The sequence below is a fragment of the Amblyomma mixtum genome, chromosome 7 (assembly GCF_055824585.1).
Source record: "Amblyomma mixtum isolate Tamu chromosome 7, ASM5582458v1, whole genome shotgun sequence".
NCBI classification, from domain to species: Eukaryota; Metazoa; Arthropoda; class Arachnida; order Ixodida; family Ixodidae; genus Amblyomma; species Amblyomma mixtum.
Genome location: NC_143018.1, coordinates 24,359,620 through 24,420,567, shown reverse-complemented (window position 1 = coordinate 24,420,567; position 60,948 = coordinate 24,359,620). Strand labels below are relative to the sequence as shown.

At 45.4% G+C, this 60,948-nt stretch overlaps 3 protein-coding genes and 1 pseudogene across 3 annotated transcripts; 1 reads left to right on the top strand and 3 right to left on the bottom strand.

Annotated features, from left to right (window-relative positions):
- Positions 1–3,909: 3,909 nt before the first annotated feature.
- On the top strand, positions 3,910–20,359 carry LOC149335329 (uncharacterized). Its single transcript, XM_089553905.1, has 3 exons — positions 3,910–4,281; positions 16,218–18,060; positions 20,062–20,359. Exons 1-3 carry the CDS (start codon positions 4,137–4,139, stop codon positions 20,357–20,359), a joined length of 2,286 nt encoding a protein of 761 aa, XP_089410031.1. The 5' UTR covers positions 3,910–4,136.
- Positions 20,360–24,396: 4,037 nt separating this feature from the next.
- APP-BP1 (Nedd8-activating enzyme E1 regulatory subunit APP-BP1) lies at positions 24,397–26,298 on the bottom strand. Its single transcript, XM_089552014.1, has one exon. The coding sequence runs from the start codon at positions 26,236–26,238 to the stop codon at positions 24,628–24,630; it is 1,611 nt and encodes a 536-aa protein (XP_089408140.1). The 5' UTR covers positions 26,239–26,298; the 3' UTR covers positions 24,397–24,627.
- A 3,370-nt stretch (positions 26,299–29,668) lies between these two features.
- LOC149335327 (uncharacterized) lies at positions 29,669–43,443 on the bottom strand. The gene is made up of 3 exons (XM_089552013.1): positions 39,259–43,443; positions 31,587–31,846; positions 29,669–30,634 (listed from the first exon to the last, which is right to left on the bottom strand). The coding sequence occupies exons 1-3, from the start codon at positions 39,452–39,454 to the stop codon at positions 30,383–30,385; spliced, it is 708 nt and encodes a 235-aa protein (XP_089408139.1). The 5' UTR covers positions 39,455–43,443; the 3' UTR covers positions 29,669–30,382.
- Positions 43,444–48,308: 4,865 nt separating this feature from the next.
- Positions 48,309–49,191, bottom strand: LOC149335326 (nuclear cap-binding protein subunit 2 pseudogene; annotated as a pseudogene).
- Between the last annotated feature and the right edge of the window lie 11,757 nt (positions 49,192–60,948).

The window sequence follows — 60,948 nt, the reverse complement described above, 5'->3', positions numbered from 1 at the left end:
TCCGCATGTAAGAGCATTAGCCCGTTAACTCTATTGCGTCATACCTTTAAGGCGGAGCTTGTGTGCCGTCCAGGTTTTCGTTAGCCGTATACTTTTCTCTTGAGGGATACTGGTAAAATGTCACTCATGATCTCGTAGTCCGGTTCCGCGATCACTTCCCGCCTTAAGGAGATGCACGTATTCCTTTGCCGTTGGCAATATTTCGCTGCCTATAGTCTGCTATTCCCTTCCGAGATTCTGTAACATATTAAGGCGAAAGCCTTTAATGTCTCATCGTTGTAAGCAGCAGTTGTCGACAGAGAATGTCACGCTTTTCAGTTGGTCGAAACGGTCGTGACGTCACAGTGCGCCAATTTCAAACGGGGCCAATTGTACTTTGGCTAGTAACCATGCAACCAATTGAAGGGACCATATAGTGATGCTCCAAGTAAGTGGGACTGAGCTTAGTTAATTCCTTAATTACCCAATTAGCCTAATTAACATCTCTAGTCAGGCCATATAAATAAATAAAACCTAGTAAGAAATTGGTCGAGCTCGGGAATCGAACCCCGGTCTTCGGAGTGCGAGACGAGCATGCTATCCACTCCGCCATGCCAGCACGATGGTTTGGAATGAACAAAGGCACGTCTAGTGAATACGGTGTCTTCGCTCACTGCCATCCTCCTCCCTTCCCTTCCAGCGAGGTTTAGGTGTCCACCGAGATAAGAGAGAAATACATTTCCTTTCCTCAAAAACCAATTTACCGACGAGCGAGGCGTAGAACCGAATGGGCGATGGCGTTCTATGGACTCCCTGGCAGCGTTGCAAGACGCTCTCGCGTTCCACTCTTAGAGGCGAAGCTTAACATCTTAACCACACATCAGTGACCACACTTTAGGTCAAAAAGTGCACCCCCCCCCCCCCCCCCCCCCCCCCTGAATTTTGACGGGTGTCCACCGAGATATGTGAGACAGTTACTGCGTAATTTTCTTTCCTCGAATACAATTTTCATTTTCTTCATTACGGGCCATCTTCGTCTTTCTTCTTTCACTCCCACTTCCTCCGTTCCTCTACGGTGCGGTTCAGGTGTCCACCGAGATGACAGATTTACTGCGCCATTTCCTTTCCTCAAAAACCGTTGCGTTGAAACGGCAAGGCATCGCGCCGAACGGGTGGTGGCGTTCCGTGGACTCCCTGGCAGCGCTACAACACGCTGTCGCGTTCCACTCCTAAAGGCGAAGCTTAAGCTTAAGCAGTTAATTAGTATTCAGGCATTAATCAGTAATTAACCATTAATTAGTGATTTGTCATCACTTAGTAATTAGTACTCAATTACATGTGACGCCACCAGTGCCACAGAAGCACTGAAAGTGGTGCGGAAAACGCTTTCGCCTCTACGCACTTTAGACAAAGTGCCCCCTGAATTTTACCTTGGTTTTCTCCATGATAATTCTTAGGTGCATGAGATATACCGAGTTTTAATGACCGAGAAGCTACGTTCACTGAAAACGGAGTTTCTGTAAGCTATGGAAAAGGCTAGCGAACGAAATAGTTACCGCTCCCACCGGCCGTTACGGCAAACGAACTGCGGCGTCGTCAGGACATTTTTTTATGCGAAGCATATTACTAGAGCTACACTACAGCCCGTCGAGCGCGGCGGTGGAGCTACCATTGACCTTTAGCGTGACCACGTGACACCACGTGACAACATGACGTCACAGCAGAGGAGAGATGGGCTGCCGGCTCGCGCGGTGGAGGCTCCACATCAGAGGCGCGGCGGCTGACCACGTGACGCTACAGCAGCGGTATAAAGCTGAGCTTGCCTCGCTCTCCGGGCATATAGCCTGGTGTATCTGTCCTCGCTTCGGCGAGCGCGGCTTCGGCCGCTTATCTGATTTTTTCAGCAGCGTCCGCTCCGGCGGACGCAGTTGTTGCTGCGACGCGCGTCTTTTCTTTCCTTTTTCTCTTTCCTCTGATCTCTTACCTCTCCTCTATCTGCACGTGGCAGCGGTGGTGGCTTGGCTCGAGCCAGTAGCAGGCCCGTGCAATTTCCTTTTCATCCTTCTCTCAGTCACAACAACAACAACAACTCTCCGGGCACTTACGAGGCGGCCAGGTGTTGGGATGCCGCCTAGAAGCAGGGCTGATTTGAACGAGAAGCGAAAGCTTCAGCGTGCCACAGAGACCGATGAAGAGCGGGATGAACTTCAACCAAGGAAAGCCATGTATTACCAAGCCTAGCCATCAATATGCTTCGCATCTGACTAGGCTTAACATTAGCTGAGCCTCAGCCATTTTTTTGTTTGGATCTTAGAGGCTAGGGTCACCACCCATTCATTTCCGCACGCTGGTCACAGTCCTTTAGTGCCTAAATGAGGTCAAATCCACGCCGCCGCGGTGGCTCAGCGGTTATGGTGCTCGGCTGCTGACCCGAAAGACGCGGGTTCGATCCCGGCCGCGGCGGTTGAATTTCTTTGGAGGAGAAATTCTAGAGGCCCGTGTACTGTGCGATGTCAGTGCACGTTAAAGAACGCCAGGTGGTCGAAATTTCCGGAGCCCTTCACTACGGCGTCTCTCATAGCCTTAGTCGCTTTGGGACGTTAAACCCCATAAACCAAACCAAACCAAACCAACCACGAGTCTTGAAGGAAGCGTCGGAGCGACTCGGGTAAGTTCGGGTTAGTTCGGAGCAGCGTCGCGCTAGCTGCAGCCAATGAGGGCGTCGCGTGAGTTGCCGCCTATTGGAAGGGGGTTGTGAAGAAGAACGAGAAACGCGGTGGCGTGTGCACGCAGATGCAGAAAGAATAGGCAAAGAATGAGCACATTAACACGTTCAAACCCTACCGCCCAGGGCAGGCGCCGCCGATTCAAGAGGCTGAATCGAGTGGCGGGAAAAAAGAGTGAGTGAGTGAGTCCCAACCAACTTTGTCGGTCTGAACTCTTTCCGCAGCCCAGCCTTTGTCCACGCTGCATTCTGAGCTGGTTCCGACGGGAACTTGTACGCGCGCGCTCTGGGTCCATTGGCGTAGTTAGAGCGACAGTGTGGCGCGCAGCAGCGCCCAGGCGTTATGGGTACCTCGCTCGCAAACGTATGCGCAGCACTGCTTAGAAATGCAGCAAAAACAGTTCGAAAGAACGTATGCTGACAATGGGGCCATTTTTAAGGCGAAAGCCTTTAATGCCTCATCGTTGTCGACAAGGTTGTCAGCAGAGTTGTCACGGTTTTGACGGGTGTCCACCGAGATATGTGAGACAGTTACTGCGTAATTTCTTTTGCTCGAATACAATTTTCATTTTCTTCATTACGGCCCGCCTTTCTTCTTTCACTCCCACTTCCTCCCTTCCTCTACAGACGGGTGTCCACAGAGGTATGTGAGACAGTTACTGCGTAATTTCCTTTCCTCAAATACAATTTTCATTTTCTTCATTACGGCCCCTCTTTCTTATTTCGCTCCTACTTCCTCCCTTCCTCTACAGACGGGTGTCCACAGAGGTATGTGAGACAGTTACTGCGTAATTTCCTTTCCTCAAATACAATTTTCATTTTCTTCATCACGACCCCTCTTTCTCTTCCTTCTTTCACTCCCACTTCCTCCCTTCCTGTACGGTGCGGTTCAGGTGTCCACCGAGGTGACAGAGAATTACTGCGCCATTTCCTTTCCTCAAAAAGCGTTGCGTTCAAAGGGCGAGGCATCGCTCCGAACGGGTGGTGGCGTTCTGTGGACTTCCAGGCAGCGGTACAACACGCTGTCGCGTTCCACTTCTAAAGGCGAAGCTTAAGCGCCATTAATTAGCATTTAATTAGTATTTTGTCATTACTTAGTAGTTAGTACTTAATTATGTGTGACGTCACCAGTGCCACAGAGGCAGTCAGAGTGGTGCGGGAAACGCTTTCGCCTCTACGCACTTTAGATAAAGTGCCCCCTGAATTCTTTTACCTACACTGGCTACACTAGTGTAGCCAGTGTAGCATGGCTCCATATTTTTGTCAGTGTAGAGAAAGTGTTGCTCCGCCCACTTACACGAACGCATTTCTTGTACGCGTAGTGTAGCATGAGAAAACTACACTTTTACACTGCTTTCTTTGGAGGTGTAGGCTAGCAGACGAAAAAAGTAGGCGCGCGTTTCAAACGCACAACGCCATTTTATGACGGTAAATGCCGCGAGCGGTTTCAGCGCAGCCTCGCAAATCTGTGAAGTTCGTCCGCCTGGAGTACGGCAGCATTATGGCGGAGCATCCACGCGTCAAGGACAGTGGCAACCTTATCTTCTACGAAGATGAAATCGCTTACACGGCTGAAAGTGCGTATTTTGCCTGCTCAATGCTACTTCGCGTTTTTCGGTTGGTATCGGCGCTTGGCGACGCACGTGAAAAAATGTATCTTCCATACATATGTCATCTACGTATATTTAGGTATGTATTAGTGCGAAGCTCCTTACGCTTACAGCATCGTTTTTCGCGTCTGTGTATTCCTACGGCAGCGTCTCGAAGTGGTCGGTCAGCCCGCTGGCTGAGAGTCGAGACACAGCCATTGAAAGTCGCAGAAACATGGATGCTTTGTATTTCGCACGAGGAACTAACTCATCGACCCTTCGTTGAACTTAGAGTGCAAGAAATTTAGCGAGAGCTGCGTGATATGCTCCATGCGTATCCACTGAGCAGACGATATTAGTTGGCGTGTTGCGCTCCATTTGAGAGGAAACAAAAATGTCCTTTGCATTTCTTTACCGTAATAAACGCCACGCAAAAATGCAGCATATAGTTCCTCATTTCATCTTATAATATTTTACGACGGCTCAGAAGTTCACAGGTTGTCGTCTCCTCCCGAGGACGACGACGCATCACGCTACTGGCTGACGCTCGTGCAGCGATGATTGATTGATAACTTTTATTTCCACCGATGTAGGAGGTCCCCCTACTCCCCGTCCCTGGCACGCAGGCCTAGGGGACGGGGGGCGGGACCTCCGCGACTAAAGACTGGCGAAGATACATTGGCTCTCTTCGCGGCTTCAGCCGCCAGGCGGACAGCTCGTTTCTGGTCGGCGGGGACCTCGCTTCGCAGAAGGGCCTCCCAGGTTGCTCTACTTTTGATATTGTCCTCAGCGCCCGGGGATCCGGGGCATTGCCAAATTATGTGATCGAGGGTCCCCCTCGCTCCGCAGGTCTTACATTTATGATCTTTTTTATCTTCTAACTGGGTCTGAAATAACCAGACGGGGTTCGCAAAATTTCCGGCCTGTAATCGTCGCCAGGCTGTGGCCTCTGTATTGGTTAAGCTTGGATCTGGTGGTGGCATTAGACGCCTGCCTACTGTAGTGCACGGCGATTTCTGCGTACGTTTGCAAACGTTCGTCCATCCCCTGGGGTTCGGGTGGCTCTATAGTTACCCGGAAGTAGAAATCTCGGGCTAGCAAGTGGGCCGCCTCGCTACCGGGGACGGATGTGTGTGCTGGGACCCAAATTAAGGTGATCTTGCGATCAATTTTGGCTGCGGACAGAATTCGAGCCGTTTCTGGCGAGACTCTGCCCTTTCCGATGTTCCAGATTGCTGTTTTGCTATCGCTAAGAATCAAACTAGCCTTGGTTCCGGCGCAAGCAAGCGCTATTGCGACCTCCTCGGCCGTATCTATGTTTCTACTCCTAATGGAGGCGGCGGCGGCGACTGGTGCACCTCGGCCGTCGACTACCGAGGCGACCGCCGCCCCCGACCCAGCTGCCACTCGCTGCGTCCACGTAGGCAACCTGATCTGCCCTGAAATTCCCGGCCCTTTTGACCAGCGCCTCCGCCCTCTTCTCCCGTCTTTCCCTGTGATGTTCTGGGTGCATGTCTCGGGGGAGGGGGGGAACGATGATATTCTCGCGACATTGTGGCGGTAGGGCGACCTTGTCGCATATGCCCCTATCTACTTTTCGGCCGATCCACTCTGTGGTGGTCCGGCCCGTATTCGTTGTACTCAGTCTTTCGAGTTGAATGATTCGCACCGCCTCGGCGAGTTCGATCGAAGTATTATGCACCCCCATTTCCAACAGGCGGTCTGTAGAGGTGGAGATAGGTAGGCCCAGCGCCCTCTTGACGCAACGCCTAATAATTGCGTCGATCTTATCTCTCTCGTTTACCCTAATGTCGAGGAACCACGTGGCATAGCATATTCGGCTTATAATGCACGCCTGCGTCAGTTTCAAGAGGCTACTTTCTTTGAGGCCCCTGCCCTTCAGCGCGATAGTTCCTTCATTATAACCATCCTCTTCGATAAAAAGTCCGAGGATCCTGATGTGATTAACTTTCGGTACAGCTTTGCCCTCTACCTTAATTTCAAAATTCCAGTCGTGCTTGCACCGGAGCGCTTTCGGATTGTAAACAAAAAGTTCCGATTTCTGCGGCGAACGCACAAGGCCCCTTTCGGCCGCAGTGTCTGCAGCCGCCTGCAGCCGCTCTTCTATGCTACCGTCACTACCACTGTTCAACCATATGCTGATGTCATCTGCGTACAAGCTAAATTTTATGCCTTCTATATTCCTGAGTGCTGCGGGAAGGCCCCTCATCGCCACATTAAAAAGGAAGGGGGAGAGCACCGATCCCTGCGGCGTTCCCTTACTTCCCAGGTAAACCGTGGGGGATTCTAAGTCCTGAAATTTCAGTTTTAGCGTCCTGTGAGACAGTTAATGTAATTATACGTTCTTTCGCCGACACCTATGTCCTGAAGCCCCGCAAGGATCGCCGCATGCTTAACATTGTCGAAGGCTTTGGCTAGGTCTACACAAGCCCGGCCGGAATCCGACCATCTCGTGCGGCCACAGGTCGTTCTGCTCCATGAAGTGTGTCAGTCTAGCGTGGATGACGCGTTCCATAAGCTTTCCTACGCATGAGGTTAGGGAAATAGGTCTGAGATTTTCTAATCCGGGCGGTTTACCCGGTTTAGGGATTAGCACCAGGTTTGCAGTTTTCCATTTCGTGCAGCGAGTGCAGCGCCTTTACGTCATAGCTTTAGCCCCGCCCTCCACTCGCCTAGACGAGCTTGCACGAAGTGTAGCTCAGGGCACGGCCGGTCTCTACGGGCGCGCTCTCGCGAGCGAGTGCGTCGAGACCGGCCGTGCTCGGTGTAGGTACAAAAAAAAAAAAAAAAAAAAACAGTCGTAATGTGTATCGCGACACGCCACTGCCTCCCTCTGCGGCTGTGGCTGCGGCGTTCCGTTTCGAGTTGCTCGCGTTCGCTTTGGCGTTGCAGTTCGCGTTCCAGTGGCGTTAGTGTTAGCGTTCCAGTTCGCGTTCACTGCGCTCGCCGCCGCCGCCGATCTCTTTCATCTCGGTATCATGACTACGTAGGGCTGTGGAGAGGGGGACTTATGCATCCCTCTTTTCAGTCTAGTTTGTGTGGACGGTAAGGCGAAGAAGCTCGAGGAAAGTGAGGAAGCAGGGACTCAGCGACTTGGTGAGCCAAAACCACATGCGATGCGACGTGGATCTGGAAATCTTAGTGAGTTCATCGGGGTAGTCTCCATTTCTACTACGCTATTGACTCTGACGCAGTTTTAAGGCGAAATTTAAGCCGTTTATGGCTGACTCGTCAGCGTGTCCGTCTGTTGATCATTATCATAGTAAGAATGGTTAATGGTTACTTGATGGTTGGTTTATGGGGTTTAACGTCCCAAAGCGACTAAGGCTATGAGAGGCGCCGTAGTGGAGGGCTCCGGAAATTTCGACCACCTGGGTTTCTTCAATGTGCACTGACACCGCACAGTACACGGGCCTCTAGAATTTCTCCTCCAAAGAAATTCAACCGCCGCGGCCGGGATCGAACCCGCGTCCTTCGGGTCAGCAGCCGAGCACCATAACCACTGAGCCACCACGGCGGCTAATGGTTACTTGAAAAGTCAGTAATGATAGTTAATGGTATAGTAGTAGATGTATGAACAGTAGTTAATAATAATTAGTTAATGCTATTTAGTTAATGATGCCGAGTTCATTAGTTAATGAGATTAGCCAATGATAATTATTCAATGGTAACCAGTAGACGCGCAAACCCACCCCACGCGCACATGCTGTCGCTTTCCACTCCTGAAAGCGAAGCTTAAGCGTCATTAGTAATCATTAATTGTGTGTGACGTCACCAGTGCCACAGAGGCAGTCAAAGTGGTGCGGAAAACACTTTCGCTTCTACGCACTTCAGACAGTCAAAGTGCCGCCTGTATTTTTCATATGTACGGCCTTACACTCGGCGTTGAGACGTTGTGTGGCTTTGGCAGACGCCGGCATGGAGGCACCCATAAAAGAGCTGCTTCGCCAGGCCTCATTGCCACTCATTCGTCCTTAAGGCACTTTTTTTTTGTTTAGTGATTAGTCCGGTCCTCACTCGAGCGTCTTGGCTAGTTAGGGGCCACTGAATTCAAACACGGAAAGGGCGCAGACAAACTATTTTTCGGAACTCTGTGTGGCACGAGTGCGAGGCGACAAATGTCCTGTGTGTCTGGTTCTGGATATTACCAGTTAATTTGGCAGCCTTGCTGGTCACTTGTGAATGACGCCAGTGCGCTCCCTTGTGCGCCGTTCGAGCACTCTCGACAGACGTGTGGACGACTGTAGAAAGCTATTAGAGATTCCTCTGTAGAAAGCTTTTACAGAGAAAGCTGCGAGCCCGCCGCGGTGGCTTTGAGGGCGCTCGGCTACTGAGCCGGAGTACCCGGGTTGGAACCTGGAACGCGGCCGCGGCGTCTGGGTTTCAGTGTGCTGTGTCATTGCATGAAGATCCCCAGGTATGTTGTTGCTACTGAAAGAAGGGTGAAAAGGAAATTGCACGGGCCTGCCTACTGGCTCGAGCTGAGCCACAACCGCTGCCACGATCGACAGAGGAGAGTTGAAAGATATATCAAAGAATTGGTTTTATTGGTTTTATGGCGTTTAACGTCCCAAAGCGACTAAGGCTATGAGAGACGCCGTAGTGAAGGGCTCCGGAAATTTCGACCACCTGGGGTTCTTTAACGTGCACTGACATCGCACAGTACACGGGCCTCTAGAATTTCTCCTCCAAAGAAATTCTAGCCGCCGCGGCCGGGATCGAACCCGCGTCATTTGGGTCAGCAGCCGAGCACCATAGCCACTGAGCCACCGCGGCGGCTTTATATGAAAGAATTAAAAGTTAAAAAAAATTCGCTGTGGCTTAGCTTGGTTAAGCCCGGTAATTGCGAAAGCAAAAATTACCGACGATTACGTTACTTCCTATTGCGAAATTTGAGCGCAGCAAATAAGCTGTTTCACCTTTTCGATAGATTGAGGCAAAGAAATCGAGCAACACATGTATGCGCTATCACAGAATTTTTTTTTTTCACACGTATTCCTTTAACAAAGACTCCACTAACAGTTCTTGACAGTCATGAAGGAAGCTTTGTGGTCGGAGAAATAGACTGATATATGTTCGACTTGGTACACCAATGCTTGATTCTCAAAGACGAGATCTATACAAGTGCCTCGCGAGGTTGTCACAGCTGTGGGACGCGTTACGAGCGAGAGGAACGGGATGTTCTCCCGCATAAGTGTTAGGAAATTGCTGTTTGTCTTTATGTCAACATTAAAGCCCCCCACTACTAACATCGGTGTGGATCGATGGACGGTTAATGCGAGTTGCAGGAAGTGCACGCAGCGCTAAGAACCAGGTCTAGCCGTGGGAAGGTGGTCACGTATTCGTCGACGTGCCGGGGCCTACGTGAAATAACCGGCGCGTCGGCAACTGAAGAGCACCCTATCCGCCACACAAGAACAGGGGGGGGGACCCTTTCCTCCTCTTTCTGCATGGCGGCGACGGTGTTCTATGCAGTCACGTTATCTTGACTCTCTAGCGGCGTCAGCGGCATCCAGCGGTATCAGTCGGTCGCTGCTAGCGCTGGGGGGATGAAAGGGGGGCGGAGCTGGTTACGAGGCCGACGACAACGCCGACGACGACGCGAAACCCAGGAACGGACGCCAAAGAGCTGCGCTCTAATATCCGTACTTACGCCATGGTACAGCTGGTAGTGTAGCTGGTGGTGGTGCTTGTGGTTAGACTTGTGGTGATGCATCGGTTATACAATCCAATCCAAACCAATCCTATCCACTCCAATACAATGTAATCTACTTTAATCTAATGTAATCTAATCCAATCAAGTCCAATCTAATCTAATCCAATCTAATGCAATCAAGGTCAAATGAAGGTCAATGGTGGTCACCGCCGCGGCACGGCAAAGGCTTGAAAGTGCAAGTAGTATTGCTTTTTGGTGGTCACCGCCGCGGCACGATGGTGGTAACCGCCGCGGCACGGCAAAGGCGTGAAAGTGCAAGGAGTATTGCATTCGCAATAAAAGTCAGACGCGCATCGCAACAAACGCGTTCGCCGAAGCGACGACGTCGGCTATAACAGATACCCCAGTGCCCCCACTTCGAAATGATTCTGGGGCCCTCCACTACGGAACCTTTCTTTCACTGCCACCTTGCTTCCTTCCCGTATACGGCGCAGTTTGGGTGCCCACCGAGATGTGAGGGATTTGCTTCCCTCAAAAACCAATTTTGAAGCTGCGATAGGTTAGTATGTACCACCCATTTACTAGAAGCAAAAATTTGGAGGACGCCTAAGCTATGCCTTTAAGAGGAACGCGACAGCGTCTTACAGAGCTACCGGGTAGCCCTCGGAACGCCATCGCCTGTTCGGCAAATCGAAAATTGTTTTTTTGAGGAAACGAGATGATGCAGTAACAGTCTCACTTGCCTTGGTGGACACCCGGACCGCGCATGATACAATGTAAAACTCCCATAAAACCAAACCTTCCACCAAGACCGAAAGGAATGCAGTCATTCGGGCATTAGCCGCATTTAGGTACTATCGGCGCCTAGATCTTGCGGCGTGCATGATCCGTTAAATGTAAGGACAGCCTCTAGCATCTTGAACCGGATCTGGCCTCCGCGGTGGCTCAGTGGTTATGGCACTCATTTCTGACCCGAAAGACGCGGGTTCGATCCCGGCCGCGGCGGTCAAATTACGATGGAGGAGAAATTTTAGAGGCCCGGTGTACAGTGCGATGTCAGTGCACGTTAAAGGGGCTGTGGAAGGGGGTCTCAACAAAGATGCTAAAGGACGCAGCGTCACAAATATCCTTCAGCAAAAATATTTTTGATGCGTTTTGTGGAAGCCGAGTTCTTTGTAGTCAAAATTTGAATTTCTGCGTCTTTGCGCCTTTCCCTCTCTTCTCGTCACTTTTTGCACGCAGAAATGTCGGATTATAGGCCCCTCCGCCGACGCGCGCGGGAATTCCCCAGGGGGCGGAGCCAATGCCTCCTAAACTGGTTTGACGTCGACGGCGCTGGCGCGGCGAACCAATGATGGCATTCCGCTGCTGACGTAAAGAGCGCCACATGACGCTATGCGCGCGGATTCGGGCGAAAGCTCATTTTATTCCCGCTAGCCGCAGATCAGGTACTTCAGGCTTCGATGGCAGAAGCCGCGGCTAGCAACATCTGTTCCTTCATTTTTTTATTTTCTTATTACCAGTAAATAGCCACTAAACCACCGCTGGTCGCCGCGACGCGCGGAAGCGGGAGTTCTTCAAATTGCATTGTAAATTATCGGTAAGAAGTACTTGAAAGTTGAAGCTGGGCTTAATTGTTGGTGCATATTCGTGAAAGACATGAGAGCGCAAAACGGGGACACGGACGAGGAAGGGAACAGGACGAGCGCTGCACTTTCAACAGGATTTATTCAGGGAAGAACGTTTAAATAGCCTTTGCTCTTATCCATGCTCTTGATCGCAGACAATCGCCTCTCACAGATACGCATCAAGAAACAGCATTTCACTGTGGCGAAGAACAACTGACCTCGCTTCTTGATATAGAAGGCTTCCACAAGCACACGTTCAGTCCTATCTCGGCTTTTCAATAGCACTTTGCAATCATATAGTCGAGGCTTGCAGGCTACACGATTCTCTTTCGAGCAGGCTTGGCAGTGGTCTGGAAGATGTCCTCTCTTGTTTAAAGAATTCTTGTGTTCAAGCAGGCGCTCATTAAGACAATGTCCGGTTTGTCCAACGTACACCTTGCCGCATGTAAGCGGGAACTCATAGACTACTGCTTTCTTGCAGCCAACATGTGGCATTCGGTGTCTGATGGTGATGGTGATGGTAAATTATCGGCTCGCTTTTGAGGTCTTGTATGCGGCATGAACGCCCGGTGGCCCCTATGCAACACAATGCAAGCATTTTATAGCCAACCTCCCAGCACCCTATTCAGGGACCCTTTAATTCCAGAGACCTTCACTATGGCGTTCCTCATAGCCTGAGTTGCTTTGGGATGTTAAACCCCCTTAGACCATGAACCGTAAACCTGAACCGGATCAGTGTGCTGCATAAGCCCGGCACCCAAGAGCAGACTGGACTGTAAAACATCACATTCAGCCCCACAGGGTGCGCTACAATTCGGATTATTCCAGCGTCCTGCTAACTTTATGCCCATTTACCGAGGGATAGGGACCGCCCGTCCAGAATTCGCCATGGCTGCATTCGTGCGATGATTTGAGTGTGCATGTGAGGACGTGGACACCTATAGTTGACTCATTATGGCTGATTGCAAAGTAAAACTGAGCAATTACACGGGTGGAAGACACTTGTAAAGACAGACAATACTGGGAAATTTTCTGTCTTTACATGCCTTTCGTCCCGTGTTCATTGCTCAGTTTTACTCTACAATCAGCCATGTGGATGAGCGCGTCATGGAAAAGGGCAGTGGGCTGGGCCTCAGTGTAGCTATCGTAATATCGCATCATGATCTGAGCGGACCCCTGACTCTTTGGGCTTGGGCCATAAAAATCCCCTATCATCATGGTACGGCTGTCACTTCTCAACCCCCCCCCCCCCCTCGAGAAGGCAAGAAAAATGTCCACACGAGTTCTGAATGCCTTGCAGCTACGGAAAACCCCATTGGTCTGTTCCTTACATTCCTTGTGGTCTGGTGTAAACTTGACAGATTACAGTGTCGATAACAGAGAACACTGTCCACAGATTGCAGTGTTGGTTTTAGTGGTACCAGGGCAAACTGGCCAAAGATCACCGCAACCAACATTTTTGGTCTGCACTAGATGAAGTCAAACACCCTTTTATTGCGAAAGCAATACTGCTTGCACTTTCAGCCCGTCGCGTAGCGAGGCCGGTAGCTACCAAGCGCGGCCTAACTCCTGCTCCTGCCACGCACGGCGTGCTTAGCGGTCTCACGTCACAGCTGCAAGAGCGGGGCTCCAACTTGCGCAGTCGCGTAGCGAGGCCGCCAATACAGTAGCCGCAGCTACCAAACGCGGCCTAACTCCCGCTCCTGCCGAGCGCGGCGCGCTTAGCGGTCGGTTCGGGTGTCCACCGAGATGACAGAGAATTACTGCGCCATTTTCTTTCCTCAAAAAGTGGTGCGTTCAAAGGGCAAGGCATGGCGCAGTAATTCTCTGTCATCTCGGTGGACACCCGAACCACAGGAAGGGAGGAACGCCACAACCCGTTCGGCGCGATGCCTTGCCCTTTGAATGCAACGCTTTTTGAGGAAAGGAAATTCCCTGTCATCTCGGTGGCCCTACAGGAAGGGAGGAAATGGGCAAAACTTTCATAAATAAGCTTTACTAAGAGCACTACCAAGACACACCACCAGGCTAACCAGGCGCAGCCAGGGCTATTGCTTTCGGAACTTACCGGGCTTAACCAAGCTAAGCCTCTGCCAAATTTTTTTTCTATACATTTCATCCCAAAGCCAAGCACCAAGCTATGGAAAATCCAAGCTATATGGGTGCCCATCGGAAAACCAGTGGTACCCGCAGCACTGTTTCAAAGGAAGTTTGCAGGGATAGGGTGGCTGCAGCTGGCACAGGACGGGGTTAATTGGAGAGATATGGGAGAGGTATCTGTCTTGCAGTGTACGTAGTCAGGCTGCTGCTGCTGCTACTGCTAATGGTAGTTGCACCCAAGGCAGTTCGCAAAGCATTAGTGCAGTAGAATGCAATCAGATCCAGCCTGCCCGAAACAAGACATCCCGACTATATGGAATTCTACAGAGGCCTTCTGCACTGTGCCCTTGGCGGGTGATCGTAGTTAAAATTCCTTACAGGTGTGGACAGTGGACTCATATGAAAAATTTAAAACTATTTTGCGAGATGTGATGCATTCAGCTTGTTCTCTCAGCATGCCACCATGCCTTTCTCCTCTCTTCTGACCAGTACTGTGGTTATTGCCTCGTATACCTCACAGTCGTCATGTCTGATACTCTTCATGTCGTTAGCTTTTGTTGTTATTGTGAGCAGTTTATGAGAAGGTGCCCCGGCGCGGTGTCCTCTCTCTTTGCCTGTACCCTGGCGTGTATTTGAATGAAACAAGCTTCAATCTCAAGGCAAAGTGCATAGTGCATAGTGTTTGGTTCACTTTTCTAATATTCAAGAACCACACACATTTGCAAAGAATCACAATAGCGTCAGTGAGTTTGTGCTAAAAAGAAAAACTGTCAGACACTATAGCATGCAGATTGTCGACAGTTTAGACTGCATTCTAAGCTACTTCAGTTAAGTGGTACGGTAACAATACAATTTAGAAACTTCGGTTAATGGATGGGGAAACAGAGCGAAGGCGGAAAAGACTAAAGAAACAACGGACGTGGTAGTAAGGAGAAGATGGAAAAAACTTAAACAATAGGCTGTTCTACCTGTCATGGTGTGATTGGAGGAGTGTGCCGAGCACAAGGAGTTGAGGTCATCGCGCATACTAAGCAGGGCCGTTAACTTCAGAGCTTTTTCCACCAGTTTTGATCGCACTTAGAAGTGTTGCAATCAAATCTCAACGATACGTGAGTGGTCCTGACGGACGTTTTCAAAAAAGTGGAAGTTTGAATCAAGAGAGGCGAACTTACGACATTCCGCTGAAATGGTAATAACCTGACATCCGCTTCTTCTTTGGATTATTAATGATTGAGCGCCCTTCAGCAGACCAGTGTCGAAAACCTTTGGAAACACTTTAATTCAGGGTACAATTAAGGTTCGATAATGGTATATATTAGTTGTGTGCTACAATTCACGCGTGCTGTTATGCCTTGTGAAAGCTGCCCGGACTTCGTCAAGCTGTCTCAACAGCATTTTGACCGCGTAGCCGATCACAGTATAGCGCGTAGTAAGAAAAGCCTCACGATACACCAGGTGACAAGAAAACAAACTTGCGGTCACTTGAGCTTCTATAATTTCAGCCAGGACACAAAATTTCAAGAAAGACATGAAGTGAACGGCACATCGCTTTTTCTGATGCAATAGCATTAGAAGCTCCGTGGGGCCAAAATGCGTCGTAGGTCATAAAATCAGCCCATTGGCCAGAGGGAAGCAACGTCACCAGACTGGATCATTCCCATTGGCTGCAGAGAAGTGAGGTCACCAGACCGGAAGTTCGGTCACTTTCGGTAAAGGGATCTACAGATATATGCTATCGCACTGCCAGCACAATGAAATTAGATGTCCCTGCAAATTTTAGTTATAGATGAACCAGTGCAAAAAACACAACACAGTAAACAAAACGAAGACGTGGACGGAACGGTCCGCTTCGTTTGTCACGTCTTTTGTATGCTGGTTGAAGTTATGAAGCTCTGCCAACTTGTCTGCCCTATGCTGCGTCGGGGCCACGCTCTGGGCCAGATTTGGGCTAGCATCGCGCACTAGTCGAACAGTCCAAGGGTCATGTGTGTTTTGCGAATGCGCACTGGTGCGTCATATTTCATCATCCGAAAGCGATAAGTTCAGCCTATTCTAAAACTCTCTCTTTGCTTCACCTGAGCTTCACTCATCCCAAATACGCCGGTATTGCTAATTCAGTTCATGTCAGGTGACGGACGTGCTTATTCTCTGTGCTCATTAGCACTCGGTCCTACATTTTATAACATGAATATCAACGCGTAAGGCATTTTTTGATGCGCGAAAGCATCCACCGAATATATTGCACGATAGAGTAGATTGTTATCAACAAGCATGCAGATTGAGGACAAGCTTGCACACTGCTTAATAATTTTAGCCAAATAAAAGGTTTCCTGATGGAAAAAGAATTTGTAAACAAGAAATTATGTGTACTGCACCTTGAGCCTACTGACTGCCTTATAAATCAGTCATGAGAACTAATTCGTGCTGCGTGGCTGTTTGGTAGTTGCTTCAAAATTTTAAAGCAAAGCCTTGGTTGAACCTGCCAAAATACGTCAGCTTGGATCTGCATTCTCACGCAGGTGCAATGAACAACACCGGGACATACGCGTCAGCTGAAGCCCCGACGTCGAGTATCCAGCTGCCACCTCTAGATGGCGCTAATGCCTCCTTGTCGGAGGCATACATCGACCACTTAGTGCCCTGCACAGCGACGGACCAGAACATTTGCCAAATTGTTTCCAAGCTTCCGATCTTAAACGAGTTCCTATTCACGTCGAATTTAGAACTGCAAGAACTGACCAACGCATCTGGCCAGCTTTGCTTGGGCACCTCCTCCCATTATGGCCTTCTGGCACTAGATTCGCCACAAGCCGAGGTGTCACTCGCCGCCGAGCTCATCTACTGGCTCCTCACCACCCATCGATGCATCGCCACTGTATGTGCCAGGATGTCACCTTCCGACTGTCACATGGCATCCCTGTGCAGTGCACTTAAGCACAACTTGTGGCTCAAGACCCTAAAGCTACGGTTGCTCAGATTTTCTTTATGCCACGAAATCTGTGCTGCCCTCGTGTGCTTGCCAAGTCTCGAAGAACTTGAGCTGACCATGTACCAAGAGTGTCCCGCGGAGCTGGCTTCCGCACTGTCTGCACTTCTTCTAAGAGAGTCGGCACCTCTGGTCTCCTTGACACTCGATGGCATGTTCATGATGGGGGAGCCGGTTAAGGCAGTCCTGATGGCTCTCACGCGCAACTCCACGCTGAAAGAGCTAGACCTCACTGAATCACTCGTGTGGGGATCATTCCAAAAGCTGTTCGCCGCGTACCTTACATCCACCACAAGTCTGACGACACTAAGCATTGGTTTTGGGAGTGCACAGGAGCAAAAGGCATTTCTCCGAAGCATTTTGCACAACCGGACGGTTTCAAAGCTGAACCTGAAGTGCTTTGTCGCCTATGAGGAAAGTGTTCAGCTCGTTGCTAGAATCTTCAGAGAGAACACAGTGTTGCGCAGCTTTAACATCCTCTGTGCATATGACAGTCGGGCACCACAGCATGAAAGTGTCTATGATTGCTGGCTTGAGGCGCTTTCGAAGAACTGTACACTGGAAGAACTGACTCTACCATTCCTCATCTGGCACCCAGTGAAGTGGGCATCATTTTCCCAGATCCTCACAACGAAGCTAAGCCTAAAGAAGTTGCATGTTGTGGAAGACAGAACTAATCACAGTTTCCTGCCTTCGGTCTGTGTAGCCCTTACAGAAAGTGGAGCTGATGAGAAAGTTTCTCTTGGAAGGTACCACGTCGACAACAACCTCAATTTGATCAAGTGCAAGGCATTTTCAGAAATCGATTTGCTCAGCAATGGCTCCAACCACGTCAGGATCGCCGCTCTGCGTGAGCTTCCACACTGCAGTCATCTCACAGTCCTGATCATGAGTGTTACGAGAGGGGACACGACGCTGTCTTCAGCTTTGGCGCACTGCCTCACATCGACGTCCTGCCGGCTCCGAAAGCTGGTGCTCAGTGTCGGACAAACTGCTGTCGTCCAAGATACCGAGTCAAACACTTGGTGGACCATCATATTGCATTCTGTCGCTCGAAACACAAGCATCAAGGAAATCTCAGTTTCCATGTACAGCATGAGCGAACAGGACTTACAGGACTTCGCCGATGCAGTGATACGTAGCCGTAGCATTAGAATAGTAAGCGTCAGGGATGTGACGTGCAGCAATCTCACTGCATTGGTAAGGCGCCTGTCGACTGGTATAGCCGACAATTACGCTCTCCTCACGGTTCTCCTTAGTGGTACCCTGGATGCAGACGCAAAGAGGGAATTGTTCACCATCTATGAGACAACTCAGAGAAACTGGAGCATTCTGGCACGCACTATACGATTCGCCAGGGATGGTCATTTTAACAGGTACGCAATATTTTGCACAGAGCCCGTGCAAAAGAAAAAATACAGATTAATAAGATTCATGTGGCGGAGTATGTGTTAGCATTAGTACCCTATTTCCGTACCTCCTCCACCCCTCGACTCTGATTGGCGACTGCGGTTTCTCTCTTGCCGCCCGTCACCTCCCACTCTCATCCTTCCCTCTTCTCCCCTGAAAATAGAGGGGGGGTTTTGCCACTTTGCCTCCTCCCCACCGAGGCATTACATGCCACCCTCTCTCCCTTTCCATCCTCCTCTATCCTGAAAGTGGCAAGAGATTTCTCTTTCTCCACTTTGCCTCCTCTCCGCCCAGGCTTCACAAGCCGACGCCGTGCACCTTTTGCGATAAATGCGGACGCATTAAAATGGAATAAAAGTCCGCTACTCGAGTTATCAGGCTCATTCCAGTTCCCTATACTGTAAACAATGTAAAGAGGGAAGATGGGACTACTTGCTACGAAGACAGTCATGCCAGCATTTGTTAATTTCATGAGAGTTGTTGATCTGGCTTGTTGGTGCTCAATGGTCATAGCGGGAGTGCTATATAATTCGGATACTAAAAGAGGGACGACAGACATGCTCATCCGTGTCTGTCCTGTCCCCTTGTGTGCATCCGAATTTTTGTGCTCCCGTGATGCCATTCATTAAAGTTGAGTGCCTGAACTTCATCCCTGCCTTTGCCAGCTTGAAAAAGTTGTGGTATTTTGTAAGTTCTAGTGTTCTTATGTTATCCTGTATACGTACCAAAAGCATCTTTTAAATTTAGCCACACAACGAACAATCCTTACAAATCCTCGCACTAGTTCACATGCAAGCGAATGAGCGATTGAGTGGCATGTCGCAGCAAAAATTTCCAACTTGTTCGAACCTCATCGTTCACTACCGCATTGACTCAAAAACAGGCTTTTGTGCTGTGGTGGCAGGATTCGCTAGCGTTTTCGCTTGCATGTGAAAAAGGCTTTATACTGCTATTACACAGGAGTTTTAAATGGCATTTCACTCAACCGTCAGTTGAACTGAGCGGCAGTTAGCAGTGTTACAAGGCAGCACCAACTGGCGTGAAGATCTCAATGGCAGTTAAGTTCGACTGAGGTCGGATCGCAGTTGAACTGGTCAAGTGACAAAATGGTGGTCAGTGGACCCGCTGCATCGGCAGTCATCGTCACTTCCCATTGTCAAATATTCTCAAGAGAACTTCTTGCTGGCCTAGTTGGTAATTCATTGTAATATAAAGGTGCCAAAAACCACACACACACAAAGACAAGAGAACGGGACAGAGCACCCTGTCTCAGCGGGCGCTCTGTCCCGTTCTCGTCTTGTGCATGTGTGTGGTTTTTGGCGCCTTTATATTACAATCAAATATTCACAAATCACGCAAAAGCTTGTTGTCTTGTTTACTATAAGGTCGAATCTACAACTGTCACTAAATTAATGTGTGTAAACAAGCTAAGCCGCGCCAGAAAAACAGCGGCTAAGCTACCCAGTGAAGTCGTGCCTTATCGTGCAAAACGCAAGATATGCACAGAAATTTCAGTTCAATACAACGAAGTGTAAAAACGATGTTTAGAGTAAAAAGTAAAGTTAAAAAAAAAGCATTTATAAATCGGCACTTGGCACAGTAACGTGATTCAGACGGTGAACCGAGTTTCAAAAATCGTGCCATGGAACTGCAGCATCCGAATGTTGCTCAGTTCAATTTCAGTTTCAAAGATGACCTCGTCCAGCTTACAGGGCCATCGAAACGGTCTCTGTTCCTTCTTAATTTGTAGCTATTATGATATAGTTATTTCTGGTGACATGAGCGTCAACTTCTTACGTGGAATTGAATGCGCATAAAAGCAGCCCCATGTCCTTACCAGTTGCGCAGTTCAGCCTGCAGGATATGTGCGGTCAGATACGTTGGCTGCCAAGCACGTGCATGGCTACAGTAGTTGCGTGACAGCTTAACTGCGCGTTTCAAGAAGGTTCCGTCTCTCCTCCGAACAGGTCCGTTGCCGCCGCAGTGGAGCGTGTCTCCCAGTATCCGGCTGTGCTGGAAGATGTCGCTGATCTAGCCTGCATCAGCAAGGACGAAGTGGCCGCTTCTATCAGGAGGTGCATTCGCATCATCCAACCCATGGACGAGTTCATGCGACTCACCGGCGTCGTCAAAGAGCGAGTCAGTTGTCATCCACGGGATGTCATGCAGCTGGACCAGCTGAACGAACACTGCTGGAATCTTGTGAGACGGTACCTGATGCTTGAAGACGTCAAGCGCGACACAGCACAGCCTGTTTCCATGTAACAATGTGCGAAAAGTTGTGACCATTCACTTAACATTATGGTATGCAAGATGCAAAACCTGGCAACCGTTTTATTGCCATGGATTTACTTCCAGCTATTTTCATGAAGCCATATCATTGTCAGTTAGCATTATTCGTATGTGCACTGTCTTTTCTGACACTCTTTAATTCACTCTGGACTGCAAAGATGAAAGATGTCACGCACTTCGTGTGTAGATGAACTCAGTTTATACGTGTGATCGTACCAGTATGTGCCTTCACTAAAAACTTACACAACCGTTCGACAGTAAACTGGTGATTAACCTTGTAGTCATTTAACTAGTGCCACACCTGTGAAATTTCTGGGGAATTTTCATGACTCTGAAAAGGGAAGTTAAAAAGCGTGCAAGTCAGCGTCTCCATTCTCACACTTCCAAAAGTATGCCGCTACGGTTCGTGTTCAAGCTTGCTTCGGAGGTGTAGTGGATGTGTACAGATTGTGCGATGTCGCTCGCTCATTCTAGTGTTCACTTTTGCCCCGCTAGACCAAGACAGGCATTTGGGAGCACCTGATTTCTTGTGTTCAAGAGCTAATAAACTAAAGACTGTTGTTGCAGTTGTGTAATTTCTGAGGAATCTTCATACTTCCTAAAAATGGAAACATGAAGCTTGCATGCCAGGCTTTCCCGTGCTGGCACCTTCAACAGAAAAATGGAGTCCTGGTTTGTGGTGATGCTTGTTTGGGAAGTGCGGTAATGTATGTGCATGGATTATGTGATATCGCTCACCTGTTCTATTGTTCTTGCTGAAATGAAGCATTCAAGGCCCCTATTTGATAACGTTGGTGTATGGTGTGTTCACGTTGAAACCACAACTGGTATATCGACCCCTGCAAGCGAATATCGATAGGGTGCAGACATGTTTAACACCACTTGCTGGGTGTGTTGGTAAATCATATTTACAATTACACAGTGCAAAGACAAACACGGACAAGTAAGGAAACACCACAATGCGCTGAAAGATAACGTTTGTTGGCTTCCTCCACAACGCGCTTGCCGTTTTGTGTGCTCTCCTGGAGGAGAGCAGCACCTTGAAGGGGATCGAGACTGTTGTGTATTTTTCTCAGTAAAATGGATGTGCAAGATGTTTGTACACACGAAACACCCCGTAAAATTCCCCTAATTATATGCTTCAACAGCCAGTTAATAAATAATCAATGCACAAATACATCATACTAATATTCCACGTCATAGTGATGGAAGAAAAGTCAGTTGCTCATATTTTGTTTGGACCAGCTAGCTGCTTAGACAGATACTAAGAACAACTTCAGCCTGCTATTGTTCTCGGCAAACAAGAGTTCCCTGGCTCTTTCTGGGTACTTTTTTGTCCGAGAGCGAAAAAAAACCCTTCATGGCTGAGAAAACTGCATTTGAAAAATTCAGGGGGGCACTTTGTTGACCTAAATTGCGGTGAGGCTATAGCCTTAAGCATGGTGTTGCTGCTTGTGTCACTGATGTGTGGTTAAGATCTTAAGCTTCGCCTCTAAGAGTGGAACGCGACAGCGTCTTGCATCGCTACCAGGGAGTCCACAGAACACCATCGCCGTTCGGCTCTACGCCTTGCTCGTCGGTAAATTGGTTTTTGAGGAAAGGAAATGTATCTGTCTCGCACATCTCTGTAGACATCTGAACCTGAACGGGAAGGGAGGAAGATAGGAGTGAACGAAGACACCATATTCACTAGACGCGCCTTTGTTCATTCCAAACCAGCGAGCTGGCATGGCGGAGTGGTTAGCGTGCTCGTCTCGCACTCCGGGGACCCTGATTCGATTCCCCAACTCGACCAATTTCCTACTCGGTTTTATTTATTTATCTGGTCTGACTACAAAAGGTTAATTAGGCTAATTGGTCAATTAAGCAATTAACTAAACTCAGTCCCACTTGGAGCATCACTACACGACCCCTTTAATTGGTTGCATGGTTACTAGCCAAAGTACAATTGGCCCCATTTGAAATTCGCGCACTGTGACGTCACGACCATTTCGACCAATTGAAACAAGGTAAGCGTAACTACGGCGGCCACCCGAGGTCTCGTTTGGGCTGTCGGAGTGTCGCTTTCCCGCCACTCAATCCAACCTTGTGTCATCCACACTGAGGACTGGTTGCCACGTTTTTAAGTGAATGGCAATGTAGCATAGCCTTTGGGATCCACGCCCAAAATTTGGTGTTAACCCACGCATTTTACTTCCGAAATCGGACAGTGGTGGCGTCACGTGCATTTAGTTTTTTGGTCCTTTCTAGCTTTAAAGGAATATAGACATCAAAATTTTGGTTGCATGTTTTCTCCTTTGTGATCAAGACATTGGCACAGACGGGCCACATCTTGGTGTCCGCTTAGAACAGCGAAATTATCGAATTTCTTTTCATACCTGTGCCGGTTTCAACAGCTGAGTAATGGCTATGGCATCAGTCAGGTGTAAATGAATACCACGTTGTGATCCATTTTCAGTAATGTCTTAAGCATCATTAAACAGAACAAAACATGCAAACAGAAAGAAAGACCATATGGACATCGACATACAGGTGCAAACTTGAAAAAAGTTCAGACAAAACTGTTGGAGAATTGATCAGCATTATAAGCCTGCATTAGCAAGTTAAAAAAACCCAAAATGTAAATGAGGAATCTTTCTAAAGAGAAGCTCATTGATTTTCGAACTACGGCTTGTTTCTTGGTGGTTAAACGTTACAGGCAAAAGTTCCAAGACAATGATAGCACTACACTTGCTGTTCCTCCCAAGAGAAAAAAATACAGAGAACACATTTTAAATAGGGCCACATTTTTGGGGAAAACCTGATTTCACCCAATTCTTGCACCCCAAGCTGAATTGTTAAAAATCTGGTTAAACCCAATTTCTACCCAAAACTGTATCCAAAAGCGTAGCCTGTCAGTGTATAAAGCTAAACACACTGCACAGAAACTAGTGGGAGTCGTATTTTTTCTGTAGAGGTGCTGTAAGTTGAAAATCTTACACCTCATTTAACGTTTGTAATCCACGGCATGGTTTATTCTATGGGTAAGTTCGAAAAGTAGATCTTGGAAGCCAAAACACACACATTGATAAGATGCTTCATTGGCACCACCACATCAAGCGCTACCTGCGCTCATGATGTTAAATAAATCAATCTAATCTAATTAAATTATCAAATTAAATCAAATTATTTAATCATGATGTTAAATAAACATGATTCTGATTCTAACATCCAGTTCCAAGGCTGTTGCGCATTTGAAATGGCCAGCCTAACTTTGAATGGTTTCACAATGTATGTGAACCTAAAGTTCTGCACACTCGGAAGGTAATGTGTGCGACGTAATAATTGCAATAAAAAAACTGACCTGGAGAGCACTTTTTTAATCCAACCGTTTCTGGACTGTTTATGAAAATAATGAACTCAAACAGACAATTTCATGTACGAACCACAGTGTGAGCTATTAGTCACCTACATGAGGTGGAAAAAAATCTCAAATTCTACCCCCCTCCCAGGATCCCTAAAAAATAAAAGTCGAAAACAAAGGGCCCTATTTTTAATCCATTGTGACACCTTCCAGCATAATGCACACAAAGGATCCTTGCAGATTATGCATGTTGTTAATTTGTAAGGAGAAAGTAATTTGGAGAAAAAAAACAAATCAAAATGAGATTACAGAGAAGCTGGGGAGAGATAAGATTAAATGCAAAGAATGCCCAAGTACTAAGAAAAGGGAGAATACTAAAACGCATTCTCACAGCCCAAGTGGCAACCGTCACCAAGCCACGAAAAGGAGAACCCCAATCATTCGATAGCTGCCCAACAGATGCACTGACAGCACAACAAATAACATATCATGTACCTCGTCAATAGCAGGACAGTAAAGTCTTCATAGGATTGAATGACATGTTGTGAGAAGACTGTTGTGCACTGTAACGAATGCTTTACAAGAATGTCAGAGCCTAAGGTTTCTACAGAAAGCTCTGGATATCAAGCCCTCTCTCCCTCCAAGAATTACTAAGCATTTATAGCACTTGACAGAACTGAAAGGAAGGTAAGCTTTATTACCTTCAAAAACAAACTCTGCTATGCATCATGTCAACACAAACATGGAGCACAATTTATGGAGCGCAATTTGTGACTGCACCAACCCAGATGAACCTTAGAAAGGCATTGACTGCCCTCACAAACAAACACAGAAAACTTTATAGACCATGACTTATGACTGCACTGAGTGACAAGTACCTTGGAAAGGCCTCGAGGCATTACAAAATAAATGTCTCTGAAGCGGCCGTTATGGCATTGTAAATGAATGTGTTGTTCAGTGGCACATATTGCCCTGTCGCCAATTTGATCACTTCGTGAGCTGCACAGGCACCTACAAATGCTGCCACAGCATGAAGCTCAGCGGCACCGTACCGGCACATTTCATGGACGTAATCGTCTCTGGCAACCGGCCCTGAGCCCCATTCTTGAAGCACTTGGCCCAGTGATGCCTTTAGTTTGCTAATGTCGGTTTCAAGCTGGTCATTAAAGTAGCCCGGGTAACAGTTGTACTGGCTATAGAAGCGGTCAACAGCCCTGAACAAGACGTAGAAGATTATCTCACTGTCTGGAGAGTCCAGGCTCGACAGAATGGTGTGGATTTGGGCCTCCTTGGCATCATACTCTGCTGCCAAGGAGCGACCACGAACCAGGCGCACAGCATGGGCATTCTTACACAGCAGCTTCACGTCAGCTTCCGTAATGAAGTCCTCAGGCTTGCCAATTGTGTTGAGAAGCTGCTGCACTCTACGGTACACCACTTGCACGTCCTTCTCAGCTTCAGCGCGGTATATGTTCAGCAGCTTCACATACCGATCAGTGTCCGAGGTCATGTCGGGAAGTGTTCCTCGTACAGGTAAAGAACCATTCCCTTCGTTCTCAACAAATTCCTTCAAAGCACGCATCATTACCCAGAATGGCTTGCTCTCGGCAGTAATCGTAAGGCAAGCTGCATCTTCAAAGAGCTCCTTCACCTCACGAGGCACCACTGTAGCGTTGAGAGACCTGTTTACTGCTTTCACTGCCTCCTCAAAGTTTTCCTCTGGCTCACTTGCACGGTTTTCTTTCGCCCTCATCTTTTTTTTAATCAACTCTTTCAATGCATCTTTTTCTTGGCTATTCTTGGGAAGAGTCTGCGAACCATTCTGTTGTTGCCACTCATCAAGTGCTTTCAGAAGAATGACCACGTATGGGGTGTGACTGTGCTCTTTGTCTGTGAGTGTTTCCATATTAATGGAGTCGACAAAAGCCCGCAGCGCGGGAAACGGCCTGTCCAGGCGGAGGTCGTCGAGGACGTTGTCCGGGTGCGTCTCCATCACTGGATGCTCGCCGACCTGAAGCCGTATGTAGCCGATAAACCCGTACGAACGACATACAACGAGGGGGACGCCTGCGTCCCACAACGTTGCAGCTAGTGTCAGCAGCGTCTTCTCTTGGAGTGCCGTTGCGATGACAACCGTGAAGTTCGAGAAGTATCCCGGGTTATGCTCGAGCAGGTTCTCCGGCGTCTCATCCACGAAGTCGCCTTGGACGTCAGGATTCAGTTCCATCAAAAGTAGAGTAGCGGCCTGCGCTCGCGACTTTCCGACGCTCGCTAAATTCAAGAAGAAATTGCTGCCCACGTCCTGAGCGTCAACAGTGTTCCCGTCAACAATCGTGAAGGCGCCAACGCCTGGCAATATGACGCTTTTCAGGAGCTCGGTTCCAGTGGCCGTGGCATTGATGAGGCACACGTGAGCGGACTCCAGGGCGGCTTGTCCATGTTCGCCCCACAGCCGTATCTGCCTGTCGTACTTTTTGCTCTTTTCGGACTCCGCCGCTTGAGGTTTCATGACGCCGGTGTAATAAAACTCTAATGAAAACACAACTCGGCAAGCAGTCCGAAGAGTAATCTACGCCCAACTGGATACGGATATGACTGGATACGGATTAGATTTCGATGCGAGCAGTGTTCCCGACTACTGCAGCTTTTTCACTTCAGTAATTTTTACTGTTGTATATTTTCACATAGAACTAAGTTTGAAAACGGCACACAATTACTGAGTCTTTAATTTCCTCATAACCAATTATCCAAATTTTCACACGCATATACTGGCGCACAAACTTAAACTGCTTAAACCACGAAAACAAGTTTCCACTGTATGACTGATAGATTTTAATTTATGTAATATAATTGATACAACTGATTGATAGAATCAGAAACATAAAGACGCCACACACGTCGTTTGAGCTGTAAAAGGTGGAAGTCACAGCAGCAGGACCTCATCCAGTAAGTTCGCCGGGCGGCCAAGGCCAACGTTACTAGAACCTACTCAGTTTCGCAGCTCCCCATACCGCCCAGCGGAGGAGAGTGTCCCAAGCGGCGGTCACGAGAACTAACGGCGCTGCAGTCGAGTCTTGCTCCCTGCCGGGCGCGTCGTCTGCTACACACAGCGCGGAAGCGTGGAGCGGCCGGCTCATATGAGGTTTTGGCGAGCTGCATTCGCGCTCTACATGGCTGCAGTAAAATAATACTTCCATTACGGCAGTTTTTGCTTCGAAGCTGCGTGTTATCTTGGAGAAAACGTTTGTGTGATGCGAAATTAGGCTGTTAATATTGTGAAAAAATTGCAAAAACGATGAAATGACTGTCCGTGGAGTCATCGTTGGGATACCCGCTATTGCATCCCGGTGCAAAGCAGGTCGGCATGAAGAGGCCCGATGTCACAAAATACTAAAACAAAATTCAGGGGCCACTTTGACGATCTAAAGTGCGCGACGCGAAAGCCTTTCCACGCAACTTTGGCCGCATGGCCGTTGGCACACACGAGGCAGCTATGGGGCGACTTGGTTTGGCTAGCCATGACAAATTGGGTCGAGACTAATTAGTCATGACCCATGAATAACTAGTCATGATTGATTAATTACGAACTAGTTATGTCCGGTTAATGACTGGCTAGTCATGACAAACCAGTCATGACTAACCAGTCAACTACTAACGGCTGGTTAATGACTAACTTGTCATGACTGCTTAATAACTAACCAGTCATGACAATTAGTAATTGGTCATGGTTAGTCATGATTAATCCGTCATGACTAACCATGACTAATGGCTAACCATTACTGGTTAATTACCAACTAGTCATGACTAACCATTAATGACTAATTGGGTCATGACTTGACCTATGACTTACTAGTCATGATTGGTTATTGACTAATTAGTCATGATTGCTAATTGACTAAATAGTCATGTCTGGTTAATGACTAGCTAATCATGACTAACCAGCGATGACAAACCAGTCATGACTAACTAGTCATAACTAGTCATGACTGGTTAATGACTAACTAGTCATGATTGCTTAATGACTAACCAGTCATGACTGGTTTGTCATCGCTGGTTAGTCATGACTAGCTAGTCATTAACCAGACATGACTAGTTAGTCAATAAGCAATCATGACTAGTTAGTCAATAACCAATCGTGACTAGTAAGTCATGGGTCAAGTCATGACCCAAATAGTCATTAATTGTTAGTCATGACTAGTTAGTAATTAACCAGTCATGGCTAGACATGACTGGTTAGTCATGGTTAGTCATGACAGAATAATCATGACTAACCATGACCAATTACTAATTCTCATGACTGGTTAGTTATTAAGCAGTCATGACAAGTTAGTCATTAACCAACCATTAGTAGTTGACTGGTTAGTCATGACTAGTCATGACTCGCCAGTCATTAACCGGACATGACTAGTTCGTAATTAATCAATCATGACTAGTTATAACCAGTCATAACTGGTCGACTGCTTAATGACTAACCAGTCATGACCAATGCGTCATTAGTCATGGTTAGTCATGGCTAACCAGTCATGACTAATGACTAACCAGTCAAGATCAGTAATGACTGGTTAATGAATAACTAGTCAATCATGACTAACAGGTCATGAGTGATTAATGACTGACCAGCCATGACTGGATAGTTAGTCATTAACCAATCATGACTAACTAGTCATGAGTTAATGGCTAGTTTAAATGCCAAATGAGTAAGTGACTTCAAATGCCAAAGGCCCTGGTTCGATTCTCAGCCTCGAGTTTTTTTTAAGTAGTGACGCCGAAACGAGGACACATCTGCCGACACGGCTGCTAACGACAGTATGAGGCATTAAAGGCTTTCGCCTTAAAATTAACCGAGAAGCAGACGACACGTACAAAACGGCTGTCGCGAGCGCTCTCTTTAAAAAGGGCGCAACAGGGCCAGCGAGCCGCACCGAGCGGCGACGAGGGAGCAAGACTCGATCGCAGCGCCACTAGTTCGCGCGACCGCCACTTGGGACAGCTCTCCGGGCAGAGCTGTGAAACTGAGTTTGTTCTAGTAACGTTGGCCAAGGCCAATGGAGTCCTGGAATGAGGAGGCCACCTACCAAGTTCAAGTGATGCCCTACCATAGATCTGGTCCTAATAAAGCATCTTCTCTACCTCTCTAGAATCCACCCTCGCAGTGCTTATAGTATGATAGTGCTCGCAAAATCAGGATTTCTCGCAAGAAAGTGCCAACAAAAGCAAGACGTGTGATGTACAGTGCGAGCAGCGAGCAGCTGGGGGTCTACAACTTGACAGCGGTGCGGAGCGTCCGTTCTACAGCAAGCAAGTTGCGAATGCAGGCGTCAAGTTGAAGACTCCAGTGTCAGTTGCAGCTGCTCACACTGTACATCAGACGTGCTGCTTTTATTGACACTTTTACTAGCAAGCAGTGCAAAATTAGGAGCACCTGTGCTTACCTCTTGGCTTTTTTGAAAACGTCCAGCTGAAAACAGACCAGCTGAAACTGGAAAACATGCAGGAACACAGCATTTTTACTGCAACAAAGTCATACGTAGTGCAAGCCACATTTTATGATGTGGCACCGAACATTACCTGCTGCTGGTGCACAGTACTTTTGATTAGCCAGGAATGTTACATGTTGCATAGCGCAAGTTATCGACAAGGAGTTTCAGATAATGTCAGATCACCGAGAATGACATTAGGTGATCTTGTGTTGAGCAGCTATGTCAACTTGCCTCTGTAAAATGTGCATTAGTCAAACAAAAAAATTCAGAATAAAGATAGAGGCATGCACATCCATTTACCCATGTGCAGCATAATGCTAGCACCCTCCTCCACTGCAGGAAGCTATTTAAATAAATTACACAAAACATGCCCACAAAGCATCAGTAAAAACTGTTGTGTCAAGAACCCTCGGTAGCAAGCATACTGCGCTAGCAGAAAGGCAAAGCACGAAATACATCTGACAGTAACAACACATGGTTTATTTAATACACACAAAAGCGAAAGCAGGTATGCCAAAGCTACTAACGAGCTCAGCGGCAACAACTGGCAGCAGTGGTCACCTATATGAATCATGTCCTTTAAAATCTTAAAAAGAGAACTGACACAATTTCATCTAAATAGGCAAAATAAAGATACTGTATGACTGACAAAAATTAGCACTCGTCTGACACTTGACGGGCAGTTCCATTTTTTTTTTTTTCCAGAAAGTTAAAGAAAACACGTTAGCCGGTCATTCTATACGAATAAACACAATATAATAAAGCCTAGCAGCTTTGCCAAAACTGTTGCACTGCCAAAAAAGCACAAAAAAAAACAGACAGTTAAAAACAAAAAAGCTAGCAATTCCAGCTTATGGCACTCATTCTCATTCAAAGTTCTACAAGTAGAAATATATACAAGTAGAAAAGTTCACAGTGACACCATCACTGTGTAGTAAGTCCCAATCATAGTGGCAATGAAACTAAACAAAGCATGCTTCTGTGATTGGACTGTGTTGGCTATTGGTCGGAATAGTACGTCAGTACACAAATAGAGCATTGAAACACAGCAGTGACCCAGCTGTTTCCGCTTTCACACGACTGAGCCGCAACTGCAGGCCATGTGCTTGAACAACCGATTGCTCAGAGTCCGAGGCTGCTCCTTCATGCAAAGCAGACCCACAGTGGTGCCACCTATTGGCTGGCACTGGTGTGTTTCTTCACGTGCCTCTCCAGCAGGTGTGCCCTGGTGAACCTCGCGGGGCACAGATGGCATTCATACCACACTCGGGACTCTGAGTGAAGCTCGCTGCGCAACCAGAGGTGTCGTGCCCCAAAGGGTTCACCGCACAAAGAACACGTAGTCAGCGGGTCATCGTGCTCATCTATCCTGGCACTGTCCTCAGCTTGGTCTGCCATGCTGTAAGCCCACTCATCTTGAGTTGCCTGCAAAGAGGAGTAAGTGTAAAATGTAAGGTGTGAAGAAATCTCATCTGGTCAAGTACTTGTAAGCTCATTGCAACAAATAAGTAAGTTAAACAAGTAAGTTTATTCCACCAAACTGTTGACAGCAGTAACGACCACGTGCCACCTCGCTGTTTTTGTCTACAAGCACCGAGACCAGTTATCTCGCAAGATTATGGAAATGTTCCAAATCGCAAAATCGGGACATCAGTGCATTAGTAATCCTTCTTTCATACTACATGAGAAAGAGTTCGCGTATCTTTACCGGCATGTCACCGAAAAGTTGTGTTACGCCTGGTTGATGCCTGAGAATGCGCAGCAAGTGCTTTTTTCTTTCTTTGATGCCTTTTCTCTCAATAAATGTTCAGTTGTGAATCAGCACTTGTGGTGTATTGTACTTCTATGTACTACGTGTTCTTCTGCACTGTTCACTACATGAAGCTTTATCAGCTAGCTCCACAGATATATAAAATATAGTATATAGCCAATATTCGTTATTTAATGTGTATTGCTAACACAACTGCCAACTTTCAACATTGAAAGTAAAAAAAAAAAGTTTTCTCAACTACAACAAATTTGCTAGGCATGTCTAGTTACAAGAAGCTCCCATAGATGGCACCAGCTTGCCCAGCGACAGGGTGAAGGTACTGCGGAGAGAGCAACGTGCTAGGTGGATAGGTACACTGTCCTGCAGCCTAACTATTTGATGGAATGACACAGTTATGGTCGCTCCACACCTGTAGCCTTCCTTTCCCAGCAAACCAAAAACCTCTCAGAGAGACGTCTCTGAGAGGTTTTTGGTTTGCTGGGAAAGGAAGGCTACAGGTGTGTCTAGCTAGACGTCTCTGAGAGGTTTTTGGTTTGCTGGGTTTGTTGCCGAGAAAAGCTGACGCCAAGTACAGGACAAACAGAGGTCAGGAAGGCAGTGACCTACCTCTGGCGCTACCTCTGGATCTTCGGGACACACTGCATCAAGTGATGAGTGCTCAAGCTTTATGGGCGGGTGTTTAGAAACCCCAGTGTCCCTTGCTCTAAAAGCATAAGCATGGTCTTCAGTTGCCGACACAGGTCCTTCACTACCAAAGCTGTCATCACTGCTGTTTCCAGTATCACCACACCCAGGGGAAGGGAGGGAGGAAGGGACGGAATTTGCCATCACTGGAGACTTTGTAGCAACAGCGGCAGCAGGCACCTCTGCAAGACCGACCAGCAAAACAAACGTTGAGAAGCCTTTTTTTTTTTGGCACTGAAGCAAGACAGTACACAGTCCAAATTAATGCTCAGGAGCAAAATCTCAACAGATTCATGTAAACATGAAGCTCATGATTTGACAGAAGTCTGTCAACCACTGCCTACCAGCCACCCACTGTTGTTTCGAATATTGCTATCATCCCGGATATATGTGATTTACATATATAGATCTGCATAAATACATTTTTCATTGCTCAGGCACCTCCTCAGCGCTCTTTTAAGACCGACGTTCTCAGAAAGCTAAAGAGGCTATAAGCCCAACACAAAATAAAATCTGGGTCTATTGCCAACCTGTTAAAGCTATCAATTCAGCAGATTTTTAAAAACCAAAGCTTGGTCAAGAGATAAAATAGTACAAGCATGAAGTATGTTCCTATGACGACTCACCGGATACTTTTCTGCACTATGAGTGGCGACGATTTTGAAGTCAGTTAGTACATGGGCTCAGCCTTGTAAATTTTAAGAAAGACAACACTGAGAGCATGCAAAATGAAATACTTTGTTGCTTGCAACAACTTTTCTGGAAGAGTTACATTTGAATAATAGAATGCAAATAGATAAAGCATGAACACAATGGAAATAAAGCAATCATAGAACAAGCTTACAAACTCGAAGAAAAGAGGACAGTATCATGATGACTTGCACCACAAATGCGTAGCTAAAAGAAACATGACTTTAGAAGGCAAAGCAAAAAAACAAAAAAAAACACAGTACATGTTCTGACACCTCTGGCACGACCGTGCTCAACATATTAGCACATAGTTTTTCTCTGAAATGGTTTGGTTTGGTTTATTGGGGTTTAACGTCCCAAAGCGACTCAGGCTATGAGGAACGCCGTAGTGAAGGGCTCTGGAAATGCCGACCACCTGGGGTTCTTTAACGTGCACTGACATTGCACAATACACGGGCCTCTAGAATTTAGTCTTCACCGAAATTCAGCCGCCGCGGCCGGGATCGAACCCGCGTCTTTCGGGCCAGCAGCCGAGCGCCGTAACCACTGAGCAACCGCGGCAGGCTTTTTCTCTGAAATGTTCAGCAATTTAGTCAGGATGACTTTGCCATGATTTTGCCTTGGGAAGGTGGGAATGTGATGCAGCATGTGATTTACTGCACTGTATAATGTGTAAACAACAGAGCTTTATACAGGAATTAATAGATAGATAGTACAGTGCAACACAGTTGCTGCAACTAGCACATCAATACCACCCATTTTCACTTCACTGAATGAAACGGGAGGCCGCACACTAATGCTTAATGAACAGACCATGCTTGGGTAAATCCATATTTATCGCTATCATCAGCCTTGTCCTGTGCCAGCCGTGCCCCCTCAATTCCAGCAAGAGTCTCTAATCTTATCTCCACACTTGACTCTCTACCATACCAGGCTCTTTATCTTGGAAATCCACTCGTTACCCTAAGAGATCATTGGGTATCTGCAATACACATTACATGCCCCACCCAAATCCACTTCCTTCCATTTCCACTAAGGCATTGTTAACATGATGATGTTCTCTAATCCATGCTCCTCTCTTCCCATCTCTTAATGCCGCCCCAATCATTTTACTCTTCGTACCTCGCTGCATAGTCCAAAATTTATTTTCAAGCCTTTCCATTATCTTCCATGTTCATAGCTCCACAGGTCAGTACTGATAAGACTCAGCTTTTACGCATGTTAATTTTGCAAGATATTGGTAGGTTACAATTTATGGCCCGAGAGTGCTGGCCAAATGTGCATTAACCTATATCTCATTCACCTCACAACTTCTCACAGTCCAGACCTGTGGTCACTGCCTGGCTTGGGCAGACTTGCCCCCTTTCTACTTCCAAAATGTCATTACCTATCGCAAACTGTTGTTTCCTTCCCACACTGCTGACTATTATTTTTTTTCTTCACTTCTTAAGCTTGCCATTCTACTAACTGATGTTTAGGACCCTGGTCACTCAGTGCGATTCTTCCCACGAATTACATGGCAGTATGATATCATCAAGACATCCGAGGTTATGAAGGTCTTGTCCATTAACTCGAACACCTAGCTCTTCCCAGACTGACCCTCTGACTATCCCTTATAAGAATACAGTGAATAGCAGAGGAGAGATTGTTTCCATGCTAGACACTCTTCCTGAGCAGCAATTTATCACTTCTCCTGTGAAGGAATGTGGTGGTTGATCCTTCAGTTGGGCACATGTCACAATGGACGTCAAAGACACTCAGTACATACAGCAGGTGACTCGGTACACAAAAATATGTACAACTGACAGGTGAAAAGGAGCGAGAGTGATTCATACATGAAGCAATATACATGAACAAACGTCCAATACTTAAGAAAATGTGTTTGCTCTACAACTAAATGCGAAAAGTAGCAATGACAAAAGCAATGAGGTTCCAGTCAAACACCTCTCGTCAGCAGTATTTTTTGAAACATGTGCAAGTCTATGATATGATCATGGAGAATCTTTATATCCTGATGTAAAACAGCACAACAGACTAAATGGTCTTCACTATGCACAAAGATCCCGACATAAAAACAAGCCAACAACATTATAATAATAAAACAAAACAAAGATGACCACACGGCACACTTCAGAAACAGACTTGCCAGTTGTGACTACTAAATAAAGCAGATGCTCAGGTAGTCTACACACCTTCGAAACATTTTCCACAAAGCAAACAAGACACACAGTAGCATTATCTGCCGCAGACTAGTTTTTATTATTTCAGAGATTAATGACACAAATCAAAATTTGCCTCACCACACTGTTGAGACCAGATGCATATATATGAAACTTGGGCATAGTGATTCTAATAAAACACCTGCATTCAAGATCATGCCAGCAGAAGGGGTGTTTACAGTCAGCATCGGTCATATTTGACCAGACACACAGTCCTGCAACAGTCTCTTCACAATTAGTTCTCTGTTTGCAACGGGCCCACACCCAATTAGCCAAATGGTATGTAACCAATGGGTCCCTCCCAGTCTGCAAACAGCATGACACCAGAGGGGCAACAGCTCTCCAAGGAATGAATGATCACAGAGTTGAATGACTACACGAGGTATCACTGAAATGTATAGTTATAGTCCCTCAAACCAAAACACCACATTTGCTTCTGCACAAATGTAGTCAGGGTAGTGAAGAATTTTCAGCACTTGGCACAATACAACAATACAACAGCAATGCTCACATGATGGAACACCACAGCTGCTGATACTGTAGCCACACACTACAACAGCATCACACCAAAATAACAAAGAGTGAAAGAAAGGCGGCACAGATTGGTGCAGACATGGTAGAAGTGAGATAAAATAGCACAGTTATTTCTACTGCAACTAGTCATATACAGACAAACAAGCATATCAGACAGCATGATTATGAGCGTTTTTGTTTTCTAAGCATACAGAACCCACACTTCTTCAACTCTCTAAGCTGTGGCCTGGAACAAAGATTTTCAAAAACTTCACTTTTAGCCCCTCTGTCAGCCTGAAAGATTTCAGCTGAACACAAAAAATATATCAACCACAAATGGATGCACTTTTATTGACGTTAAAAGGGACACTGACGAAAACCCCCATCCAGATTTTGCTCTTATTGGTTTGCTCTTCATGGCTATAATGATATTTGTTCAACGCCAAAAAGATGCATTTGTTGCCCAGAAAAATAGATTTAAAAACAAAACTTTCTTTTCCCACTATTAAAACTAAACTCATGGCACTGATAACAAAAAGGACTACATAATCACTATTTGGAAGTGAATAGCCGAATAGCCTAGCCTCAGAGATCCACAACTGAAAACAGTATAGACTTCAAAGTTTGCTTGTGAAAACGGCGGGTGACAACGATATTTCAAATCAAATCAAATAAAAGATTTATTTTGCACTCCATACAAAGAAACGCAGCGCACAGGAACAAAAAGCTTGTCAGAAGAGAGCCTGACAGGGCCCCTGCGCCCTTACAAATTGCTGGCGTACAGTGCAACAAAAAGCATCGTAAAAGCAAAAAGCTTTTGGCCTTTCCTAGCTCATAGAAGCACCGCTTTCAGTGACAGTAACTTCTTAGTCATTAGAACGTGCTAAACTATCAATACAGGCCAACTTCAGATTGTCCTCAATGTGTCTTTAATTTGTTCACACACTTAGGAATGAAGTCAGGGGGACTAAAGAATTGAACAATGCACTAAAAACTTTTCCCTTAGCAGTCGAATTACTGGCTCTCTGAAAACTACAGCCTCTGTCACACAGCCCTGTTGTGAACAGTGCTCACTGCTGACTGACCCTGCATGGCACGCCTGAAAGCAGCATTCCAACATCACTTTCGAGGTGGAGTTCCGAGGCCCAACACATTCATAACACTGATTGAATGGCACTCTGTATTTAATAGAATGAGCAAGCAGAAATGTGCCTGATGTTGCCAAACATAACATTTAATGCTGCAAGATATCAGTCCTCAGTGTTATGTATCATACAGAGGTAAAAACATAGCCAAAGGTTATTTCTTCAGAATATAAATTTCTGATTTACGACCAATTATGCCGTACAGTGGAGCCCACTTATAATGGCCGCAGATATAACAAATGCTCAGTTATTATGAACGAGTGTGGTACTACCGTCAAAAAATGCATTCGGGCAATGCCAATTGGTCTCGTGAACAATGAACTACCTTGACCGTGCCACTTGGTCAAGGTCAGCCCTCGTGACGCCGCTGAGGACAGAACATGACGACCCCCCCCCCAAAAAAAGCAATAGAAAGGCAACATTGAAGCAGTAAGGAACTGCCTGCCAGGCGCATCCCGATGGCCTACAAGGTCTATCATTGCATGCGTGTTCTTGCACGGAGTACAGTACTTGCATGGAATACAGCACATTCAGCACTTGACAGTAAGTGGCATGATCTACCATGACCCAACTCAAATGGTACACTGAAAGAGAACTGCCATCATCACAGAGATGTACTACTATCAGTGGTTTCACGTCAGCTAGCCACCAGTGGCAGTGGTGTTCCGCATCCATTCCTGCGGTCAGCAGTCCGAAGAAACAGACAACACCAGGCCACATTATCACTATCTGTTGTTCACATGGAAGCTCTGGTGGGTAGTCATGTGGTGCTTGTGCACAAACGTCTTGCCACACGTGCTACACCTGTACTGCCTGACGCCTGCACAAAGAACCACCGACAGATGTTAGCATATTTGAAAAGAAAAACCACAGAGAGGAAATCTACCAAGGGCATACAGGTGAATCAGCACTAAAGACAGGTCTAACTAAATAACTCTTTGCGCACTGATCATATAGGTATTAATTTTTACTCTCGAAGAAGTTCTTCTGCAATCAGCAGATAATTACCCTTTCGCTCTGTTTCCATTTGTCTGCAACTACACTTTAACAAATGCCTTTACGAGCTCTTAAAATTTTACCTCCTGGTACTTTAGGCATGTTGCATGCATGCTACATATGAAACTTTAGAATTCCCAGTTTACATTTCCTGTACAAGAGCAGTGAAAAGCTTATTGAGCATAGTATTGGCTTAAAATTTTAATTTTATCATAGTTTTTGCGCACAGGCTGGAATACACACATGCAGCTCAACTCTGCATGTACAAAGTACAGACTGCGCCAATAAGACTAAAAAAATGTGCCCAACGCAACAAAATTAAGTTTCTTCACAAATGTTGTGTTGCAAGAACTTCTGATGGCAGGTGCAAATGTGTGTGCATTTATTTTTAAACATCTTTTTTTTTCCTCTTCTGTTTGTCTGGCCTGTCACACTGTTTCAGAAGGCAAAGCCTACACAAGTATTGTGTCCTTATATTGTTCAAGTTTTGTAATCTGACCTCCACGCCTTTAAAATTTTTGAAGATATTAAATGATACAGCTGCCCATTAGTGTGGTCCATCAGGCCCACTGTAGTGAGGACTCTGGATTGACTTGGACAGCCTGAGGTTTTTCAACGAGCACCAAAAGCTCGGTACAAAGGTGTTTCCTCGTCTTACCTCCACTGATATGCAGCCACCACAGCTGCAATAAAACCTATGACTTCACACGAAGCATTACAGGGCTACAGCTATAGAGCCATAATGGCAGCTGGTCCACATGTGTGAGTTCCCATAGTAAATTTATATAATAATTTCAGTTTCAAAATGTTCTTTAATTAAACATCTATGCTTACCATAACCTCTGCAGTGGTGAAAGATAATCAGATCGGAATATAATTTGTGAACTGCAATGAACTGCAATGAAAGGCCATGAGCACCTTCAAGATCTTTGCAATAACTAATATTTAATGCTTTAAACATGTTTACCAAGCAGTACAATTTGTGAGAGAAGCCAACAGCCACAGAAACCAAGGGACATGAGGGATTTTTAAATAATTAATTTATTTTGTGCTGTTGTTCGATTAAGAATATTACTGAATATGTTACCGCTTAAAGCTAATTGATTAGAAAAGCAGAAGAAAAAACAACCACATGCCGCCGGTGGGATCCGAACCCACGACCTTCAGTACAATTTGTAGTTCTACTTAAATGTCAGTTATTCCACTCACTCGGTTGTCCAATATCAAAGGTGATGGCATTTGACGTAAGAGGATTTCAGCTCACAACAACAAAAATGCTACTAAGTTTATCCCTAGGCAACATATGTTTGGTTTTAAGCAAAATTTTTGTGCTTAGAGTAGGCTGAATTGCTCAGAATAAGTTGCGATAAAAAAAACTCCGCAGCCTATTATATTATTATTTATGGTCTGGGATGTTCCTATTGACACATTACATTTTCTCCACACGTCACTGTGAAAACATAAAGGTGTTATTCCCTGTCCCCCCCAAAAAACAATCCAGCAATCCACAACAATTATAGCAGAGCATGCAGATCAACGAAGGAAACACAACACATGTGCGCACAAGTTTAGCATTAGCCAAGGGAGCACTTCACTAGGATGCAAATTGAGAGTTCCCTATTTCACTGAACTGAACAGTGCATGCTGAAGAAAAGTGAGCAATGAAGAAGAGAAGGAGACAGGGTGCAAACCATGAAGGAAAGAAAATATTTAGGACAGGCTTAACATCACACTTTTTGAAGCCAGACATGAGGGCTTCCCTTCGCTAGTTGGCCACCATCTCAGCCTGCTTGCACATGCGCGGCAAACAATCTCTCATCACGCCAGGCCGCCAATAACTGACAGGCATGTTGATGATGCAGACAACGCCGCTGTTCCCAATGCTGCTATTGGCTGAGCCATCGGCCAAAGACTCCTAGCAGTCCTTGTGAAAACACGTGACTTCGGGCACACTTTTTGTGATGCAGCTCGGATAGTGAGAGCTTCTAAGCTTTCCTTCCTCCATGGCGCAAATGGAGCAGCACGACTCACCAGTGTGCATCTGCTCATGCCTCTGCCGGTAGCTGCGGTAGGCGAACACCCGGGAGCAAAACCGGCATGTAAGGTCTGTGACGCAGCTACGCCGCTGTCTCAGCTGCTCCTCATGCTGTTGATGCTGCTGCTGATACTGCTCCTGTTGAAGCTGCTGATGAGCAGTAGCACCTGCAGGGGACAATGAATCCGTCATTGAGCAAAAAAGCAAATTTAGTTTTGAGCCGTTTATCTCATTGGGTAAGTGTTAATCGTTTCAGAATTATATCAAATAAATTGAAGGCGGTTGTATATGTCCCGAGAGGAAAGCAGCTATCGGGAAGTATCGTCATACATGTGGGAACCGAACCTATTGAAGGTACATGGTATTGATGGAGGCTAGTCGGTTATCCGTAACATTTCTAACATCACACAAGACACAAAGTATGACACAAAATACAAAGCACTGATTTCCAGATGAAATTATTCAAAAAATGACAACTTATGATAGCGAGACATGTCTGATTACGCAGAAAAATCCTGTACAAGAATAGCATGCGCTGCAATAAATTTGCCAGAACAGCCATTCTGCTTTTCTCAAAGCAACAGAAACACAGCTAATGCATTTATCACGAAGGCCAGGTATCTGCACTGCCCCTCAATCTTCCTCGCAATCTCGTTAAGATTCTGGCTGTTTGTTGTGTCACACTGTCTGTGTTGACACTGCAGAAACACCATTCTAATCTTGCTAATGGAGACAGACAATATAATAAAGAAGCAGCAACTTCAGAGAAAAATATTTCTAAGCCCCTTCAATGGTAGTGTACTGGGACTGGTCATACAAGTATCATCAACAAAGCTCGCAGAAACATCAGTAGCACAGCATAAAAAGTACCCGGTTTGAGTTTGAAGCAAACACAAACACTCATGCTTTCAACAGACATTCTCTTACAACACAGCATGCAGCATGATGCCATGCCATTATTTCATTTGTAAACCTGAGAAACAGCGTTACAGTATACCAGTATATCCTAAGAGTAATACAGTAGCATTATCATGGGCTTAAAGTATTTAGCTTCATATACCTGTTATCAAGCAACTGCAAAATTAATTGGTGCCAAATAAAACAAGCAACGAACAGTCTGCAAAAACTACAAATACTTTGAATTTTCCCAGGGCAGTAAACAAAGGGCAGTATGAGCTATACTGAACATTGAATGATACCTGCTCTTGCCCTCTCCCATTTCTTTCATTGCCAAAGACATATCAGAGTTGTCATTATGTATATATATCTTCTTGTAAGTAACCTGCCAACTGCAAAAAGAAAAAGGGGACTCAAATAAAGAAACCTAACAAATACAACACCAACTACTGCAGTGGAACACAAGCTAGCTTTTCAAGTGTAAACTGGTAACGATGACCCAGTAAACTATGGCAAAGGTTAGGCAATCAGGGCCTCCCTGTGTGAACACAACAAAACAGGATGCCAGTAGCTGTTAAGAGTTACAAGAAGTGTAGTTTAACCACAGTTTTTTAACTGAAACAGGGAAATTTCATTCCTTTTTCCTTTATGCTGCAGAAGAAAAAAACAGGATTAGAAGAAACGATGAAGATATGTTGCTCGGGAATGAACCGACACCCTCCACATGTGATGTCCTGCGAGATTAACTTCAGCAATGGCTACACACTTCTATTATGCAAAGATATCCACACTTATAAATCCCTCCACACAAACAGCTACACACATGAATGTCTGTTTCGAGGATATATGTATGTGTATGAGTACACAACATAGGCTCAACAGTGCTAACAAATACCACTCCTGGCTATGGTGGCAAATGTGAAGCATCCTGAAGAAAACCACCAAATAAAATATAATAATATATAAATCTACAGACAAAAAAATAAAGTTGCAGTGTATCTTCTGGATGAAATGCGCAGCAGGTATGCCATTGATGACATGATGTGTGCAACTGCTGTGACATATACCAGCCCTTTGAATGCCTCTACTCCGGACAAAAATATAAACAGGTGTAAGCGCAACCATTAAAGGCGCATCTGCCTTAAAACAAAAACACAAACATCTCTGACAAAACTTAAAGAGCCCTGTTTTGATAATATCAAACCAACTTGTTCAAGTGTGCACTTTGATCACAAACATCTCCGTTGATTAAAAAACAATGCACTGCTCTTGCGCTTCTCTTGGGTCTGATGACAGATGACCACTTGTTGATTCAGAGAGACGGTTGTCACAAATGTCGCTGCAAAACAGGCATCAATGACTGCACCATATGTCCTGAACTTGAAGAGTGCAGCTGTTGATAAAATGTCTGAGCAGAAATAGCACTAGGCAAGCCGTTGGGTTTCCCCCAGCAACTTGGAGCAAAGGATTAAAAGCTCCGTGATCCAAACAGTCAGGCCCGGAGGGAAAAAAAAAAAGAGGCAACGGTCATAAAGAAGATGGAAGCATGACACCAGGCACAGCAGTTGCAAGGAAAACATTTTCCCTTCTAAAGAAAATCAGCACAATGCCCTCACAATATCAAAATAAATAAATACAGCTTCCTGGGAGAGCCTGCCATCAGTATATCACAAACTACCAGTGAAGTAAAGCTTGCACTACATTGCTCTAAGTAGTGACACACATATGCTCTTGGTAATGGCTGCTTCAAGCCAGCACTAGCACACTTGAGCAGGTGTTAACTTGACCCACAAGAGCAATGATGAAGAACTTGAAGCACTGAACTGAAAACTAACACCTGTAAATGCAGTTCGCCAACACTGGCCCACTAGAGTTTTGAATCCGCACCCATATTCTACGGGTGCTTTCATACACGCTGTCTTTGTATTGCTGTGCCATTTTCAAGAAAAGCAATTCCATCACACAAGCACTAAATGGTTCAAATATTCTCAGGTTAATCATCCCAGTCCTTGCTTTTTTTAGAGCTCATTAATAAGGAACAGTGGCAGAATGCTTCCCAGTTATTAGGATGCATAGGCTCAAATGAAACAACAGTTGCGAGCAAGTGACTTCAAGGTAGAAGCATTACAACATTCCCCCCAATTCTAATTACCATGCTCAGTATCAAATTCCTATTGCTAACTCGTCCTCCATTCTGATGCCCCATTCTTCATTACTGATGACCTGAAACACTTTTTAACAAACACCTTTAAGATATACGAATCCTCTCAGGAATGACAAAAGCACAAAATACCAAAAGGTCGCTGAAGAAGTGTGCACACATACACAAAGCATCAGTGTGCACCCGTGTTTCTTTTCTGATCTTATGATTTTTGAAATTGCACAAAGGTTTTCGTCATGAACTGCTTTTCAGCTAGCCTAGATTTTTAATGCCAAGATAAATGACAAAACAACCTCTAACAAATAAACCTTTCTTATCAAGTAATGTTCATGCTTGTAATGTTCATGTTTGCAAGCATTTGAAAAAGCATGATCAAGTACCTTTACAAGGAATTGCAAAATTACTACAATGTCTGCCATGCATTTTCTTTCTATTTCACGAGCATGCCATGAGGCATAGGTTTAGAAATGAAGATGGCAACAAAGGACAAAGTTGGAAGGAATGTAAATGAGTTTCACCAAGAACCAGCAAAGTGAACCTTAACAATGACTGTCTACTGTCCACTTATGATAGTCACTTGTGGAGGATTCACTGCAGGCATTTCTGTAGACAAGCACATCTTGCCATCCAATAACTACATCGAATACAAATGGCCACTAGAAACAAAACACAACATGAAAGCTGCTTCAAACTGCTTGCTAAGTGCCCCGAAATCCCCCCCACATACGTGTGTAAAATGTGCAAATTTGCAAGCGCATAACGCATCTTAGATCTCTCTGAATGCACTTCTTGGCACACGGTGTCTTTGCTTACTATGGATTTCATGCCCAGAAGCCATTTTCAGAGTGGGAATAAAACAGAAGTATGTTGCTGTGGTGAAAATTGGTTGAGAAATTCTCTAGGCATTCTCCAAAGGCATCCAACAACAAACTGCACTAATTGGTTCTAGCAGAGGTCATAGAGTTACAATGCCATACAGCATTATACCTATAAAACTTAAAAAAGAAAAATGCGGCAAGAGTGCAACAAAGGGTATGAGTACTCATCCAGCATCTGTCAAACCATCACGGACAGATGCTAGAGTGCAAGGCACTCGCAAAGAAAGAAAACCAGTTATCGTTGTTGAAAGCATCATCAGCAAGGAAGGCCAAAGCTAATAAAAATAACTTTTCTTGTGCAAGGGGTGCCACAGCAGTATGCACGCTCCGTATTCTCCATGTGCAAGTGTTATATGTGAAGCTATGTTATCTTCTCACTCTGTCACAGTAGCTCTCTGATTAAACACGACATTCTTGTCACTTTGAGGGTAGCCACCAAATGGCCGCGTTATGTTTGTGCACGGTAATTTCATTTGCAGAGACAACCTCATATGGATGCAAACTACTCAGAGCTGTCGCTCAAAGTTGATAGGACATCTTCCCATTGAGCTTGACCACTGACCCGATCAAAACACTGCCCAGCATTGCTATTATTATGTATATTTGATTCGGCTGCACTTGCTTCACCAGTTGTAGGAATGCAGCACTTTTGCATTCGTTTAGCCAAAGCAGCATGCACCTGCTGCGCATCCCATATTTATTTGCAAAAGTACCTGCACAGCTGCGCAAGTTCTTGACTGGCTTCCACCCTAAGAAGTAGAACAGCTGTAGCGCAGCAAGATGGCGTCCATGCATAAGAACGTGAAGATATGGCAGCAGTCTTAATGAAATGGTAGCAGTTCTTTCTTGTAACGAGGAGGTGACTAGCCGTTAGTAGAGTCAGAAGCGTAAGCCTGAACGGTTAAGTCGAGCCCCGCGGGTAGCATTTCAACGCATATTCGGAATTCATGTGTGTGTAACACGTGCAAGGACTTTTTTTCTCACGAAAACGACAATTTCCTGGGGCTGATTGACTGCAACACTTCATCGCGATTTGTTTAAAAAAAATTTCACGCGGTCCGGGATGTTGGCGGCCGTTGACGCAGGCGCCAAGCAGCTGATTGCAGTTTGGTGGCGACGCCAAAACGAGCTGAAGATCAGGCCTGCACTCGCACACTTCCGTCACAGCTGCGGCACTGTACGGAACTAGAGAAGCGAGTGCAACCAAATCAAATTGACTTAATGCACCTATTGTTCGATTGTTCCTCTCGAAAGTGCCGGCGACGCCACTTGGGAAATTACACTGCAAAAGAAAAGACGTACAAATGAGTCATTGCGTTCCATATCACAGTACGCATCCAGCGTCCCCCATTTCCCACTGACACAGGCGCGTTGCGCGGTACATCGGAAAAGTGCAAACACTTGCCGTACATACTGTATATCAACATTAAACTCGTTTATTTCTCCTCACGTTTCAAAATATGTTATAGCAGGAAAAGTTGCAAAACCGCTTGGCTTCTTCAAAAAAATATAGCTGCCTTCGCTCGCTCGGCAGCGTTACAATTTTGTCGATTGCACCACGCGAACCTTCAGCGCACGTTCCCTGTTAGCTAACAAAATATATACATATATATATTCCTGCGCTTCCGTGGATGCAAACAACCACCAACCACTTCGGCCGCATGTTTTGACAAGAAGGATACGACAGGACGCGTCAGGCGAAATCACAGGACGAAACAGGCGTTTTCCATGAGGACTCCAGCCGCGCACGTCTTTCTGAAGCAGCAACCTAACGTTCAGTAGCTCCTTTCATTAAATCGCCGAAGAAAGCTTCTACAAAATTCCATAAAAACCAAAGCCCGCTTTTGTCGCGCAGACTGAACTCCGCGGCAAAAAGACAGCCTCCGCGACTTATTTCGACGGGAGCTGCGACACGTACGTTATTTTGAGATGGTGTCACCTAAAAGAACGAAAACAAAAAGTTAAAAATAAATTGTGGAAGGGAGTGGAGGGAGAGACGCGCGAAATATCGCTTTTTTAATTTCGAAAAAGCAAAACGCAGCGACCCGTGTATTTGCATTAGTAATACCGGGCGCAGCTAAAATTCTTATCTTCATTCTTAAAATGCTTATCTGCAGTAGGCGGGCGCGCAGGCGCTGCTTTCGCGAAGTAGTTTTCATGGTTTTCTTTCTGACTTTGATGAGAAATAAATGTCAGTCACGTGTGAACGGAATACTTGTTCACCCGAAGTGTCTGTGAAATGCTCTGCATACACGATATTCTGATGAAAGCGAGGACGCGCAATACATCAGTAAATGGGAGATTGCTGAAGTGCTCAGTACCGAGTGTTGTACCAAGTTTTTATAATACAAGCATCGACCAATAATGAATGAAATGTCTCGCAGCTGCTTGACCCTTCTTTTATGACATCTGTCAAGGGCCTGTCGAAGATCGGGCTCCTTTCTGGGTCATTTAAAGTCTTACATTTGCTTAATTTTATTAGCTGCTGCTTTGTAAATGTTGTAGACACCATACATATGTTGCCTAATTTTGCAGGTCGTTGATGAACTAGGTATGTACGTGCTGTAGGTACATGTTTGAACATTCTGTGAAGGATCAGGTAAGCACTGAGGCACTGAAAACATTTTGTTCTGATCTTTGGCAGATCTGATGTAACAATATCTGCCCGACACTTTTCCGCCTTTTAATTGCTCGCAAGGCTTTCCTTACCTATAAGGTAAAATTCCTTTTGATACCAAATTTTTAAAGATAGCTCCCTGGCTGGCTTCGCTATTGTACAATCCAGTGGTGAATTCTTCATTACTTGACTTAACTGCTAATGACATTGCTGTCTTTATTTTACTGCATGCTATACCGTTTTTCTTCCAATCCTAGTTTGTCCTTTATCTACCTTCAGTGTTGTTCTGTGCTCTAGTGGCTCTCTAATCTTCTCCATATGTTCTATGCCTTGCTTACCCGTTGCTCTGTTACAATTTGGCAGTTCCGAGAGCTCGACCTTTCCTCTCGGGTTGGATACTTTCACATTTGCCTCTCGTGGCTTTTCATTTTCACATAACACATTAAACTGCTTTGTTGCATGCTGTTTAGAATTTCAAAAATTGCTCAATCTGCATCAAAGGACCTATTAACCCAATTATATGATGCACAAACTTGCGCATAACATACGGGTTGTACACAGAGGTCTCTGTCATTTACTGGTGTAAAAGGGCATGGTTTTAAATGATGAAATATGCCTATTCATCTTCTTAAACCACAAATGCACACCGATACAATCAGTCTAGGTAACTGATAGTAAATGAATATTTTTCAGTGCAAATATCTAGGCGCTTTTCATTGGGGATCTTACTGGGAATCAACAGGTTGGACACATTTTCTCTAGTGTGAGCAGCGTGTTCCAGTTAAAAAAAAACTTAACTTTCATAAAGCACTGCAGGAAATATGAGCTCAGTGCTAGAGAATGCCTGCATATGGTATGAATCCTAAAGTCACTAACTTTTTTACCCTGCCTTTTAACACTAAATTTGACACACAGAATAAAAGGTGCTGTCAGTAACGTTAAGAATTATCCATTGCAAAAAAGTATGCAGCCTGGTTATGTGTAAAAGGTGACAAACTTTGAGCATAAATGCTTTTCATTAACCATAAGTGCAAATGCGAGTCATTAGTGGAAGACAAGCCTGCCTTTCGAAGAACACGAGCGCTTCTGGAAAGAGTTCAAAACAATGCCACAGGATCTATCAGCAGATTATAACGTTACCAAAAACATACATTCATAACAACACAATATAGGGTGGCCATCGGTGTGAAAAACCAGTGATGCTGTACTTGAGAAAGACAGCATAAATAAAGATTCCTACACCTCATCTACTCATTTTGTTTCATGTAAACAGTACCACGCATCTAAATGTGTACCAATGCTTCTAAAACTGGCATTTGGTACGTGAAGTTCAGTATCTCGAAGATGCATTTGGGCCTAGAGGGACAATAGCGAAGGGCTCCTTATTACTTTCGAACATAATAGAAGAGTTTCGCAGCACGAACAAGACGGGGACTAAGATAGTAGGCATTATTGTGTTCCGTGTCCATTGAAATGCATTCACCACGGCTGTGATTCAATCCGGAGGCGCTGAGCTCAGCAACTGATTGCTGCTTAAGTTACTGAGCTATTGTGGTGTCTTTTTTCTGCACTCCATCAGTGAATGGGATGATTTGCAGGAGAACATATTAGAACCTAAAATTAACATTGTGATATTAACAACAGTTTGAACATTGTTTTACGCTGAAAGGGTTTGTCTTGTGTACTATTGCACTCAATATGACTTGCAACACGTCTGAAGAGATCTAGTTGAGGTTTCTGCCTCACAGTAAATCAGCACGCACTCACACCCAACTTGCACAAACAATGTTTACTATGCTCTATGCACCAACAGTTAACTATATCCAATTCTAGCACCACTCGGCCCGCACTGCTTCAAGAATTAATATTCTACCATACCTTGTGCATTGCGGCTCACAATGAGTGTGACAGTATGTCATTCTTTTAAGCATAAGACGCACGTCCTTGAAGTAAAAACATTCCGTTGTGTGTGTGCGGTCAACGTTCTGTATACTCATGAATTCCTCTCTGTGACCGGGCCTCACATGTAGGCATTCCAGGTATTCCCAAACAAATCAACAAAATACTACCTATGGATCTTTGCAAAGTAATGTGAGCTGAGCATGAGTTCTCAACCACTGATGGCATATCATAGTTAAGTGATACTCCAAGAACAGTACGCTGTTGAGCCAAAGGGCCCTTGAGGTATCGGAACAGATGGTGTCTATAGACACTTCTGCAGTACTATTATAATACACTGAGCTACCATCTATCTACAAGTGAAAACCAGCATCATTCTACGCGCAACCCGTATGTTATCCGCTGGTTTTCTTTACACGTGAACAAAAGTCACCAAGGCATGCGAAAAGCAACCTAGGCACATAGCTGTCATGTCTAACAACTAGCTCCCCAGTTGTCTATCACAATTTATAATACGTAAGCACTACTTTCACCGCCACGAGCGTGGCCTCCAGCCATCTGCTAACAACCGAGCTAACGAATGACGCGTCCGTCCTGGAGAAAACTGTGTCTTTATTTAATAAATGAAAAATGACATCAGTCAAAGCAAGCAGTGAAGGCACTTCCTTTGAGTGCGTAGAGCACGGCGAGCCAGTGACCAGTTTCTCATGATACGGATGAAAGTCCTCAGCGGAGAGTTCGCACAACTCCAAAAGCGCCACTGGCAGTTCCACAACCCCACCTAGCAAACACATCAACTGAGCTGATAGCTGTTCGCATGAAAACGCAGTCACTTCATCGTCCAGTGGTGGAGGACGCCGCAGGCGGGGCCATGCGTTGGGCCATCAACTTGCCGTAACCTCCGCGCCCGCTGTCATAGTCGGTCCTGTACTCGTCACGCACCTGCCCGCCGGTCTTTCCTCGGCCGTACTGGCGCCCCTCAACGAAGCCGGCATCCCAGTCAGTACGAATGATGCGGTCGTCCAACTTGGTACCGTTGATGTAGCGTATGGCGTTCTCGCCGTCCTCACGCGTGTAGTACTCGACGAAGCAAAAGCCGCACGGAGTCTTGTGGAAACGGTCGAGGCCCATGATAACCTTCTTGACGTCACCGCACTTTGAGAAGAGTTCGTAGATCTGTTCTTCAGTTGTGTAGAACGACATGTTGCCGATGTAGAGCGTGGAACTAGTACGAAGCAAGCGTTCTTGCTCCGCTCGGCTTCCCCTGAAATGCTGGTCCCGATAGGCGCTCAGGTCCGCCGACATTGTTGCAGCTTTTAGAGCAATGTGTCCTGATCAGAGGAGACAAGCTGAAAATTCACTCGTCATAAACACTGCAGTCACAGAACACAACGCAGGTGAGCTTATTACACGCCGCAAAGCACGGTACGGCTACACGGTCGGCACGACGTCGACGACCACAAGCGCAGAGCTTCTTTTCATTGGCTAGTGCATTGCAGATGCTAGCGCCACTTAAGCCTTCAGTATAGTCCTTGCGGTACGAAGCAGGCATTTTGTCGTCATGGCAACCGAGGCGTTGAAAATGGCGCTGCAGAGAGGCGCTTTTGGGCGGCTTTGGGTACTTTGGGTTGATGATGAAAACTTTATTTGTAACAAGGGAGCTTTGGACACGTCGGTCCTTGGGCCCCCACACGGCCCCACTGCACTCAAATGTTCATGTCCCGGAGGCTCATGACGGTGGCAGCCCGGCATGTGGCGATGGTTTGCTTGGCCAGGTCCTCGGAGCGCAGTAGGGTTGCTTCTCTTCGCGTACGAGCGTTTGTGGCGTGTTTATGACTTGTAGACTCGATTAATTTGTTTGTGGCGTTGCTCGCAGCGGAAACTTTCGAGCGATTGTAATCGCGGAGAGCGTTTCCTTTAGCATGCCTTTTTGCACAGAGTTCAGTTAGATCCGGTGGTGCAGCCCCCAGATGCAATCTTCCACATCTGACGGTCGACCTGTGGGTAGTCCGCATCGGAGCAAGTGCTTTTGCTGGAGGCCGTGCAGTGACGGGTAGATGTTCACCTCGCAGACAGCAGTCGAGCGGGGCAGAATGGGGCCGAGTCGCCGAAAGGGCGTGGAGCAGCTTCATGTTGTTCGGACGCAGTGGTAGCTGAGCGCTGCAGCACAAGTAGGGTGTGCATTTCGGGCACATTTCGTCAACAAAAACACCCCTTTAAGCAGGCTGCATTCTGCTCTGACATGTTGTACGGAACGACATTACTGTTGCGTCTGTCGAGCACTGACAGCGTGTAAAACTAGGCGCATATGGGCAGAACGTGCGTCGCAATTGTGTTGTCCACTTGGGCTTTCCACTTGGTTCCATTTGTGTCTTAGGAACCAATTGGTTCCAATTAGAACGTCCCTACTGGAGCTTCCAGTTGACTCCAGTACATGCCAACTGGATCCAATCGGAAACCCCAAATGGATCCTACGTTTTTTTTTTTTTTTTCGCCTGTACTGTGTGCGTGTATCCTAAACATAAAAGGTGTTAGGGTAGAAAGTTCCTGCAGCGTTCCTAATAACTTGACTTTCTTCAAAAGGTCAGGATGGGAGGCTGATGTTTTGTGATATTTAGCCATGTTAACAGGATTTCGTGGATCCTGACAGTTTGTCGACAGCAGTTACTCAGGCGTGTGTGCTATTTGTGCCCAAATTGTTGAATCCTCAGTGTGTGCTGTATTTACAAATACTGCAGCTTGAGTTATCTGATTGATAAATGCACATGTCTTCATGAATGGTCATCATCGTTCAGGCCGTGGTGTTTGTTTCACTTACGAAATTCAGTGGGCACAGCACATCAGAGGCAAAGTAAATCTTTATGATCATGTAGTCAAAATTCAGCTGGTTTGGGGCATGAAATCAGTTCAAGTTATACAATGTTTAAACTGAAGGCTGCGCGCTGCACTCAAATCTGAAGCGAATTAATATTTTTCAATTTAAAAGGAAACAAGACTGCATTCAGGCTAGCCTCGCATGCCACATCTTGCATCACCTCAAATGGCAACAAAGATTGCTATTGCTGTGAACAGTCAAACTCTGGAGCTGGCACTATACAAGTGACACTGCAGTACAGTTATGCATGCACTGTAAAAAATGATGAGCATTATTCTGCCAAAACAGCCGTGCATCCAGTTAAAGTTAAATTCTTCCACTTTCACTACAGTTGGTTTAAATTCTCATGTACTGTTGCCGTCTGTTAGCTGCCGTGGTGGCTCAGTGGTTATGGTGCTCAGCTGCTGACTCAAAGACGTGGGTGCGATCCTGGCTGCAGCGGTTGATTTCGATGAAGGCAAAATGCTAGAGACCCATGTACTGTGCAATGTCAGGGCATGTTAAAGAACCCCAGGTGGGCAAAATTATGTGGAGCCCTTCACTACGGCGTCCCTCACAGCTTATAGCTTTTTTGCTTTGGGGCATTAAACCCCATAAAACCGAAATCAAACCAGCACTGTTGCTGTCATCACTGCAGGCATCGTTTTGAAAGTTGCACTTATGGCACGGCACAGGGGGAGCTTACTGAAAGGCTAATGCCGTCTTTTTATGTCGTTAATTGGCATCATGGTTTGGTATTTTGTTGATGTGAAGTATTTGCAGCACACCCATTTCAAGGGAACGTATTTTTCAATGCATTTCCCCAAATTTAGTGACTGAATAGCAGTGCTAATGCTTTGTGTTGGTTGGAAAAACTGTGGCACAGTTTTATGAGTGGTTATTGGCCAAACCTAACTGGTAGGGGTGTGCGAATAACACTTTTTCCAAACCGAATCAAATATGAATAGTGTAGCTTTGCTGCTGAATCGAATACGAATAGTTTAGCTGAAAATCAAATTGAATACAAATCTAATAGAGCCGTATCTAATGGGAATCGAATACTTTTACGAATATTCGCTACTTGTGTGAATATACAAAGAGCAGTTGTGAGAAACAGTGAAGCACTGATTTCGCGGTTATAACTTATCTGTTAAAATACGCAACACAGATCTCCATTTGGGAAGTGTTAACACGAAGTCAGTGTATTAAATTTATCACTGTTATGTTATGCTTTTACTCTTGATAATGGAAGATATTAAACTAGTGCCGCCTTTTAGTGCATGACACGAGTAAGAGCTACGTATGAGGCATGGCCTCCAAGGTCAGGTATAAAAGCCAGGTTTGCTGAACCTGCCTGGGCCCTGCTGTGTCATCCAATCTTTGAGACTATGCATGAGGATTATAAACGCTGCCACGCAAATGGATCTCACCGCGGCACTGAACCCTCTATCCTGCGCATACCGATTGTTACAGCATGGCGCCTGGCCTGTATGGCCCCTGTTTTTGTAATAGTCGTGGAAGAAAAATACGGCAGGCCTTATTCGAACTTCACGCCAATTATTTGAAAAGTATTCAAAAACTTGACATATTCCATTCATTTCAAATAATTTTGCAGCGTACACTATTTGGTTTGTTTGAATAATCGAATAGGAGGATATTTGATTTTGTATTCAAAATTTTCTTTGCACACCTCCACTAACTCTTACTCTTGTACTACCTGTGGCTGTTGTAAGAAACGTCAAAGCAGAGTGGTTGTTCGAACCTGGCTGTGAACTTTGTTATGTGCTTAGATTTATATAAAATCATGCTGGACAGTTGCGTTGAAGTTTCACGGTGTATAGGTGGCTAAGTGTGTCATACACCATGTTTCATCATAGGTTAAAACTCTAGACCAGGTCAGGCACACATAGGCAAGAATTGTTTGCAGGAGGGGCCCACCATACTTTCTTGTGTCTGGAAGGGTGGACGTTCATACCCAACTAGAGTACAGCCATAAGAAGGTTGGGGGAGGGAGGTGAGCTTGATATCAGGAGGGGCCCAGACCGCCTCTTAGGAAGCTTGTGCCTCTGTTAGGTGTTCCTGGAATGCAATGTTATCAAGAGGATGAAGGAAATGAACACATTCAGCAGTTGTGCTCAAGGTGCTACAGTGGACATCAGAGTTATTGTTTGTTGAATTGGTGGTAAAAGCTCTGGTCCTTTCAAGCTTCTCGCAAAAGGCAACATGTATATTCTCATGTTTCTTTATTCATTTCAGTTCCACTGCTGGTTTTTGTCATCTGATATGACATGTACGGTACTGCGTCCTTTATTTTGTGGCTGTTCTGTACGTCTCATTTTTTTCTTGTGGAGTCGGCCACCATGAATCTTGATGCTTAGTTTTAACAATCTTAATTTGCATTTCAGGCCAGCCCGAAGGTTAGATGTCTCATCTTATTGTCATCTGGGAGTAGACCACACAACTTAGATTGATGAATTGTCTCTTTTTCTTTTTTTGGCTTTTGTGACAGACTATGGTATGTATGTAAAGGACACACAACGTGGGAGTGGAGTTGTTTTCACATGTGCTAGAAATGGTTTTCTTGGCATGCACACTACATTGTTCAATAAGAGAGGATGTTTTTATGTCTGAAAGATGTGGATCGCTGCAATATGAGCAAGTGGGGCAATCAGAAAAGTGTAGCAGATTTGCAGGTTAGGTACTAATTCCTCTCCTGGTCAACAGTTGCATAAAGATCTCCAGGAACCACCTGTCTCTGATAACGCTGCCAATAAACACAGATCAGGGTTAGAAGGCGGTGTTCTTCAGCTAGAAAACTAAAGCCAAGCATAAAAATTGCATGAATTGGTGGCTTGCATTGCAGTGGCATGCTGAAACATGATCTCGTGTACAGTATGCCATGTTGCATTGACAGTAGGGCCAGTGCCTCTAACCCGTTTCAACCCACAGTGCTTTCTATAGTGCTTGCAATGTGTGCCGAGGAGCTCTACTGCTGATGCCCTAACATGGGGTTCCTCGAACTGTGTGCTGCAGAACCTCTTGGTTTCCTTGGAGTGTTTTTCGGGTTTCCTTAGTACCCAAGTCCGTGGATGCCTCCACTACCAATTTTTCTTTACCCGCATCATCATCATCAGCAGCAGCCTGACTATGCCCACTGCAGGGCAAAGGCCTCTCCCATGTCTCTCCAGTTAACCCTGTCCTTCGCCAGTTGCAGCCACCATATATCCCCGCAAACTTCTTAATCTCATCCGCCCACCTAACTTTCTGCCGCCCCCTGCTATGCTTGCCTTCTCTTGGAATCCACTCCGTTACCCTTAAGGACCAGCGGTTATCTTGCCTTCGCATTACATGCCCTGTCCAAGCCCACTTCTTCCTCTTGATTTCAACTAGGACGTCATTAACCCGCGTTTGTTCCCTCACCCACTCCGCTTGCTTCCGATCTCTTAACGTTACACCTAACATTTTTCTTTATATAGCTCGCTGCGTTGTCCTTAACTTAAGCTGAACCCTCTTTGTTAGCCTCCACGTTTCTGCCCCATAGGTGAGTATCGGTAAGATGCAGCTGTTGCATACTTCGCTCTTGAGGGGTATTGGTAAACTGCCATTCATAATCTGAGGGAACCTGCCATATGCGCTCCAGCCCATTGTTATTCTTCTAGTTATTTCCCTCTCATGCTGTTATTGGTTGTAGCAGACTCTTGCACTGCACAGACAGTCATTAATAATTTAATTTGGACATTTTTTGCGCACCTGTGCTCTGCATGATCTTTGCATCCATATTAGACATGAAGGGAAAGAAATCAAGACACACAGGGTTTCTCGGCACCTTTTAAAGCTTTTGTGGGTTTCCTGAGGCTGAAGATATTGAGAACCCCTGCCCTAACCCATACCTATTGCATGTATTTACGAAAGGTGCCTTTGCATGTCAACCATGGTTTATGTGCCGTCCAAAATAAGCTGTGCCTGTTATACATTGCCTCTAGTATGTGTTGCATTATTTTTTAGTAGCCTTGCACCATATTGTTTTAGAAAGCTAGTGGCTGCTCTAATGTGTGAATGCAAAACATTCACATAAACAGGCAATTCTAGCAGTAATGGGGATGGTAACCTGCTGCACTGATGTAAAGGGTATTTTTAGAAATAACTGTGTTTTGCACTCGTAGTTAGCAGTAAGGAAGTGTCGTATAGTTTGTCTGTTTAAGAAAAGGTAGTCGGGAAGAGCAAATAAAGAATGCTAAACAAATCGCTGTGAAAGATTAATAAAAAAAATTGCCTCAATAAGCAGCAGTGCACTAAGTGCCTTTTCTTTGTGATGAGTTTGCCTTTCAAACAATGAGGTTTGTGGTAGTGTGACACCCATCTTTTTTATTTTATATTTTAAAATGAGACAAGTTGCATGACAGTTATTTTTATTACTACTAAAACTGAACAGATGTGAAGCAACAGTATGGTGCTAGAATTCTGACAGTCATTTTAAAAGAAATGCTTTTTAATTAACCATATTTTTCATGTATCTAAGTATAGATTTTACTTCTCGCGTCTGCCTAAGCAAGCACCATGTGTAAAACATTCCTTGTATTTTCCAGTTGTATAAATTTGACGAGGCAACAATATTAAGTGCTTCTGTGCTGCAGAAAGAAACTTGATTGCAGGGGTCAGCACTTAAAAAAAGGCAGTCAGAGTGTTATTTTCAGCATTTGCCAAAGTTTAAAATTTTGATCATATGTATCATTGATAGGATAGGATAACTTTATTTGGCTCTAGCACAAGTGTTTTTTTTTTATGTGGTCATATGAGTCCATCCGCAACGGTCGGTTGCCCCTATTCCAGGGCTCCGCTGGATGCTGCCGTCAGCTGAGCTCGCCTTATCAAACCGATCTGGTCATCGCGGCAGTCGCTGGAGAGCAGACCCTCCCATTGCTCCACACTTGGGTTTTGTATAAATGGGACGATGTCGACTTTTTGACATGCCCATGTGATGTGATACAGTGTAGGTTTTTCATGGCACCACGGACAATTGTGTGCGTAAAGTGTGGGGTGAACTTTACTTAGTGTGTTTAGATTTGGATATGACCCCGTTTGAAGTTGTCTCCATGTGACAGCCTCTTCTTTGTTTAAAGATTTGTGCCGTGGTGGGTACTGCATCCTGCTGCCTTTGTAGTTGTTGAGTATGGCCTAGTATTCCTGACTTTGAAAAGTGTTTTGGTTTTGGTTGTTTCACAGTTCTGTGCACTCCTTGCTGTCATGCGATGTGTTTTAATGGAGTGCGCAGCATCATGTAAGGTGGTCTTGGGGCTGTTGTGTGCCAGCAGCACAAGATGCAATCTTGGACTACTGCAAGTGCTTGTTGGGCCGCAGCTCAAGCAGAGGTTTCAGACGTAGGGTATAAAGATGTCAGTTCATCGAAATAAATAAATCCAGATCACATCACATGTGTTAAGTTGTTGTATGCTAATCATTGGCAGGCCTTTACACTGCCTTTAAGTTCAGCAGGCCTTGCCTTTCTTTACCCACTTCTTACTCCTGAAATCCCAAACGAAGAGATAGTGCATATTTATTAGCAGTTGTGAGAGTATCTACTGAAGTAGGCCTGCTCTTCTAAAGTAGGACTGCTTTGATGTGACTTCGGAGAAAGGGCAATCATTCCTTCTCAGTGAGTTCTGCTTGGGCATCTGGGGTGCTGGACACTAGATTATTTCTGTTAGTTGTTGGCTTGAGTGCTTCAGTTCGGTGTATGATCAAGCCTTCTGGTGGGAGGGCTTGCTGCATCCAGTATAGCAAAGCTGAGAAAAGTTGTACACGATGGGTTGTCTCGTGGGTGTGCAGAATTTCTCTAAGTAGACATTGTTTATTTGTTCATCTCGTTAACAAACGGGCATCATCGCTTAACAGAGCTGTGGTGACATGTCGCCTTCATTATATCTACGATTAGTGTGCACTTAGCTATAGACAAGCATCATCAGTGCATTTGTATTTTTCAGCTTGTGCATTGTGCAACAATATCGTGCAGGAATGAGTATAATGCAGTCCGTAATAAAGGGGTCTTAAACATGGAGGCCCACAGACCGCATGGCTGCAGGACCTTGCCGTGCATATTGCTGGTTCTGAGGATCTGAACCATTGTTCTGAATGAAACTCACTCTCCTCCCTTTTCACCCTCCGGTAATCTGCAGCCTAAAATGATGCCTCGACGTCTTTCATCTCTGCCTACGTCAATACTTTGCCTTTCGTCATAAGGACCTAGAAACAATGAATACAACAAAAAAAACTAAAAAAGAAAGGAAAGTTTATCTTGAGAGTCATCTTATTTGCTGGGCTTTATAGTTGTTTGCATCGGCTTTATATTTTGCTGAATTTATTATTGTGCATTTTCTGTTTACTTTTTTTTTCTTTTCCTTAAACCCTTCCTTCTCCCCTGGGCTTCTGGCCTGTGGAAGGCAAAAGGGCAAAAGTTTATCATGTTGGCATGGGTTTGAGACCCCTGCTGTAATACAGCACAACAGAGGGCATGAAAAACTGTACCATTTAAGATAGCAGTGACTTTGCTCATCTGGCAATGGCTTTCAAGAGTCATTTTATGTCTTTCATCATCAGCCTAACTACACCCACTGCAGGGCAAAGGCCTCTCCCATGTCTCTCCAATTAACCCTGTCCTTTGTCAGTTGCCGCCACTGTATCCCCGCAAACTTCTTAATCTCATCCGCCCACCTAACTTTCTGCCGTCCCCTGCTACGTTTGCTTTCTCTTGGAATCCACTCCGTTACACTTAAGGACCAGCGGTTATCCTGCCTTCGCATTACATGCCCTGCCCAAGCCCATTTCTTCCTCTTGATTTCAACTAAGATGTCATTAACCCGCGTTTGTTCCCTCACCCACTCCGCCCTCTTCCGATCTCTTAACGTTACACCTATCATTTTCCTTTCCATAGCTCGCTGCGTTGTTCTTAACTTAAGCTGAACCCTCTTTGTTAGCCTCCACGTTTCTGCCCCATAGGTGAGTACTGGTAGGATACAGCTGTTGTATACTTTTCTCTTCAGGGATATTGGTAAGCTACCATTCATGATCTGAGAGAACCTGCCATATGCGCTCCACCCCATTCTTATTCTTCTAGTTATTTCCCTCTCATGATCCGGATCTGTGGTCACTACCTGCCCTAAGTAGACATATTCTCTTACTACTTCCAGCACCTCACTACCAATTGCAAACTGCTGTTCTCTTGCTAGGCTGTTGAACATTACTTTGGTTTTCTGCATGTTAATTCTTAGCCCCACCGTTCTGCTCTGCCTGTCTAACTGATTGATCATGCTTTGCAGTTCTTGTCCTGAGTGGCTTAGCAAGGCAATGTCATCAGCGAATCGCAAATTACTCAGGTATTCTCCATTAACTCTTATCCCCAACTGTTCCCATTCCAGCCCCCGGAATACCTCCTGTAAGCAGGCAGTGAAGAGCATTGGCGAGATCGTGTCTCCCTGCCTGACACCTTTCCGTATTGGAATTTTATTGCTGACTTTATGGAGAACTATAGTAGCTGAGCAATCGTTATAAATATCTTCCAATATTTTCACTTAACACTCTTCCACACCCTGATTCCGCAATGCCTGCATAACAGCTGAGGTTTCCACTGAGTCAAATGCTTTCTCGTAATCAATGAAGGCTATATATATAGGGGTTGGTTATATTCTGCGCATTTCTCTATCACCTGATTGATAGTGTGAATGTGGTCTGTTGTCGAGTATCCTTTGCGAAAGCCTGCCTGATCATTTGGTTGACTGAAGTCCAAGGTTGTCCTGACTCTATTAGCGATTACCTTAGTAAATACCTTGTAGGCAACGTACAATAAGCTAATTGGTCTGTAATTCTTCAAGTCCTTGACGTCTCCTTTCTTTAGGGCAGACCAATAAGACTGGTAAAATTATTCGACAGCAAGAGCAAACGACTTCTATGGTTGCAAGAGCTAACAACATGCATACATAATATATACTGAATTTATCTAGAGCAATCATGTCATAGTTCAATGGCCACAGTGTGTTTGACGAACAATGAGTGTCTGTCTATAGCATGGGTTATACAGGGTCTCTTCTGAAAGTAGTAGGACTGGTTTTTTCCTGGGCGAACGGGCGGACGAGAAGCGGTCTGCACATGCAGGATCGTTGAAGGGGGATATTGGGAATGCTGAGGAAAATCTGCAGTCGGCTCTCGGCCGTTGAAGAGAGGAGGTTGCTTGTACTGTGAACCCCTGTCGAAACGTCTCGTCACGCAGAATCCTTTAGCGTTTACTGGATCAGCTATACGCGATCAAATTTTGTGTAAATCTTGGTAAAACGTGCAAAGAGGCTCACAACATGATTAAGGAGGCCTACGGTGACGCTGCCATGGGTAGATCAGGTGTTTTTTGAGTGGCACAAGCTGTTTTGAGAAGGTAGGAAGACGATGACCGCTCCAGACGCCCTTCGACCAGCATGAACAACGAAAATGTGCAGCGAGTTAAACATTTACTGAACAGTGATCGTAGGATGAGTATCAGAATGATTGCTGATGACTTGAGCATTCCTCAAACCCAAGTTTTTGAGATCGTGACAGAAAATTTAGCCATGAGAAAAGTGTGCGTGAAGTTGGTGCCGGGACTGTTGTCAGAGGAGCAAAAGGCCAACAGACAAGCGATCTGTTGGGATCTTCCTCATCATGTGAATGAGGACCCCGATTTATGCCCAGCACAAGGAGGCAACGCTGCCTCAGTCCCCCTACAGCCCCGACTTAGCTCCGCCAGACTTTTTTCTATTCCCGAGAATAAAATTGACGCTCAAGGGGAAACATCACGGATCGGTAGAGGTGGTTCAACAGGCCGTGACGAGGAAGCTAAACAGCATTCCGGTCCAGGCGTTCCTGGAGGCCTACGAAAACTGAAAAACTCATTGGCAGCAGCGTGTAGGTGTGGAAGGGTGCTGCTTTAAAAAATTGTAATCATTTGTACTATTCTCATGAATAAATTTTATTAAAAAAAATGAGTCCTACAACTTTCAGAACAGACCCTGTATGTAGAATGGGCACTTGCATATGTATTTATAGCATAGACACTTGATAGATGCTAGATCTGCACCTCCTGTGCGCATGTCATAGACATTCATTTAGTAAAATATCAAATTGTTTAATTGCTGGTTTGTCACTTTTTCTATCAAGCTAACTAATAAGTTAGTCTCTATCAAATAAATCAAATAAGTAGAAAGCTATGCAGCACAAAGTCATTTTGCGAGTGTCGCAAAAAGCGAAACACTTCGCATGGTGACGCAGCTTCTACTGTAAGGTTTGTTTTTAGTGTTTAGCAGTAATTTCATGCTTCAACGTCACAGGTGAACCCATTCAGTTGCTTAGGGCAGGTTACAAATAGCGTCGAAATTTATATAGGAAAGTTTACTGAAAAATGTTCACTAGCACATGGGGCTACCATTCTGGACTGGAATATAAGGTTGATTAAAAAAATTCCTTGAATCAGATACGTGCAGATGTGCTGCATTTTGCTTGTCAATCTTTTTTCCTTTGTTGATGGTCCCACACGATATCAGGTGCCACATTTCCACCTGCGGCTAGGCGGCATAATGCTCATCAAAGCATGTCACAGAGATACCTTTTCAAAATTCATTCAAGCATCCTAAATTTCCAGTATCATCTATACTGTAACAATTTTGAGCCATCATATGGACAGATATCTTGCAGCGTACACTATGCACATTCAAGATCAGAGAAACAAGAGTGGATTCATGCGACGGGCCTGCAATATAAACAAAATTAAGTATACCTTTTAAGTGTTCAAAAGTAACAATGGTGACTGAAAACCACTATAGCTGCTGACTTCTAAAGTTAGAAAGTTTCTTGTAATCATTAAAGCAGTGAATTTGACATGTGAAAAGGTGAATTAAGAGTGGCATATGGGACGTGCAGAGGTGCTACAAAAAATGTGGCACTTTTTGATTTTCATTAGAGTGCACATTATGACCGAAGAGTAAAAACCAAGAAAATGAAGCAGAATGAGAAAGCATACAGCCAGATATCTTGGCATAATTGCACAAATTTGTTGTCTTTTAACACAATATATGACTCCAACCCCTTGGCATAAACAAAAAGCTTGGGTAGATGGAGCTGGCAAATTCTAAAACAAAAGTGAAGGTGGTTATATATATATGCTGCTTTTTTATTTTTTATTTATTTTTTATTTCAAGATACCCCTAAAGGCCCTCTTCACGAGGGTATTACAAAGGAGGTGGTAAAAATTTCAACTTCAATACATAGAAGGAACATTAACATGAGTAACAGGGCAAAAAAAAAGAAGGAAGAAAAGAGCAATAACTGGCAGTCAGCAAGAATCGAAATGTGGCGGAACAAAAT

Coding starts and splice junctions, on each gene's coding strand:
- LOC149335329 (XM_089553905.1), top strand. CDS start 4,137: ATGCCGCGAGCGGTTTCAGCGCAGCCTCGCAAATCTGTGAAGTTCGTC. Junction 4,282..16,217: donor AATCGCTTACACGGCTGAAA/GTGCGTATTTTG, acceptor ATTCTCACGCAG/GTGCAATGAACAACACCGGG. Junction 18,061..20,061: donor AGGGATGGTCATTTTAACAG/GTACGCAATATT, acceptor TCCTCCGAACAG/GTCCGTTGCCGCCGCAGTGG.
- APP-BP1 (XM_089552014.1), bottom strand. CDS start 26,238: ATGAAACCTCAAGCGGCGGAGTCCGAAAAGAGCAAAAAGTACGACAGG.
- LOC149335327 (XM_089552013.1), bottom strand. CDS start 39,454: ATGACGGATTCATTGTCCCCTGCAGGTGCTACTGCTCATCAGCAGCTT. Junction 31,847..39,258: donor GCATGAGCAGATGCACACTG/GTGAGTCGTGCT, acceptor TCGGTCTTGCAG/AGGTGCCTGCTGCCGCTGTT. Junction 30,635..31,586: donor ATCCAGAGGTAGCGCCAGAG/GTAGGTCACTGC, acceptor TCCTCTTTGCAG/GCAACTCAAGATGAGTGGGC.